This window comes from Nuphar pumila, chromosome 9 (genome assembly GCF_984573655.1).
Source record: "Nuphar pumila chromosome 9, dmNupPumi1.hap1.1, whole genome shotgun sequence".
In the NCBI taxonomy this organism is placed as follows: domain Eukaryota; kingdom Viridiplantae; phylum Streptophyta; class Magnoliopsida; order Nymphaeales; family Nymphaeaceae; genus Nuphar; species Nuphar pumila.
In genome coordinates, this window is record NC_143257.1 from 110,348,845 (window position 1) to 110,420,933 (window position 72,089).

Here is a 72,089-nt window from a genome sequence, read left to right on the forward strand (position 1 = left end):
ATTCTTAGTGAAAATCTTGCAAAATATGTATAGAAATCATTTCGTTTTTCTCAAGAAAATCTTTGGGAATAAAATACTATGAAGGAAAACATTAAAAATATCAAAACATAAAAGGTATTCTCATTAATAGCGATATTTAAAAGGGTATAGCATTATGTCAGCTTTTAAAAATAAATATCTTCAGGATATCGCCAGTATTTGTCATCAAGATAGGAAAAGCAATTTTTACATAAAAAATTGTAAATGAAATTGAATTCAATTTGGATCTTACTAAAAGATCCAGGTTTGTGTGGCTTTGGATCTGACATGTATCGGCATGATAGGCTTTTTGGGTCCAGTAGGCAGAACGAGCGTATTGTTACTAGGCTAATTGGACTAAGGTCTGCAGGTACCTGGCCTACCTACAGCTACAGCTAAACTACTTGACTTAAATATACAAAGTCCCAATCAAAAAAGTCCTTGGGTGTCCCTCCCTTGAAGCTATCTCACAAATATTGCTGATATTTTTGGTATCGGCATTTTAACACAATATTTTCAGTTATTGTTATATTTGCATTTGAAAGAGCGTCTATGTTGAAAACATTTTGTTTTGAGCACAATTTTGATTTATTACTATTAATGTGATAAAAATAGTTTTTGCAGCATATATATATATATATATATATATATATATATATATATATATATATATATATATATATGCTACCTGCTGGGGAATCTTCTAATTGAAACTCATAGAGGGCGGTTGTTCTCAACAAATCTGACCTGCGAACGTGCTCAGCATGGTTAAAATAGCAAGAATCAACCATTGGATTATAGTTTTTTGACATAAAATAATTTTATAAGAGTTGAAACTTTGGCACATGGTAGGCAGTTGATTTTTTAACCTCCCATAAAATCATATACACACACATTAGAATAACATAATCCAAGTACCCATTTCTACTCAGGGGTGGAGCCAGAAATCTATACAAGGGTATCTATGTACAAATGCACAGTAAAAAAGAAAAATAATTACAGAAAATAGCAAAATGAAATATTTTCTGAAATACCCAATAATTTGACAAAATCTCTCACATATTCAAAATTTTGATTCTTATTTTTTTAGGACACTTTTAACCCTTCATAAATATAGTACGACCTTCACAACCCTTGTGAATGTCTTGAAAATATGCTAACCTTAATAAAAAAATAGCACGTGTGAATGTTAGGACATTCAGCCTTGTTCGGCTGGGACTTTTACCAGAGCTTCAAAAGACTGCTAAAATCAATTAAAAAAATGATGGTCACATCCTCGTAGGGGCTTTTAGCGGTGTTTTGAAGAGTCGCTAATGGACGTGATGCTTCAAAACCACTGCTAAAGGTCCCGATGCTTCAAAGCACTGCTAAAGCATTCTTTTTTGAGTTTTAAGCACTTTTATGTGGTTTTTTGCATGTTTTTGCGTGTTGACCATTCATTGATCAACACACATGCATTCCATTTCGATAGCTATGGATTAAATAACTATCATTTTTTTTTTTGCAAATATGAGAGTATTTAGTTAAAGGAGGTTCACACATTTTGAGACCTTTGTAACCATGAGTTGTGAAGGTCCCTAAAATGTGCAAACATCCTTTCACTAAATACTCTCATATTTGTGACACGAATGTCCTCACACATTTGTAAATGTACTTAAAAAAATAGGATAGGCAAGGGGACATTCACAACTCATAGTTGTGAAGCTCGTACTGTATTTGAGAATGTCCTCATGCCTATGTTGTTTTTTTACGGAGGTTTGCACTTTTTTTTAAACATTCACAAGAGTTGTGATGGTCATATTGTATTTATAGAGGGGTAAAAATGTTCTAAAAAATTGAGAATCAAAATTTTGGATATGCAAGAGATTTTGTCAAATTACTAGGTATTTCAGAAAATACACCAATTTTTCTTGGACAATACAATTATTTTTTCAAAATAGTTACTATGAGAATAAACTATACTAACAAGTGCAAAGAAAATTAAGAATGATAGAGTGTTATATTCATAATTAGAAACCTTGGCTAAAACTATATCACCTCAAAATTTTAACACAAAATTATAACTATTTTTTTAAGTGAATAATGCAAGGCCTTTTCGATAGCAATGCTCTAATCAAACAAAGCACTAGATGGCCCGCGTAAGCGCAAGCACGAACGCATATTAGCTCATTAGAATTAAGTTTACAAATGAGACAACCGAAGACAAGAACCCTTTAGAATACAGTGAAAACATTTATTTTGGTTCCGGTTAAAATTTCATGCGGATTACAGGTACTCTAACATATAACCAAATCTATTTTCAATATTGGACTTGGGTCCAGATCCAAATCGGCTCTCGCCACCGCCCGACCGCCGCTCCTCGTCCACCGCTCGCCAGCCGCCGCTCGCCAGCCGTCCACCGCTCGCCAGCCGCCACTCGCCAGCCGTCCACCGCTCGCCAGCCGCCTCTCCCCGTCAGCCTCCCGCCACCGCCCGGCGACGCGCATGTAATCATTTCCGATACGGTAAGCCATCTTCATTCTTCTTCTTCTTCTTCTTCTTCTTCTTCCTCCGATTCCTCATCTGCATTTTCTTCTTCTTCCATTAATTCTGTATAAAACAGAATAAATAAAAAACAAAAACAAGAGAAATAAAAGAAAAAAGAAAAAAACAATAGATCGAATTAGCATTTGTTTCTCTGTTTCCCGTCTTAAGCATGTGCAAATTTTTTTAATCGGTTCATAGATCTGAGTTTTTATTTTCATTGTTTGTCGATTGTTGTTGTTCATTGTTAATTTTTCTTGTTTTACAGACGTCAATTTCATCTTTTTTTTTTTATTTCTTGTGTTTTTTTTCTGCATTACACTTTCAGTTTACATTCAATTGTCTCTATTTGTTTTTAATTCAGTGTTTCTGCATTATGATTCAGTCATCGTAATAGATTTGTGTTTCCTAATTCTCGAACTATTCCAATTCCTGTTTTCATCTTTAGCATAAATCTGATTTTCATTTTATGTCTTGTTTGATGTCAATTTTTTATTTTTTTATCATTGTTGAATTTTTTGCTTTTCAATTGAGTCGGTTCCTGTTTGCTTTTTTTTTCAGCATTGCATTACCTGTTTTTCTTTTCTGAATTTTCAGTAATTTTCTGTTTGCTTTATTGTTTACATTAGGTATAGTTTTTAGTTTTTTTTTTTCTGTTGCTAATTGTTCCTGTTTTTAATTTCTGGTTCTAATTTTCTGTTTTTAATTTTTACCTATTTTCTTTACTTTCATTCAAAATTCTGTTTGTCCAGTTTTATGTTTCATGCTTTTATCTAATTTTTTATGTCTATTTCATTCAAATTTTATTTTCCTGAATGTTTTTTACAAGTTCATTTTTCTGTTTTCCTGTATTTCAATTTCCAATTGTTTTTTCTCGTTATTTTCTTGTTTCATTTTTCTGTGTTTGCTTTTCATCATTGCATTTCATGTTTAGATAATTCCTTGTCTGCATTTCTTGTTCTGCTAATTTTTGTTAATCTTTTAGTTTTTCATTCTTGTAAAAGTTCTGTTTAGTCTTTTTGCTTCCTTTGCATAAGTGTTTGTGTTTCCCTAATTAGCTTCAATATTCATTGCAGTACATTACTATTTGTAACATCATACGACAAAATGACTGCAAACCGTGAATGGATGTACCGTAGGATAGTGGACAATGAGTTATCGCATGAATATATGGATGGTGTTGACAGTTTTATTGAATTTGCAACGGCAAGTGTCAGTACAGTAGATCCTACAGGTCGGATTAGGTGTCCCTGCAAGATTTGTAAGAATAATCGATTTGTAGAACCTCATGGCATTAGACATCACCTATACAGGAAGGGTTTTGTGAGTGATTATCAGAACTGGACGTTTCATGGAGAAGAATTTAGAAACAATTTTGATGCACGGGTGAATGTGGTGCACGATAATCCATATACGAATTTGATATTTGATGCCGCAGGAACAGAACTGGGTTCTGCTATGAGTTCTAGTGATGTAAGAACTGCCGTAGATGAAGAATCACCAAACAATGCAGCTAGTAGATTTTATGATTTACTTAGAGATGCTGATGAGCCACTTTGGAACGGTTGTGAGATTCACACTATCTTGTCTGCAGTTTTTCAACTAATGAATTTGAAGTCCGAGTATAATTTGAGTCAATCAAGTTTTGACCGTTTGTGCATGATTGTGAAGAGTATGTTGCCCAAAGATGAGAAATTGCCACAAAATTTCTATCGTGCGAAAGTTATGGTCAACGCTCTAGGTATGGGTTACAAAAAGATTGATGTTTGTCCAAATCACTGCATGTTGTATTTCAAGGAGCAGGAAAATAATATATCATGTCCGTCATGTGGGCATCCTCGGTTCAAGCCAAAGACAAGAGGCAATGGTAGCACGAGATCAAAGGAAGTTTCATACAAGTCGCTCCGCTACTTTCCTATCACTCCAAGATTGCAGCGATTGTATATGTCTTCAAGGACAGCTAAACACATGAGATGGCATGCAAATAAAGTTCAACACGATGAAAACAAGATCACACATCCTGTTGACGTTGAAGCTTGGAAGCACTTTGATCGTACTCATCATAACTTCGCAATGGAAGTGCGAAATGTTAGACTCGGTCTATGTACAGATGGATTTAATCCATTTGGGGGTAGATCAACTCCATACTCATGCTGGCCAGTATTTGTAACTCCCTACAACCTTCCACCAAGCTTGTGTATGAAACGTCCAAATCTTTTCTTGTCTCTGTTGATCCCTGGTCCGACCTCACCTGGCCAAAATCTTGATGTATATCTAAGGCCATTGATTGATGAACTAAAAGTACTGTGGGATGACGGTGTTACCACGTATGATGCCCACAAAAAACAAAATTTCAACATGAAGGCCGTTGTTCTATGGACAATCAGTGACTTCCCTGCATATGGTATGTTATCTGGTTGGAGCACACATGGGAAGTTGTCTTGTCCGTACTGCATGGAGGATTCCAAAGCTTTTAGATTGAGGCATGGAAGAAAGCCTTGCTGGTTTGAGTGCCATCGTCGATTTCTACCCAGCGATCATCCGTTCTGACGTCAAAAGAATGCATTTAAAGCAGGCACAACTGAAACGGAAGGTCCATCCTCAAGATTGTCCGGCATAGAGATTCTAAGAAGATTGCGATACTTTCCAGATGTATTAACAGATGCCCGCAGTCCTACACCCTCCATGGATTTGGGAAGGATCACAATTGGACGAAAAAATCTATTTTTTGGGAACTACCGTATTGGCTGACCCTATTGATAGGACATAATTTGGATGTGATGCATGTAGAGAAAAATGTGTTTGATAATGTATTCAATACAGTAATGAATATTAAAGGAAAAACGAAGGATAATCCGAAGGCCCGTATGGATTTAAAATTAATATGTAAAAGACCAGAATTGGAACTCAAAGAGTATAATGGCAAAGTACTGAAACCAAAGGCAAAGTACGTGCTCGGACCTGATCAAATAAAACATGTATGTCAATGGTTGAGACAACTGAGATTTCCAGATGGATATGTCTCTAACATTGCTCGGGCTGTGAAGATTGACGATGGACAGTTATATGGGTTGAAGAGCCATGATTGTCATATCTTTATGCAACAATTGATACCCCTAGCATTCCATGATATGTTAGACAAACCTATATGGGGGGTATTGTCTGAGTTGAGCGGATTTTTCAGAACATTGTGCGCATCGGAGGTCGTTGTATCAGATGTAAAGAATCTCGAGGACTCTGTCATCACCACTGTTTGTCTGCTAGAAAAGATATTTTCGCCAGCATTTTTTGATGTTATGGAACATTTGATCATATATCTGCCATATGAACTAAGGGTTGGTGGCCCTGTGCAATATCGATGGATGTACCCATTTGAAAGGTATATGTTTTTTTATATTTGTCTCTTTAATGACAGATATTTAAAATTTGAAATGTATATTCTTGTCAGATGCATGTTCGACCTAAAAAAAAGGTTCGTAATAAAGCCAGAGTAAAAGGCTCTATTTGTGAGGCGTACACTTTAGAAGAAATTTCAAATTTCTCATCTATGTACTTTGAACCTCATATTCCAACACGTTACACATGTCCGCCCCGTAACGATGATAGAGAACAAGTAACTGTAGCTGACAAGCTGTCGATATTTCAACCACTTGGGCATGCATTTGGTAGTTGTCGATCAAGGCTATTGACAGATCGAGAGCAAGATGCAGCACACATCTATATTCTTTTTAATTGCTCAGCGATCGACCCATACATCGAGTAAGTATATGTATATGCAACTCAATTATAAATCCTTCTTTGTTCTATATATGGATACATGGCTCGGTAATATAAGTATTTGTGGTTTGCAGACGATTTGATCTGGAGTTGCAAAGCGAAGTTTCATATCTCACTAATGCAGAAGTACAAAATGAACGTGAAACTAAGTTTGTGGAGTGGTTGAAACAGTTGGTAAAGAAGCTAACATAAACAAATCAACGATAAATAGTGGCGTGTGTGTTAAGGGTAGCAGCTACGGTGAAAATGAACATGATTACTACGGTGTTATAGAGGAAATAATGGAGTTGACTTACTTAGGCATGAATAACTGGGTTACGATATTCAAGTGTCATTGGTTTGATCCAACTGCAACAAGACTCGACAAAGCTTCAGGCATTGTGGAGGTGAATCATAAATCCAGGTTTGGAACATATGAACCATTCATATTAGCCTCGCAAGCTCAACAAGTTTATTATACTTCATATCCGAGTATAAAAAAGTCAGATAGAAATGAATGGTGGGCAGTTTGCAAGGTGAAGTCCAAACTATACCCCGAGTATGATCAGTTACAGGAAGATGAGTTAGCTGAAGACATCGATTACTATCAATCAGATGATGTCTATGACTTCGCTTATGGTCACGATGTTGCGCATGATATGCATGTCATATCTCCATTGGCTGATGAAACATTCATAGAGGAATGTGATCCAAATGATGTACCAAGTGGATGGGCAAACAATGAAGAAGAAGAAGAAGAAGAAGAAGAAGAAAGTCAAACTAGTGATGAGGAAGAATTCTCAAGCTAGTGAGCAAAATCTTATACTAGAAACCTCTATTTAAATGCATTACAGTACTTGATGTGAGTTGTGTTGCAATACTTGGTGTGAATGATTAAAAATTTTATTTGAATGTATTGTAATACTTGATACGAATGATTCAAATGAATTGTAATACTTGATGTGAATTATTTGAATGTATTGTAATACTTGATACGAATGATTCGAATGCATTGCAATACTTGATGTGAATGATTTCAATTATTTGAATGTATTATAATTTATGCAACGAATGATTTGAATTATTGCAATACTTGATGTGAATGATTTGAATTATTTGAATGCATTGTAATACTTGATGCGAATGATTTGAATGCATTGTAATGCTTGATGTGAATGACTTGAATGCATTGTAATACTTGATGTGAATTATTTGAATGTATTGTATGGCATATGTTATTTGTTAGAATATGGTTCGTGGAGGTTATAGTGGTCGCTCATCCAGTAGTAGCCAGGCTCAGCCTTCATCTTCACGGGCTCCTGTGATAGGTATATCATATAACTAATTGGATGCTTGATTAGTTCAAATGCGCATTCTGAGAATTTCTAATGTATTTTTTTACAGATGATGTTGCGCCTGTACATGACCCACCTACACCAGTTGATCACACAAGTCAAGAGCCAACACAGGAAATAGGGTCTTCTCAGGCTGGCACAAGAAGACTCATTCGAATAGTGTATATCGATAATCGACCGTAAGTATTTTGTTTTCAATTATTGCATATCTTTTAAATATTTTATATTGATATTTACTGTGTAACAATTCATGTGCAGCACGAGGTTTGAGCCACAAGAAGTAGTACGGGAGATTAGAAATTCACTTCTTCAACATCTACCAGGACTAGTTGCTCAATGGAAAGAGTACCCAAAGGAGGTGTTAGACAGATTGTGGTCCTCATTCATGGTATATAGTTGTTCCTCATAGTTAATGTGTTTCATATTTAATTTATTTAAGTAATGTCTACTAACTTTCTGAAAATATTTGTAGGCTTCGAATCGCTTCGCAACTACGGTGGAATAAAATGATGCAAGGAAGGTGTGACAAAAGGTGGCTGCCAATCGATTTGCAGACATGTTGCACACTATGAAGACTGCAGCAAAAAAAGCATCTGGCGTAGTAGATGATCCATTACTGTGGAAGGGTCATGGTCCTATTACTATCAGGAGAGATTACTGGAATGAAATGTGCGATAAGTGGGCGGGAGATGCATTTAGAAATCGCTCTGCGAAGGCTGTACAAAATCGATCGAAGATGCCCGAAGCCCATCTATATACCGGTGGATCTAGGACATTTGGGAGCCACCTGAAGAAAATGGTAACTCATTAATATATAATATTAATTTTATAAGTATTGTTGCAAACTTCTGTACTAAATCTTTTGTTATTTAACTTCGCAGGAAGCAGAAAAAGGAGGCAGTGTACCATATAAGGATGTGTTTGTTGAAACACATAAACGGAAGACCACGAGAGTCTTCGTATCAGAGAAGGCGAGAACGACAACGGTATGTATTAATTCTATTAATAATCATTGCAATATATATGCAAGTTATCATAATGTTATCATTAATTATTAATGAATATTTAAACATTATTTTGTATGAGGCATATGAGCAACAAATGGTAGAGCGATATGGCGATGACGCTACTCAGCATCAATCATTTGATCCTACAGCATGGGTGACTGCAGCAGGTGAACCCAAAAAAGGTCCCGTGTTCGGGTTTTGGAGTAATATGAACACTTCACCAGTTATTGGTTCTTCCAGTTACGGCTCACCGACTTCTTGCGCCGACATAAGCTCCAAGCAGCCGACTATTCTTTCTGGTGATGATGTACGCTAGATCGTTAATGAATCACTGAATAACTACTTCCAATACACCGTCGCCCCCCTTTCTTCGAAATGAGATTAACAATCTTATTCTGAACAGGGGATCTTCGATTCCAGGTCCCTCTCAGGTATAATCACATATTCAGTTTTTTGTCTACCTTAGAACACATATGAGCATAATCGAATCACATATATAACTTTTTGTCTGCCTTAGAGCACATATGAGCATGATAGAATCACATAGAGTTTTTTGCCTGCCTTAGAGCACATATGAGCATGCTATAATAACATATAGAGTTTTTTTATTGCCTTAGAGCACATATGAGCATGCTATAATCACATATAGAGTTTTTTTTACTGCCTTATAGCACATATGAGCATGCTATAATCACATATTCAGTTTTTTGACTGCCTAAGAACACATATGAGCATGATAGAATCACATATAAAGTTTTTTTGACTGCCTTAGAACACATATGAGCATGATAGAATCACATATAAAGTTTTTTTGACTGCCTAAGAACACATATGAGCATGCTATAATCACATATTCAGTTTTTTGACTGCCTAAGAACACATATGAGCATGTTATAATCACATATTCAGTTTTTTGACTGTCTTAGCACACATATGAGCATGATAGAATCACATATAGAGTTTTTTTATTGCCTTAGAGCACATATGAGCATGCTATAATCACATATAAAGTTTTTTTGCCTGCCTTAGAGCACATATGAGCATGTTATAATCACATATTCAGTTTTTTGACTGCCTAAGAACACATATGAGCATGTTATAATCACATATTCAGTTTTTTGACTACCTTAAAACACATATGAGCATGCACAAATCACATATAGAGTTTTTTTACTGCCTTAGAACATATATTATTTATGATAGAATCACATATAAATTTTTTTGCTTTGCCTGCCTTAGAGCACATATGAGCATGCTATAATCACATATTCAATTTTTTGACTGCTTTAGCACACATACGAGCATGATCGAATCACATATATAGTTTTTTGCCTGCCTTAAAGCACATCTGAGCATGGTAGAATCACATATAGAGTTTTTCTAGCTGCCTTAGAACACATATGAACATGCTATAATCACATATTCAATTTTTTGACTGCCTTAGCACACATATGAGCATGATAGAATCACATATATAACTTTTTGTCTGCCTTAGAGTACATATGAGCATGATAGAATCACATATAAAGTTTTTTTATTGCCTTTGATCACACATGAGTACATGATAGAATCACATATAGTGTGTAATTTATTTTATTATATTTTGTTTATCAATACTGACTGTGCTTTTCTTGTGTAGGCTGCTAGCGATAATCAGCGTAGTGGAGTTGAAGGGACAGATAAAGACAATGAACAAGAAGACGCACAAAATCTTGGTGATGATTAGAGAACTGTGTTGAAGAAGTTCTATTTTTTTATGTTTCCTAATTGTAATTGTTGAATTGTAAATAATTAAACTTGTTAATTTTAAGGTGGAACAATTAATTGTTGTAGATTCTTGTTATATGGAATTTTTTGTGTGGTTTATTTTTTATTTACAGGAAATATAAATTGTACCATTCTCGGTATTTATTTTTCAAATAATTTTTTTTTAATTTTTTTTTGTGTTTGCGACGGATTAGCGACGGAACCATTCGTCGCTATTCATATAAATCTAGCGACGGAAGTAAATCCGTCGCCAAGCCGTGGTCGCCGTTTAGTACCGGTGGATTGGCGACGGAATATAGCGCTCGTTAGTCCGTCGCAATTAGCGACGGACCTGGCGACAGAATAAATCCGTCGCCAGTTAGCGTCGAAATATTCGCGACGTAAGCATACCGTCGCCTCGTTGTCGCTAATCCGTCGCTAACATGCGTAGCGACGGAATATGGTCGTCGCTAATCTACTGCTTTGTTGTAGTGTCTCTTTCTCCCCAATAACTCCCTTTTCTCCTCATTTTTCTCAAAAATCCCAACTAAAATTTTACCCTAGTTTCCTAAATATCCTATAACCTAACAAATTAAGACCTTAATTGTTTGATAAGGGACCTAGAGTAAGCTTCTTACTTCAACCAACTCAATACTTGTTGGTCTTGGCAATGCTATTGAAGGTAGGTTGGATATCCTTACAGGGTTCACTACACTACAACAAACCAGCGGATTAGCGACGACCTAAATCTGTTGCTAATCCGTTGCAAAAAGGAAAAAAATTAAAACAAATATTTGAAAATTAAATATCAAGAAAAATTTCTCGTGATACAATTTATATTTTCTGTATAATTTATATTTCTTGTGAATAAAAAACAAAGTACACATCCAAATACATATAAAAAGAAACTAAAACAATTAATCGATCCACCATAGAATTCGCAAGTTCTAATTATTTACAATTTCATATTTATATGTTTGAAACAAAAAGAAGGTAGAACAAATTCAACACATAAATCTAATCATCGCCAAGATTTTATGCGTCCTCTTGTTCAGTGTCTCGATCTGTCCCTTTAGCTCTACTACGCTGATTATCGCCAGCAACCTACATGAGAAAAGAAATGTCAGTATTGATAAACAAAATATACTGAAATATAGTCTACTCTATATGTGATTCTATCATGCGCATATGTGTTCTAAGGCAGTAAAAAAACTTTATACATGATTCTATCATGCTCATATGTGTTATAAAGCAGTAAAAAAATTTCATATGTGATTCTATCATGTTCATATGTGTTCTAAGGCAGTAAAAAAACTATCTATGTGATTCTACCATGCTCATATGTGCTCTAAGGCAGTCAAAAAACTGTATATGTGATTCTACCATGCTCATATGTGTTCTAAGGCAGGCAAAAAACTGTATATGTGATTTTATTATGCTCATATATATGTACTCTAAGGCAGTAAAAAAACTGTATATGTGATTCTACTATGCTCATATGTGCTCTAAGGCAGTAAAAAAACTGTATATGTGATTTTATCAAGCTCATATGTACTCTAAGGCAGTAAAAAAACTATATGTGATTCTACTATGCTCATATGTGCTCTAAGGCAGTAAAAAACTGTATATGTGATTCTATCATGCTTATATGTGTTACAAGATAGTAAAAAATTTTTTTATGTGATTCTATCATGCTCATATGTGTTCTAAGGCAGTAAAAAAACTTTATATGTGATTCTATCATGCTCATATGTGCTCTAAGACAGTCAAAAAGTTGTATATGTGATTCTATCATGCTCATATGTGTTCTAAGGCAGACAAAAAACTGTATATGTGATTTTATCATGCTCATATATACTCTAACACAGTAAAAAAACTGTATATGTGATTCTACTATGCTCATATGTGCTCTAAGGCAGTAAAAAAACTATATATGTGATTCTATCATGCTTATATGTGTTATAAGGTAGTAAAAAAACTTTATATGTGATTCTATCATGCTCATATGTGCTCTAAGGCAATAAAAAAACTTTATATGTGATTCTATCATGCTCATATGTGTTCTAAGGCAGTAAAAAAACTTTATATGTGATTCTATCATGCTCATATGTGCTCTAAGGTAGTCAAAAAGTTGTATATGTGATTCTATTATACTCATATGTGTTCTAAGGCAGGCAAAAAATTGTATATGTGATTTTATCATGCTCATATATACTCTAAGACAGTAAAAAAACTATATATGTGATTCTACTATGCTCATATGTGCTCTAAGGCAGTAAAAAAACTGTATATGTGATTCTATCATGCTTATATGTGTTATAAGGTAGTAAAAAAACTTTATATGTGATTCTATCATGCTCATATGTGCTGTAAGGCAGTAAAAAAACTTTATATGTGATTCTATCATGCTCATATATGTTCTAAGATAGTAAAAAAACTTTATATGTGATTTTATCATGCTCATATATGTTATAAAGCAATAAAAAAACTTCATACGTGATTCTATCATGCTCATATGTGTTATAAATCAATAAAAAGACTTTATATGTGATTCTACCTTGCTCATATGTGTTCTCAGGCAGTAAAAAAACTTCATATGTGATTCTATCATGCTCATATGTGTTCTAAGGCAGTAAAAAAAACTTTATATGTGATTCTATCATGCTAATATGTGTTCTAAGGCAGTAAAATAACTTTATACATGATTCTATCATGCTCACATGTGTTATAAACAGTAAAAAAACTTCATATGTGATTCTATCATGCTCATATGTGTTCTAAGGCAATAAAAAATTTGTATACCTGACGGGCACCAGAGCTCATGTTGAATGCAGACGAAGTTTCTCTGTCCTGAAAAAAGTTGCACAACTCATTACGGACAATGTTGTGAATGACTTCATTTAAAAAGTGTTGCATTTTGTCCCCAAGACGCTGACAGACACCATCCCAAGACATAGCAGGGTCATTAGGACATTGAGAGTTGATGCTGGCGAGAGAACTCTGTGGGCCCGGGCTGCAGGAGGCAACGACTGGTGTGGTGTTCATGTTATTCTCAAACCCGAGTACACGACCCTTTTTTGTTCACCGGTTGTAGTCACCCATGCTGCAGGATCAAAAGGCGGATGCTGAGTGAAGTCATCGACATATCAATGTACCATTTGCTGCTCGTATGACTCGTACAATGTAATGATTAGAATATGAATTAATAATTAAGAATTACAATATTTGTGATAACGTAATTCATAGTAACTTGTCTATTACAATGTTTATTAATAAAATAAATACATACCGTTGTCACTCTCGCCTTTTCTGATATGAACTCTCCCGTGGTCTTACGTTTATGTGTTTCAACAAACACATCCTTGTATGGCACAATGTCTCCTTTTTCTGCTTTCTGCAAAGTGAAATGATAAAAGATTTAGTTAACAGGTTTGCAACAATACTTATAAAATTGACAATATATATATATATATGTATATATATATATATATATATATATATATATATATATATATATATATATTAATGAGTTACCAATTTTTTCTGGTGGCTCCCAAAAGTCCTAGATCCACCTGTGTGTAGATGGGCTTCGGGCATTTTTGCTCGATTTTGTGCAGCTTTCGCTGAGCGGTTTTGAAATGCATCCCCAGCCCACTTGTCGCACATTCCCTTCCAATAATCTCTCCTGATAGTAATAGGGCCATGGCCCTTCCACTATAGTGGATCATATATTCCGCCAGATGCTTTTTTTGCTGCAGTCTTCATATTGTGCAGCATGTCTGTAAATCGATTGACAGACACCTTCTGCCACACCTTCCTTGCATCATGTTCCTCCATTGTAGTCGCGAAGCGATTCGAAGCCTATATATATTTTCAGAAAGTTAGTAGACATGACTATAACAAAAAGTTAAATATGAAATACATTAACTATGACAAACAACTATATACCGTGAATGAAGACCACAATCTGTCTATCACCTCTTTTGGATACTCTTTCCATTGAGCGACCGGTCCTGGTAGATGTTGAAGTAGTAAATTCCTACTATCGCGTACTACTTCTTGTTGCTCAAACCTCGTGCTGCACATGAATTGGTACACAGTAAATATCAATATACAATATTTATAAGATATGCAATAAGTGATAACGAAATACTTACGGTCGATTATCGATGTACACTATTCGAATGAGTCTTCTTGTGCCAGACTCAGAAGACCCTAGATCCTGTATTGGCTCCTGACTTGTATGATCAACTGGTGTAGGTGGGTCATGTACAGGCGAAACATTATCTGTAAAAAAATACGTTAGAAATTCTCAAAATGCACATTTCAACTAATCAAGTATTCGATTAGTTAAATGATATACCTATCAAAGGAGCCCGTGAATATGAAGACTGAGATTGGCTACCACTAGATGAACGACTATTGTAACCTCCACGAACCATATTCTAACAAATAAAAAATGTCATGCAATACATTCAAACTATTTCAAATCATTCACATCAAGTATTTCAATACATTCAAATAATTCAAATCAAGTATTGCAATACATTCAAATCATTCAATTATTCACATCAAGTATTACAATAATACATTCGAAACATTCAAATCATTCACATCATGTATTGCAATAATACATTCAAAACATTCAAATCATGCAAATCAAGTATTGCAATAATACATTCAAAATGTTCAAATCATTGCAATAATTTCTATACATTCAAATCATTCACATCAAGTATTGCAATAATACATTCAAATCATTCACATCAAGTATTGCAATAATACATTCAAAATATTCAAATCATTCACATCAAATATTGCAACAATACATTCAAATCATTCACATCAAGTATTGCAATAATACATTCAAAACATTCAAATCATTGCAATACATTTCTATACATTCAAATCATTCACATCAAGTATTGCAATAATACATTAAAATCATTCACATCAAGTATTGCAATAATACATTCAAAACATTCAAATCATTGCAATACATTTCTATACATTCAAATCATTCACATCAAGTATTGCAATAATACATTCAAAACATTCAAATCATTGCAATACATTTCTATACATTCAAATCATTCACATCAAGTATTGCAATAATACATTCAAATCATTCACATCAAGTATTGCAATAATATATTCAAAACATTCAAATCATTCACGTTAAGTATTGCAATAATACATTCAAAACATTCAAATCATTACAATACATTTTTATATATTCAAATCATTCACATCAAGTATTGCAATACATTAAAAATATTGTAATACATTTAAATAGAGGTTTGTATTACAAGATTTTTCTCACTAGCTTGAGAATTCTTCCTCATCACTTGTTTGACTTTCATATTCTTCTTCTTCTTATTCATCTTCTTCATGATCTTCTTCTTCTTCATCTTCTTCTTCATTGTTTGCCCATTCACTTGGTATATCATTTGGATCACATTCTTCTATGAATGTTTCATCGACCAATGGCGATATGACATGCATATCATGCGCAATATCGTGACCATAAGAGAAGTCATAGATATCATCTGATTGATAGTAATCACTCTCTTCAGTTAACTTGTCTTCTTGTAACTGATCATACTCAGGGTATAGTTTGGACTTCACCTTGCAAACTGCCCACCATTCATTTCTATCTGACTTTTTTGTACTCGGATATGAAGTATAATAAACTTGTTGAGCTTGTAAGGCTAATATGAATGGTTCATATGTTCCAAACCTTGATTTATGATTCACTTCCACAATGCCTTAGGCTTTGTCGACTCTTGTTGCAGTTGGATCAAACTAATGACACTTGAATAAAGTTACCCTATTATTTATGCCTAATTAAGTCAACTCCAATATTTCCTCTATAACATCGTAGTAATCATGTTCATTTTCACCGTAGTTGTTACCCTTGACATACACACCACTATTCATTGTTGATTTGTTTATACTGTAGTCTTTTGTATGGAATCGATAATCATTTACGATGTACCCATTGTAACATTGCACAACTTTGGTTGGACCTTTTTGTAAATCACATATTCCTTGATCTTTAACATCACCATGGCGGACCTATACACAAACATAAACAATGATTGTGATCACGATCAATTAAGTAACTTAGTGTTGTTTACAAGTACACAATTTATGTGAGTGTCCTTACCAACTCTTTCAACCACTCCACAAACTTGGTTTCACGTTCTTTTTGTACTTCTGCATCAGTGAGATGTGAAACTTTTCTTCGCAACTCCATATCAAATCATCTGCAAACCACAAATACTTATATTACCGAACCATGTATGCACGTATAGCACATAAATGGATTTAGAATTGTGTTGCGTCTACATATACTTACTCGATGTATGGGTCGATCGCTGAGCAATTAAAAAGAATATAGATATGTGTTGCGTGTTGCTCTTGATCTGTCAAGAGTCTTGATCGACAACTACAAAATGCATGCCCAAGTGGTTGAAATATCGACAGTTTGTCAGCTACAGTTACTTGTTCTCCATCATCGTTACGAATCGGGCATGTGTAACATGTTGGAATGTGAGGTTCAAAGTACATAGATGAGAAATTTGAAATCTCTTCTAAAGTGTAGCCTTAAAAATAGGGCCTTCTACTCTTGCTTTATTACGAACCTTTTTTTTGAGGTCAAACATGCATCTGTCAAAAATATATATTTCAAATTTGAAATATCTGTCATTGAAGAGACAAATATAAGAAAACATATACCTTTCAAATGGGTACATCCACCGATATTGCACAGGACCACCAACCCTTAGTTCATATGGCAAATGTATGATCAAACGTTCCATAACATCGAAAAATGCTGGCAAAAAAATATTTTCTAGCTGACAAACAATAGTGATGATAGAGTCCTCGAGATTCTTTACATCAGATACTACGACTTCCGATGCACACAATGTTCTAAAAAATCCACTCAACTCAGACCATACCCCCCCATATAGGTTTGTCTAACATATCATGGAATGCTAGGGGTATCAATCGTTGCATAAAGATATGACAATCATGGCTCTTCAACCCATATAATTGTCCATCGTCAATCTTCACAGCCTGAGCAATGTTAGAGACATATCCATCTAGAAATCTCAATTGCCTCAACCATTGACATATCTGCTTTATTTGATCAGGTCCAAGCACGTACCTTGCCTTTGGTTTCAGTACTTTGTCATTATACTCTTTGAGTTCCAATTCTGGTTGTTTACATATTACTTTTAAATCCATACGGGCCTTCGAATTATCCTTTGTCTTCCCTTTAACATTCATTATTGTATTGAACACATTATCAAATACATTTTTTTCCACATACATCACATCCAAATTATGTTGTATCAATAGGGTCGGCCAATATGGTAGTTCCCAAAAAATAGATTTCTTTGTCCAATTGTGATCCTTCCCAAATCCAAGGAAGGGTGTCGGACTACGGGCATCCGTTAATACATCTGGAAGGTATCGCAATCTTCTTAAAATCTCTATGCCAGACAATCTTGTGGGTGGACCTTCCATTTCAGTTGTACCTGCTCGAAACGCATTTCTTTGTCGTCGTAACGGATGGTCGCTGGGTAGAAATCAACGATGACACTCAAACCAGTAAGGCTTCCTTCCATGTATCAATCTAAAAGTGTTTGTATCTTCCATGCAGTACGGACATGCCAACCTCCCATGTGTGCTCTAACCAGATAACATACCATATGCAGGGAAGTCACTTATTGTCCATAGAACAATGGACTTCATATTGAAATTTTGTTTTTTGTGGGCATCATACGTGGTAACACTGTCATCCCACATTACTTTTAGTTCATCAATCAATGACCTTAAATATATATCAAGATTTTGGCCAGGTGAGGTCGGACCAGGGATGAATAGAGACAAGAAAAGATTTGGATACTTCATATACAAGCTTGGTGGAAGGTTGCATGGAGTTACAAATACTGGTCAGCATGAGTATGGAGTTGATCTATCCCCAAATGTATTAAATTCATCTATACATAGACCGAGTCTAACATTTCTCACTTCCATTACGAAGTTCTGATGAGTACGATCAAAGTGCTTTCAAGCTTCGGCGTCAACAGAATGCGTGATCTTGTCTTCATCATGTCGAACTTTATTTGTATGTCATATCATGTGTTTAGCTGTCCTTAAAGACATATACAATCGTTGCAATCTAGGGGTGATAGAAAAGTAGCAGAGCGACTTGTATGAAACTTCTTTTGATCTCGTGCTACCATTGTCTCTTGTCATTAGCTTGAACCAAGGATGCCCACATGACGGGCATGATATGTTATTTTCCTAATTCTTGAAATACAATATGCAGTGATTTGGACAAGCATCTATCTTTTTATACCCCATACCTAGAGCATTGACCATAACTTTTGCACGATAGAAATTTTGTGGCAATTTCTCATCTTTGGGCAACATACTCTTCACAATCATGCACAAGCGGTCAAAACATGATTGACTCAAATTATACTCGGACTTCAAATTCATTAGTTGAAGAACTACAAACAAGATAGTGTGACTCTTGCAACCATTCCAAAGTGGCTCATCAGCATCTCTAAGTAAATCATAAAATCTACTAGTTGCATCATTTAGTGATTCTTCATTTACGCCAGTTCTTACATCACTAGGACCCATAGAAGAACCAAGTTCTGTTCCTACGGCATCAAATATCAAATTCATATATGGATTATCGTGCACCACATTCACTCGTGCATCAAAATTGTTTCTAAATTCTTCTCCATGAAACATCCAATTCTGATAATCACTTACAAAACCCTTCTTGTATAGGTGATGTCTAACACCATGAGGTTCTACAAATCGATTATTCTTACAAATCTTGCAGGGACACCTAATCCGACCTGTGGGATCCACTGTACTGAAACTTGCAGTTGCAAATTCAATAAAACTTTCAACATCATCCATATATTCATGCGATAACTCATTGTCAACTATCCTACGGTACATCCATTCACGGTTTGCAGTCATTTTTTCATATGATTTTACGAAATGTATCCTAACTAGTTAAAAGAGAACCATCAGAATGCTATGATGAATAAAATATTAAATGTATCATGCAATATATGATGTCATACAATCACAAGAATTATGATGCATGCATTGATAACTTAATATTTTCATGTGCAAATTATTCATAACACGATACATTAATTTGAAGCATACTTTCATTATACAATTTCGCATAGAAGTCATAATTAAATTGAAAGTAACTACATGCAAGCATGAATACAATCACATCAAACATTGCAATACATGAAAATCATTCATATAAAAAATATGTCAAACATGTACCTGCAACAAACACACTTCAATATCTCGCTAACTACTACCATGCCTAGCATGAAATCCGTACTCCAAAAATAAGAACACTTTTATTCTCATACATTAAAATCATGCTCAGTATGATCTCCAAACTCCAACAAAGCAGTCCTAGATATCAACAACTAAGTGAGTGTGTGAACAGTAAAGTGTTGCATCCAATAAATTAAATAACATGTGATGCGCTTGCATCACTTACTCACCACGGGTATTTACTCGATTTGTGTTATTTTTGTCACTTACTTAGTACGGGTGGTGGGGCACAAGCGGGTTTCGTTGAAAAATCTGCAAGAGACACTGTGTTAAAATGAAGTCACTCCCTGCCAAAAAAAAAAAATGAGGCAAGATTGCCCCCTTGCCAGAAAAGCAGGGGGGCAACACCATGCCCAAATAAAAAAATGATAAGAGGGCGACCCCCTGCCCAAATAAAAAAATGACAGAGGGGCGCCCCCCTGCTCGAATAAAAACACAAGGCATGGGGGCGACCCCTGCCGGAAAAAACAAATGAGGCATGGGTTACCCCCTTGCCAGAAAAAAAAGAGGCAGGGGCCGACCCCCTCCCCGAATAAAAAAACGAGGCACGGGGGCGACCCCCTGCTGGAAAAAAAAACCATGCAGAGGTCGCCTCCCCTGCTGAAAAAAAAAAGTGGCAATGAGGCAGGGAGGTCGACCCCTTACCGGGAAAAAAATGAGTGGCAGGAGGGCGACCCCCTACCGAAAAAACATGGGAGTGACCCCCTGCCCGAATAAAACAACGAGGCAAGGGGGTCGACCCCCTGCCCGAATAATTAAACAACGAGGCAGGGGGGTCGACCCCCTGCCGAAAAAAACAAAACGCGGCAGGGGGTCTTCCCCCCTGCTATAAAAAACAAACGAGGTAGCAGGGGCGACCCCCTGCCCGAATAAAAAAATGAGGCACGGGGACGACCCCCTGCCGGAAAAAAAAAAACATGCAGGGGTCGCCCCCCTGCCGAAAAAAAAAGTGGCAATGAGGTTGGGGGGTCGACCCCCTATAGATAAAAAAACAAGTGGCAGAAGGGCAACCCCCTGCCTGAATAAAACAACGAGGCAGGGGGGTCGACCCCCTACCCGAATAATTAAACAACGAGGCAGCGAGGTCGACCCCCTACCAGAAAAGATAAAACGCGGCAGGGGGTCGCCCCTTCTGCCAAAAAAAACAAACGAGGCAGGGGGTTGACCCCCTGCCTGAAAAAACAAAAAGTAGCAGGGGGTCGCCACCCCCTGCTGGGAAAAACAAACTAGGCAGAGGGTCAACCCCCTGCCAGAAAAAACAAAACCTACAGTAGGCGCCCCCCCTGCCGCAGGTAAAAAAAAGTGGAATTTACCTGCGACGGACGGCGGATCGGGGGGCGACAGGCCGGGCGGCGGAGCGGGGAGCGACGGGCGGTGGCCAGCGGGCCGGGGAGTGCGTCAGGCGGCAGAACGGGGGACGACGGGCCGGGTGGAACGTGGGGCGATGGGCAGCGGACCGGGGGGTGACGGGCCGGGCGGCGGACCGGGGAGCGACGGGCGGCGGACGACAGGCCGGGGAGTGTGCCGGGCGGCGGAGGATGGCGTCGTGCGATGGAGGGTTTCGTCGGCAGTGCAAGAGAGACGAAAAAGGAAAGATGAAAATGGGCTATGATTAGGGATTTACGCGAAAATTAGAGATGGATTTGGCGACGACTTAATTTCGTCGCAATTTCATCGTAAATTTATATGACCCCTTAGCGACAGAATATTTCTGTTAGTTTCTGTCGCTAACATCATCGCTAAGTAGCGATGAAAAACTATTTGTCGTTAAATCCGTCGCTAATCATCGCGTGTGTTGCGACAAAAATGGGTCGTCGCTAATTTGCCGCTACTTAGCGACGGATGTAGCGACGAAAGTTTTCTGTTGCTACATCTGTCAATATTACAGATCTTAGCGACGAATAAGTTTTCGTCGCTACATCCATCGCAAAGTGGCGACAGAAAAAATTTGTCGCTAATATCTGTCGCTAATTGACATTTTTCTTGTGGTGGTAGAAAATTTTGGGGCTTTTGCAAATTGATCCCTGTTTTATAGCGAATTTGCAAAATAGTCTGCCTTATGTCATTTTGCAAATGGGTCCTTCCCTTTTCATTAACCCTTACAAATCAGCTTGAGATTCATGATGGTAACGGTTAATTTGCAGACAAATTGATGGTTCTGCTATGATAGGACAAAAATTGTAAAATGTGAATAAGGTATGAACGACCAGTTAACCATGGTCAGTATTTGACAATGGTAAAACCAACAGCTGTTGACAAAAGCATCAATCTATAATAACGATGAGAAAAGGGGAGGAAATCGACTGTGAGGTGGGAAACAATTTGCGAGAAAAAACCCCAAAAAAATTCTGATTATGGAGTTGACCATTGACAAATTGCAACTGGAATTCTTATAATAGAAAATCACCTAAAGACAATTTTGTTATGAGAAAAATACCGAAGACTGGTAGTAAGAGATTAAAGCCTGTAGCTCCTACATTGAATGAAGCCTCATTAGATGGAATCAATGATGCTGAAAAGTTCTCCATGATCGGTCAGACTGACGTCAAAACTTGACTTCCAGCGAGTTGATTGTGCAGATCCTCAAGCGTGACCAGTTGCTGATCCACCTAAATCGTAGTAGTACAGTTAGAGATGAGGTAAAGCTTGACCAGATGCAGCACAGGTTTAATTAATTGGATTCAAGTCACTATTTTATAACCGATCTGCATGGGGCTTCGGATTAAACACTTAATATTTACATGTAAAAACTAGAATAATAATCACCGAGGTGGTATCCCATGTGGTAAGCGGGGTCTTGTGTGAAGCTGAAGGCCCAGGATCGAATCCCTCTGCCACATGGGGGCGGTTGTTGTTTTTGTAGGGGTCCGCCTACCCCCTGCTTGCCTTTCAAAAAAAAAAAGTTTTGATGAGCTTAATATCTTTTTAGAGGGCCCAATATTCTGGTATATATTTGAGATCCATATTCAACCCTTGCTCATCGGCTGCCATTGGGCCGTACTTGGATCCGGATCTATTACATGAATTTTAGATTAGTATTGACATCTAGCATTATCTGGCCCGTCTCTGATCCAATTGCACCTGTCTCATGTACAGCCAAATTAACAAGAGAATGGAATCCAGTCATCTCCTACATCATACCTCATCATCATACCCTCCTTGGGATCTCATTGTTGAGGCATGTTTTGAGCAAATCTGACCCTGTAGATGGGATTCAACATGGTTAATTTTATAGGAAGCAACTTGTAAACTGTATTCTTTTCCCCTACCATCATTCAAAGATGCTACAAGGGCATTCAAACGAAATTGTTGAACGCACGGTGTGCTCCAAAAAATGGTAAAATGAGATTAAATTTTATTGACAATGGAGCTCCCAAGATGCCCCAAACAAGCATGAGAGAGAGAGAGAGAGCGTAATGCTCATGAAGCTTCCTCCATTTTGATGGACTTTTTTCTCTTGGGAAAGCGACAATCGTCACGGTAGACCACCGAAGCTCCAACCCCATCGTCATGCCTTATCTTTAACCCCTCAAGTCCCAGCCCCATCGTCATGACTTACCTTTGCTTCCTCTGATAGTGAGCAGATCCAGCTCTGGATCTGTGATCCAGATTCAGACAATGGTGACAGCCAGCATGACGTCAAGATAATGCTCAATCCCACGATAGAAACTCACCATGATAAGGAAACCCATGGTGATAAGGAAATTGGGTTTCCTTCCAACTCAAGGAATCCAGAAATGAAAGGATTCCATAGAAATGAAGTAGTTGGGCATGGGGCCAACTCTAGAGATCCAAGGGATCTCATCAAATGCTAAGTTTCCTTTTTTTCAAGATCCTTATGTTTAGAAGATAATTATGTAAATTAGTTATTGTAAATCTCCTAAAGCCTAACTTGTAAAATCAGCATAAATAGTGGAAGGCTCCCAACATTTTCAGTATGTGGAGTTAACCCCCAGCGTGGACGTAGGTAACCACGTTAAATTTGGTTTTCCTTATTTATCTTTTTGGTATCAAAGCAGACTGTCCTGGGTTAGAGAGATCCACGTCTTTTCATGGCAAACTCATCCCTTAAGAGTGCTGTTAAATTTTTTTAACAGTTTTACTTTTAAACGTAGCAAATTTTGTTAAGATCAAGTTAAATTATTCCAACTTTCTTCTATGAATGACTCAAATTCTTGGTAAAAATGAAAGCCAAGATGTGAGTGGATTCATCAATGAAGAAACATTTGTTCCACCTGTTAAGTTAATATTTTATAGTGTTGCTGCATATATCTTTACTTTATTCCAACAAGTTTGGTATCAGAGCCCCAGGTTCGATTAAGCTGGGTGTGTTTGAGCATTGCGAAGATCATTGCCGAAGCTGGATCTTCAAGTTGGTTGGTAATTACGTGTTGTAATTCACGATGTCTAACGGTACAAATCTGAACTCTATAAATCTCTCACATGCCTTAGTACCCATTTTTAATGGAGAAAATTATGAATTTTGGAGTATTAAGATGAAGACGTTTTTCATTTCTCAAGATCTTTGGGATCTAGTTGAAAATAGTTTTGTAGAGACACAAAGCTCAAAAGCAACAGAAAAGGCAGCAAGTGAAGTAAAGGAGTTGCGTAAGAGAGATGCCAAGGCTCTTCTCGTTTTGCAGCAAGCCGTGACTGAAAGTATTTTTCCTCGAATTGCGGCAGCCACCAAGTCGAATGAAGCATGGACTATTTTGAAGGAAGCCTATCATGGAGATAGTAAGGTAACTATTGTAAAACTCCAAACACTTCGTAGAGATTTTGAGACCCTGCTAATGAAAGAAAATGAGCCTGTGCAAGATTTCTTTTCTAGAATGTCTACTACTGTAAATCAAATGAGAACATTCGAAGAAATAATTGATGATAAAAAGGTAGTAGAAAAAATCCTACGAAGCATGCCACCAAAGTTTGATCATGTCGTCACAGCTATAGAGGAATCTAAGAACATGAATAATTATTCGATTAACGAATTAATGGGTTCTCTTTTGGCACATGAAGCTAGATTGAACAGGTCAACCGAAAAAAGCATTGTACATGCATTTCAGGCCAAGGTAGAAATTTCCAACAAGCAAACAAGTGGCGAAGGTACCTTAGAGAATAAATATCCAGGAAGAGGAAGAGGTAGAGGAGGATATCGTGGCCGTGGTCGTGGTCGTAGAAGATTTGAAATGGGTCGGCACAATGGAAGCAATCAAAGGCCAAATTATAAAGACAAACAATGTCATTATTGCAAGAAGTATGGGCACGTGGAAGCAAGGTGTTGGGAGAAATAAAAAAAAAGCAGGTTAATGTTGCTGAAGAACAAGAACAAGGTAATCTTTTCCTTGCACAATTTGAAACCAAGGTTAATAATATGTGGTTTCTAGATAGTGGGTGTAGTAACCACATGACAGGTGAAAAAAGACTTTTTCACAATATTGATGAGTCCATGAGAATGAATATTCGTCTTGGAAACAACAAAGAGGTACAAAGTGAAGGCAAGGGAACTATTGAAGTTGATGTTAAATCAGGTAATAAAAGAATGATTCATGATGTTTATTATATACCTGGTTTATCATACAATTTATTGAGTGTTGGACAATTAATTGAGAATGGGTATGCACTTAACTTTTATGATGGAATATGTGAAATTAGAAAAAGGAGAATGGACACTGAACCTCTTATAAGAGTCAAGATGACACCTAATAGAATGTTCCCTCTTGAATTTACACACGTGAATGATGTTGCCTTAATTGGTAAAGAGGATGAGCCATCACATCTTTGGCATTTACGATATGGCCATTTACATTATAATGGGCTAAAAATACTAAGAACCAAAAACATTGTTTTGGGATTGCCTAGTATAACGTGTAATGATGGAATTTGTGAAGGGTGCATATATGGGAAGCAACATCGTTTATCATTTCCCATCGGAAAGGCTTGGAGAGCTAGAAAGCCCCTTGAGTTAGTTCATGCAGATCTTTGTGGTCCCATGAATACTCCATCCTTAAATAATAGTAGATATTTTTTATTGCTTACTGATGACTTTACTCGCATGAGTTGGGTGTTTTTTCTCTCTAAAAAATCAGAAGCATTTAAAAAATTTCAAGAGTTCAAGGCTTTTGCAGAAAAGGATAGTGAGCATGTCATAAAGTGTCTACGCACAGATAGAGGGGGAGAATTTTTGTCTAATGATTTTGAAGAGTTTTGCAAAAGGAATGGAATTCGCAGGCAGCTAACAGTAAGAAAAACACCAAAACAAAACGGTGTAGCTGAGCGGAAAAAACGTACAGTTGTAGAAATGGCAAGGAGCATGTTGACTGAAAAACAACTCCCGAATGAATTTTGGCCTGAAGCCGTGAACACAGCAGTATACTTACTCAATATATCTCCAACAAAAGTTGTGCGTAACATGACTCCATATGAGGCGTGGTGGCAGCGGAAGCCAAATGTAAGTAATTTAAGAATTTTTGGTTGTGTTGCTTATTCCTTGATCGATTATAGTGATCGTAGCAAGATGGATAAGAAAAGTGAAAAATGCATTTTTGTTGGTTATAGTGACACAACAAAGGGGTATCGATTATATAATCCAACATCTAAGAGTTTAATCATTCGTCGTGATGTTATTTTTGATGAATTAAGCTCTTGGACTTGGAATCAAGATGCAGATAAGTCAAAAATGGAGGTCATTCCCCTTGCATCTGATAAAACATTGGAAGCTTCAACAAGTATGTCTCAAAACAATGGTGATAATGAGGACATAGACTCACCACCTAAAAAGGTAAGATCCATAAAAGAGATTTATGAATCGTGTACTTTTGCCTTGTTGGTTGAAGAACCTATGTGCTACGAGGATGCTAGTGAGAAACAAGAATGGGTAAAATCCATGGAAGAAGAAATGGTAGCCATTCAGAAAAATGATACCTGGGAACTTGTAGATTTACCCACAGGTCAAAATGCTATTGGTGTGAAATGGGTTTACAAGGTTAAATATAATGCAGATAGGAGCGTGCAAAAATATAAAGCAAGGTTAGTCGTTAAGGGGTATGCTCAAGAATTTGGAGTAGATTTTTCAGAAACTTTTTCTCCTGTTGCACGTTTTGAAACTGTTAGAATTATTTTGGCATTAGCAGCTCATATGAAATGGTCAGTTTTTCAATTTGATGTAAAATCAGCATTTTTGAATGGGTTCTTGGAAGAAGAGGTATATGTTTGCCAGCCTCAAGGATTTATTGTTAAAGAGAAGAAAGAGAAGGTGTACAGGTTGAAAAAGGCGCTTTATGGCCTTAAACAGGCACCACGAGCCTGGTATGGGAGATTGGACTCATATCTAATGCAAAGAGGATTTCACAGAAGTGAGAGTGAGCACACTTTATATGTAAAAGGATCAGGTACTGACTTTCTTATTGTTTGCGTTTATGTAGATGACATAATTTATACAGGCTCGTCAAGTACACTTTTTGAAGAATTTAAAGAGGACATGATGCATGAATTTGAAATGTCAGATTTAGGGTTGTTACACTATTTTCTTGGACTTCAAGTTCAACAAAGTGTTGATGGTATTTTTATTTCTCAAGAAAAATATGCTTTAGACTTACTTGAGAAGTTTAACATGGTGTCATGCAAGTCGTGTTCCACTCCCATGAATACTAATGAGAAATTATCAGTACATGATGGTACTATGAAGACTGATGAACGGTTGTATAGAAGTTTGGTTGGAAGGCTAATGTATCTTACACAGACTCGTCCAGATATCCTATTTCTTGTTGGCCTAATTTCAAGGTTTATGCAGTGTCCAACGATACATCAACTTGGAGCAGCAAAACGGATCCTTCGTTATATTCGAGCTACCACTAATTATGGGATTTGGTACAAATCAAATCCTGAGTTTAAATTAACTGGCTTTACTGACAGTGATTGGGCTGGTTTTGTAGATGACAGGAAAAGCACAAGTGGATTCATCTTTAATCTTGGATCAGGAGCCGTGTCATGGATGTCAAAGAAGCAAGCAACAGTGGCACTTTCATCTTCAGAAGCAGAGTATGTTGCTGCAAATGCAACTGTATGTCAAGCTATTTGGATAAGAAGAATTTTGGCAGACTTGCATCAAGAACAAGCGAATGCAACAGAACTCTATTGTGACAATCAAGCAACCATTGCCATGACAAAGAATCCTGTGTTCCATGGACGAACCAAGCATATTGAGTTACGTCATCATTTTATCAGAGAAGCTGTTGCAGATGGAGCTGTAGCAATGAAATATTGCTCTACAAATGACCAAATTGCAGATGGATTTACAAAAGCACTTAGCTATTCAAAGTTTGTGAAATTCAGATCCACTTTAGGTGTATCGAGTTTTGCATCAAGGGGGAGTGATAGAATATGATGCAAAAGGGGGTTACGTGAATGGGTAACCATAAGTCATGGGTTAGTGGGTATGCGTTAGAGACGTTTTATAATCCACGATTGTGTTGTGGTTCTTAAACTTAAGGAGTAAGTTATGTAATTCATAAGTTATAAATGGGTCATGAGTAGTGGCTATTAATGAGGAAGTGACAGTTATAGGTTTACCTTTTTAGCTATAAATAGAGGTCTTGGAGGTTGTACGAGATGTGTAATCTCTCTCCTTTTGTTTTTACTTTGTGTTAAAGATTTTCAATATTTTACTCCATTGTTAAGTTAATATTTTATAGTGTTGCTGCATATTGTTGGAATAAAGTAAAGATATATGCAGCAACACTATAAAATATTAACTTAACAATGGAGTAAAATATTGAAAATCTTTAACACAAAGTAAAAACAAAAGGAGAGAGATTACACATCTCGTACAACCTCCAAGACCTCTATTTATAGCTAAAAAGGTAAACCTATAACTGTCACTTCCTCATTAATAGCCACTACTCATGACCCATTTATAACTTATGAATTACATAACTTACTCCTTAAGTTTAAGAACCACAACACAATCGTGGATTCTAAAACGTCTCTAACGCATACCCACTAACCCATGACTTATGGTTACCCATTCACGTAACCCCCTTTTGCATCATATTCTATCACCACCTCCCACCATCAGAGGTCCAAACGATGAACAACTCAAAACAAAATTCATGGCATGGCAGAAATGAGATCGTCTGCACCCTGCATGAAGAGGTGCTCGGTTTGGTCGTGGCCCTGTAAATGTCATCAAAGGTCTGGGATACTCTAGTGAAGGTTTTTGTTCACGTATCTAAATAACATGAGTTTCTCTTAATATAGAAGCTTTAGTCTTATCGTAAATGAAACAAATCTTTCGCTGACTATGTATGAGGATTCAAGAAGATTTGTCACCAACTTGCTACCATAGGTGAACCTGTTGAGGACAAAACCATGGCGGATGAATGGCCTAGGTTTGGAATATGATGCCTTCATCACAACTATGCTCAAACCGCCTATACCCTCATAGAGTGAGGTCGTGTGTCTCTTGCATGGACGAGAGATCCACTACTTAGAAGACGGTGTGAAACAAAACACAGCTTTAGTGGGTCAGAGTGTGAATACCCAGAGATACAGACCCAACAATGGAAAGCAACGATTCAACTCTATGTGGCATGGCTTTATGCAGGCAATCCAATCAAGTATTCGGTCCAATTAAAATAAAGATGGATCAAAATCTGGGAATATAGGTTCAAGCCAAGCTGGTAAAAATACATGGCAAGGCAAGAAAAAATGAGTCTTGTGTCAGATCTGCAACAAACTCAATCACAGTGCTCTCAACTGCTAGCACTAATTCAACCATGCATATCAGGCAGAGGATGTTCCCCAGCCCCTAGCAACAATAAAACTCGCTGATAGCCAAGATAAATCGTGGTTCCCAAACACATGAGCCACATCTCACGTAAGGACTGATTTGGGTAATCTTGAAACTTACTCCAAATATTATAGTTCGAAAAAAATCATGGAGGGTAACAGTGCTAAACTTTTATCACGCGAAAATGATGCTCAGTCTCTATGACTGAATAACGTTTTGGTTGTTCCTGAGATTAAGAAAAATCTTGTCTCAGTGAGTTAACTTCAGACGTGCCATGCATTTTTTAATTCTCATCAAATGGTTTTGTGATTAAGGACATGAAGATGCACAAAGTGGTGGCAACTGCGAGTAGGATAGGGGATCTCTATGGTTTCAATCGGTCATTGAATAAAGGAGTGTGTCAATGAGGTGTTCTTCTCTTCGAGATTCAGATACACCAATTGAGATGTGTGGCACCAACGACTTGGGTACAGTCATGCACAAGTAATTGATTTTCTTTCTTGAAATAACGTTATTTCAATAAATTCAAAGTCTATTAAAATTGCCATAAGCTCAAGTTGTCAAATGAGAAAAATGTGTTAGCTTTCATTTTTACTGATTGAAGATCATTGCAAAAGAGTTTTTGGGAAAGTCCACTATGATGTGTGGGGTCTTGCCCCTATGATCTCTCACCAAAAATTTAGATTTTAAGTTGCATTTGTTGATGAATATTCTTGGCATACATGGATTTTCTCACTTAGACACAAATCTTACCTTTCACTGAATTTGTTGAATTTTATAAGCTTGTTTACACTTAATTCAGTAAAGAAATAAAAAAATTTCAAACCAATAAGGGAGGCGAGTTTTACAACAATGAACTAAGAGAATACCTAAACGATAATGCTATTTTTCATTACAAAAGTTGTTCAAAAATTCAAGAGCAATCGGTCCAAATGTGTACTGAGATAAGTACCTTACATAAGGTGATGCATGAGTAATACTAGCGTACATTCATTCATTTGTTAGTGTACCTATAACCAATACATTGTTTCGATAATTATAAGTTCACCCCTGGTACGCAGGAGAACCTCACTTCAGCCTCAAATGAAGTGTTCTGTGTATTTATTATGCTATGTATTTTTGTGCCCAAAAGCCTGAGTGACCCTGTTCATAGCGGAGCAACAAATTTTTATCAAGAGACCCCTGACAGGCCGATTCAGATGCATCCTTCTACTGTAGTAGTAGGGTCAACTCCTAGGTCTTAGGCATAACCCGACCTCCTAACCTCTGAGCCACCGGGTGACCGCCTGAACTCTTGAGTTCTTAAGATAAAATATGCCACTCGAGGTGGTATCATCACCGTCTTTCACAATGAACGTAAGTCCTAAAGAGGTTCAATGACATAATCTTTATTATTAGAACGTTGTGTCCAACATAGGCAACCAGTACATTCTGCACATAGAAAAATATAAACCCAACCCAACCAGTATTTTGAAGCACGGGCCAATTTTTGTGTGAACAGGAACTATCATTATGTTTGTTTATATGCATGCAGACATCGCTCTTGGCGCCTACGACCTTCATAAATACTTCATCTCTTGCTGGTTGATGGCCAATTTTGGCACGACAGGGCTTACGAGTATTATTTTTTTATAGTAGTTTATAAAGACATGCATAATCAATTATCACTTTTGATCGATTGCTCAGGTATATTTAGTCACAACGAGTACTGACCTAACAAGGCGCAACAACTACTCTTGCGTAGCAACCCTTACGAGTATAATGCTCTTGAAGGCAAAAATAGAACAAGTCATCTTGTTAGTGTTCCAACAATGAGGACATTATCATGTCATCCATACTAGCTTAGGTGAGTATTTTGCCAAAAATTTTGGCAGCATATCCCCTATTTAACGGGAAAAACCTTAGATTCCTCTTTAGCTCGAAGAATACCTTGAGGAGAGAGATGAGAGAGGAAATTAGAGAGTAAAAATAGAGAAGGGGGACAATTTCTAAAAAGGAGGGTGGAGGGTCTTATTTATAAACTTTAGGTGTGGGCCCTACCCAAGGGATAAGCATGCCCCTTCTTCTTGATTTCTCCCTACCCTTTTCAGATAAGGATGAATATGCCCTTTATAAGTTCACCTAGATATTTTCATGAGATATTTATCTAGAACTTACCTATCTAATCGCTTCATAAGCATGCAAGTGTGTGAATCCTAAATACATAGAACGTGAATCCTATATGTAATTACTGCGTTAATCCTATATGCACTTACTAATCCTACTAATCTAGAAAATAAAATGCAATTAAGTAACTAAGCAAATATCATCAAATTACAAAATTAGAATTAATAGAGTATAGTCGGTGTTCCCCAGCAACGGTGCCAAAAACTTGGTGGTAACTTTTAGCAATGAGATTTTTAAAACATTATTTTATCGTTGAAATTATTTAGAAAATCGCCAACCAAGTAATAATACCGATTTTCCACATATATGGCGAGTCAGATCGATCCACAGGGAACATGATATACTCTATTTAAAACTAAAATTTATACTTTATTGATATTCAACTTGTTCAATTACAGAGAATATTACAATGAAATCAAAATTGAACAAGAACAAAAAGAAACCACACAGTGACTTAAGCCCGCAAATGCAAGGGCATTTTCATCATTTTACTAATGTGACAATTGACTGCTGGGATGAGATGCTCTTAACTTGCAACTTAATATCACCTACATGATATGAAAAATAAAGTTAGTAAACTTACGTAAATAGTCAAAATAATTATGCTTATGTTAATTTCTAAAATTAACTATTAAACTAATTTCTACATAAAATGAGAACTGACTAGTGCTAATTTCATAAACTAATTATCCTAATGCTACAAATAACTCTGGATTATTATTAGAAACCTAATAAAATACTAAAAATCAAAATTAGAAAACTACGTAAAATGGCAAATGACTATTTTTCTCCCGCGCTATGCAAAACCCTAATTTTTTATAGGCGATCGGAAATGATTCGTAGATGGCATAAACGAAGTTTGATTGGAGTGATTTCTATTGCGTCAAATTCCTGACAGAATTAGGAATTCAACGAAGCTTACGAATCACGAATATCACTCCGGGAACTCCGAATATAGGCATCACAAAATCAGACAGAAATACGTGAAAAGCCTATTGAGAACAATCAACTGATGCGAGGGGCAAGACTATGCAAAAATAAATCCTAAAATGCTAATTATCAAACTAAAATGTGTGAATACTAATTCTAAATCTAATTACACTAATATCCTACAAAAAATACTAATATCAACAATGGATTCTAGGCTCGCAAATTGACAAACCCGGCTAAACACGTGGTTCTAGTCAGTTTTGACGTAAGAGTCAAGATACATTGCAATGAAGTCCTAGAATGCAATGCAAATCTATTTTAACCTAACTACAGTCTATATGAGACTAGATGCTAACTATTCAAAGCATAAAATCTGCTATATATAGTATACGTAACAAAAAATTACCATACTTTGGAAACATCTCAATCGACTAGATTACTCCAGTCGATTTAGGATGTTTAGACAAACTAAATGCTACAAATGCTCACAATCCCTAAAAGTACCTAGTCTAACTTATCTAAACTGATTAGCACATTAACTACTAATTACTTAACATGTAAACGCCTACTAAAAACATAACTTTAACTAAAAATGCATAAATCCTATATAGTGAGCAATATTACTATCGATTACCCTAAAATGGAATCGAGATATTTCAACACTAGAGCTATCTAAAATGAAACTTAGTAAACTACAGCTACTATAAACTACTTTCACCTACTGTATACTGGCTATGCACATGCAGACATGATGCTGGAATGGGAAATATTAACATATGTGCTACATAACTAAACCGCCTAACTTGAAACATCATCTAAGACATGCGAAAGCAAGGCTATAACTAACGTCTGATTAAACTAGGTTTCCACAACCTAAATAAGTTGTCTACTCAACAACCAACACCTACAGAACATCTATTAATACAGCAACCTATATAACATGTTCTAATTACACCAACTGCCTAAATCGGGTAGAACACTCTACCCGATTTTGGATGGTTTGATGTTTCTACAGAGTATAATACAAAGCAGGCAAAATTACAACACATGGACAAAAGTAAAGTCGATGTCTACACCCTCCAAAACATAAACTAACCTACACTGAGTAAGTGAACCAAAATCCCAAACAAAACACCACTAATGTCGACTAAACTTAAAATGCACTTAACAATGCCAACACTCGAATTAATCTAATTAGTAAAAAGGATTCAACACATTAACCTAGCAAATCACTGTAACCAACTATGAATTAGCCATTCACTAACCAATTCTATTTCTAGCAACCGAAAATCAACACCTTCAGATTTATATGCATTAAAACACAAAATCAGATAGAAATATGACTGGAAATAGCAATCCAACGAGAGGGCAAATCAACTACAAAACATAAAAATGGATAATCTACTATATCAAGATCTGCTAAACTACTTTAGAATAAACACTAACTACCTAAAGATATTTAAACCGCAACCGGATAGATATGCTACAGCCGGCAACAGGGAATCTTCAAAACAGCAAATACAAACTAATACTAGATTTACACAGTCTAAGAAATTAATAGAAATACAACTAATACTAAATTGCTCAGATCTGTACTAAGCTACATAAATTACAAAATCAAACACCTAGGCTGAACTATTTATGCTAAATAACTAAACTAATGGGTTAAAAGGGATTGCATCAGCCGACTAGAATTGATCTAGTCGGCTCATGCGCTAACATTACCAAACCATTCAATGAAGATAAAAACTACTAAATCTAAAGAAAGTATCATTTAAACAACCACCTAAACTCATCCTATAGTGCTGGTTCAAGCACAAACCCACACTTACACTGGGTTGTCATGCACATAGAAGACACAAAACATAAAATAACAAGAATTCGGTTCTACGCTAGAAGACATAGGTGAGGAAAAGAATTACCGTGGCCAAGTGGCAATCCGAGGAGTGAAGGGGTACGAAGAGAAGTAGTTCAAGCCAAGAGACGACCCTCCACAGCTGTTGTGGTGTTGTGCTACACGGTGTTGCAGCTTTGAAGAACGCCGAGTTGTGAAATGGGGGACGAGAGGCCAGCTAGGGAGGGCCGGTAGCCGGACGGCGTGGGCGTCACACCAGCTGGCTAGGCGTCTCCAATTGCTGCTACTTAAAGTCATGGCTGTGTTTGGCTATGATGTTGCACAAGATGATGGTGCCAAAGGTGGAGGCAACCCGAGTTTACTTCGATTGGGGAAGGAGACTCGCGAAGAAGGGTCGGTGGCCTGGCGGCATGGACGTCATACCGGCTGGCTGAGCCACCCATCCATGGCTGCCATACTTGCAGATACACACCACAATGAAGATTAGCACGAGATGGAAATGGACAGTGAAGAGGAGGAAGAAGAATGGCGATGAAGAAGAAGAAATGGTGGAAAACTTAATGGACTAAGTAAAGGCAATGGAGAATAATGGAGATGGACGAGTGGAGAAGACAGTGGAAAAGAGGAGGAGACGGTAGAGAGGAAGAGGGAGAGCTGGGGTGGCGTGTTTCCCAAGGCCTGAACAAAAATGAAGCTAGGGCATCACTTTGGTTTTATAACAAAGGGCCTCTTTTCTGGAAATTCCAGAAAAGAGATTAAAACATACTTTTTAGCTGGGCGCCTCATTTTTGGGGGGTTTTCTGTAAAACATTCTAAAAAATGTGACTGGGGTTGATGTGGGTTGGATTGGGTGCTTTTTTTGCCCAGATCCAAGCCCCAAATAGCTGCTTGGATCCATTTTTGGCCCGTTTCATCCCGAGGTCTGAACCGCTACACTATAAATGTGATATCTCTCTTGTTTTAAGTCTGATTCGAACGAAATTTGAACCGTAGCTCAATGACATCTAAATGCATATAAGTAAGGGTTCTAAACCTATAAATGATATATTTATGTAATAATAATATATTATATTTATAAGTAATTAATGCATCATCATTAATGATCAAGGAATATGTGATTTACAAAATGGTCTAACCAAAGTTGTGCAATGTTACAATGGGTACATTGTAAATGGTTATCGATTTCATACAAAAGACTACAGTGTAAACAAGTCAATGATGAATAGTGGTGCGTGTGTCAAGGGTAGCAGTTATGGTGAAAATGAACTTGACTACTACGATGCTATTGAAGAAATAATGGAGTTAACTTAGGCATAAATAATACGACAACTTTATTTAAGTGTCATTGGTTTGATCCCACAACAACAAGAGTCGACAATGCCTCAGGCATTGTGGAGGTGAATCATAAATCAAGGTTTGGAACATATGAACCATTCATATTAGCATCGCAAACTCAACAAGTTTATTGTACTTTATATTCGAATACAAGGAAGTCAGATAGAAATGAATGGTGGGCAGTTTGTAAGGTGAAGTGTAAACTATACCCCGAGTATGATTAGTTACAAGAAGACAAGATTGTTGCAGAGGGTGATTACTATCAATCAGATGATATGTATGACTTCTCTTATGGTCACGATGTTACACATGGTTTGTATGTCACATCTTCATTGTTCAATGGCACACGTATGAAAGAATGTGATCCAAATGATATACCAAGTGGATGGGTGCTTAATGAAGAAGAAGACGAAGAGGAGGAGGAAGAAGAAGAAGAATATGAAAGTCAAACAAGTGATGAGGAAGCACACTCGAGCTAGTGAAATGCATCTTGTAATACAAACCACATCACTTTCTCATATGCTCTTATGTTTATATTTCGGAGACCATGCTAGTCATAGTTGTAGTTAGCAGGATATTGGAGTGTGTTTGTTGCAGGTATATGTTTGACATTATTGTGATATAAATGATTTAAATATATTTCTATGTTTGATATGACTGTATGCATGCTTGCATGAAGTTATTTTCGATTTGATTATGTATCCATGTTCATAGAATTGCATATCATGTTACATCCCATGCATACTTAGCATGTACATGCACAGTTCATGCATAGTTATAAAATTGATTAATGTAGGACCTTTAAATCTTTATATTTCATGCATATGTCATGTCCATGTTAAGATCAAGAGTTATGTAATTGATCCAAATAACATTTTTATTTCTTAAAATATGGTTCGTAGAGGTCACAGTGGTCGAGCACCCAGTGGTTGAGGACCAAGTGGAGGTCGTGGGACATCATCAGGTAGATATCTTTGTGTTATATTTGAATATAGGAATTCATTATGTTTTTACTTATAGGTTGATATAAAAATTGTTACTTGTTAATCACCTTTATAGGATCTCAGCTCAGTGACAACTAGTCTCAGCCTTCGTCTTCACGTAATACTTCAATAGGTATATCATTTAAATAATTATGAAGTTGATTAGTTTATATGTGTATTGTGTGAATTTCTAACTTATTGTTCTGTAAATAATGTTTTGCTTGCACATGACCCACTTACACCAGCTACTCATACACATCACGAGACAACACCGGATGCAGGGTCTTCTCAGTTTGACACACAATGACTCATTCAAATAGTATATATCGACAGTCGATCGTAAGTATTACATTATCACTTGTCCAATACTTATCTTATAAATAGTGTATATCAATAGTCAATTATTAATGTGTATCAATTTATGTGCAACACGAGGTTCAAGCCACAAGAAATAATACAAAAAATTATAAAGTCACTAGTTCAGCATCTACCAGGACTGGTCGCTCAATAGAAAGAGTACCAAAAGAAGGTGTTGGAAAGATTATGGTCCTCATTCATGGTATGCAATCATTTATCATAGCTAATGTGTTTTATATTTAATTTTTTTTTATAGTCATGTATACTAACTTTCTGAAATTATTTGTAGGCTTTGAATCACTTCTTGACTGCGAAGGAAGAGCAGGATGCGATGCTAGTGTGGCTGAAGGTGGCTGTTAGTCCATTTGCCGACATGTTGCACAATATGAAGACTGCAACAATTAAAGCAGCTGGTGGGATAAATGATTCACTGCAGTGGAAGGGTCATGACCCTTCTACTATCAGGACAGATTATTGGAATGCAATGTGCGACAAGTGGGCGAGTCATAAATTTGAAACCGCTCAACAAAGGCTGTACAAAATTGAGCGAAGATGCCCGATGCCTATCTACACACAGGTAGTTCTAGGACTTTTGGAAGCCACCAGAAGAAAATGGTAACTCATCAATATATATTGTCAAATTTATAAATATTTTTGCATACTTTCTAATTGATTTTTTTAGCATTTGACCTTACAGGAAGCCGAAAAAGGAGGCATTGTGCCTTAGAAGGATGTGTTTGTTGAAACACATAAATGTAACAGCACGGGAGAGTTCGTATCAGAGAAGGCGAGAGCGACAACGGTATGCATTTATTGTATTAATAAATATTATAATATACAAGTTATCATGAATTATATTATCATAAACATTGTAATTCTTAATTATTAATTCATATTGTAATCATTAATTTATAGGAGTCATACAAGTAGCAGATGATAGAGCGATATGACGGTGACTCCACTCAGCATCCGCCTTTTGATCCTGCAACATGGGTGACTGCAACCGATGAACCCAAAAAGGGTTGTGTGTTCTAGTTTGGGAGTAACATGAACACCATACCAGTCGTTGTCTCCTGCAGCCAGGGATCTCAAAGTTCTCCCGCCAGCATCAACTCTCACCGTTCGATTGACCCTGTTATTTCTTGGGATGGTGTCTGCTAGCTTCTTCAGGACACAATGTGTGACTTTTTACTTGAAGTCATTTCCAACCTTATCCATAATGAGTTGTGCAACTTTTGAGGGGACAAGGGAACTTCGTCTGCATTCAACATGCGCTATGGTGCCCATCAGGAATAAAGTTTCATGTCATTTGTTTCATGGCGTTAGATTTCAAGCTAGTATATGCAATATTGAATACACATATGCATGATTGAATTACTATGAAAGTTTTTTGACAACCTTAGAACACATATAAGCATGATTTCATCACTATGAAGGTTTTTTTACTGCCTTATAATACATATATGCATGATTGAATTACTATGAAAGTTTTTTTATAACCTTAGAACACATATAAACATGATTTCATCACTATGAAAGTTTTTTGACTGCCTTATAATACATATATGCATGATTGAATTACTATGAAAGTTTTTTGACAACCTTAGAACACATATAAGCATGATTTCATCACTTTGAATATTTTCTGACCACCTTATAACGCATATATGAATGATTAAATTACTATGAAAGTTTTTTGACAACCTTAGAACACATATAAGCATGATTTCATCACTATAAAAATGTTTTGATTGCCTTATAATACATATATGCATGATTTCATCACTATAAAAGTTTTTTGACAACCTTAGAACACATATAAGTATGATTTCATCACTATGAAAGTTTTTTGACTGCCTTATAACACATATATGCATGATTGTGATACATAACACATTTATTTGACAACCTTATAAACCATATATGCATGCTTGAATCACTATGACATTTTTTTGATAACCTTAGAACACTTATCTGCATAATTGAATCGCTATGATTTTTTTTTGTCAGCCTTAGAACACATATCTGAATTCTGTTGATGTCCTTCACTTTATTGCTAGTCTATGTGTTATTCAGCCATGTTATTTTGATTGCCTTAGATTAATTTATTTCATTATATTTTATTTATCAATACTAACATTTCGGTTCGCTTGTAGGATGCTGGAGATGATCAGCGTAGAGGAGCTGGTAGAGGCATGGATAAAGGGGCTGATCGCGACAATGAAGAGGATGATGCTCTGAATCTTGACGATGATTAGATTCATGTGCTGAATTTGTTTCACGTACTTGTTGTTTCAAACAAAACTCTTTGTATATGTTCACTTGTAACTAATTAGAACTTGGCGAGGATTATAGTGGGTTGTTAAATTTGTTTCACTTATAACTTGTGTTAAATTTGTTTTACCTACTTTATATATGTATTTTTTATGTGTACTTTATTTTTTATACACAGGTTATATAAATTATATAACAAGAAATTTTTTTCTTGATATTTATATTTCAAATAAATTTTATTTTATTTTTTTTTTAATTTTATGACGGATTAGCGATGGATATTATCCGTCGCTAATATCCATCACGAATTTAGCGATGGATTAGGGATGGATATTTATCTATCTCAAAAACTGAATCAGCTGATGTTTTGCGATGAATTAGGGATGGATATTTATCTATCTCAAAAACTGAATCAACTGATGTTTTGCGATGAAATGTAATCTGTCGTGAATCCGTCGATAAATTGGCGACAAAACTTAGCGATGGAAACGTATCCAACATTAAATTTTAACGATGGATTATCGATGGATATGTATCTGTCACAAAACTAAATCAGTCCTTATTTAGCAATGGATTAGCTATGGATCATGACATTCATTAATCCGTCATGAATTAGTGACGAAAGTAGTGCCAAATCAGTTCTGTTGCTAATTAGCGATCAAAAAATTTTGATGGGCGCTATCCATCGCTAAGCGGTCGCCAATCCGTCACTAAACGGATTAGCGACAGATTATCGTCGGATAGCGTCCATCGCTAATCCGTAGAATTCTTGTAGTGGAATTGGGTCTCTGTTACTCGATCAAGCTCCGAAGCTGAGTATAAAGCAACGACTTCTGCTATAATGGATCAAATCAGTTTTTTTATTATTAAATGAAGCATATGGTGATTGATTATTATTTTGTTAGAGAAAAAGTGGCACGTGGTGCATTGAAAACCAAGTATATATGCTCAAAAAATCAAGTGGCTGACATCTTTACTAAGGCTTTACTCAAGCAGGACCTTGTGTGCTGACGAGGCAAACTTGGTGCGTGAGATCCACCCACTTTCAGTTTGACGAGGGCTGATAATGTTACTATAGCAAGCTTAATAGGTCATCCTCATGAGAAAGAAAAGAGTTGCAATGCAGGTCCAACAGTTCATCCTCATGAGAAAGAAAACAATTGCAATGCAGGTCGTGATCCTCACTGGAAAGAAAAGAAGTGCTGCAATGCTGAAGAAGGAAATGGCAAGCTGCAACATTCAGACTTTGGATATAGAAGGTGCTAAGCTCATTCCAGCAAATGGTAGGATAAGAAATCCTTACAAGGAAAAAGATCAGTGTGAAGGAGAGAAAGAAGATCAAGATGGATTTTGAAAATGAAAGATGGTGACAAAAGGGAAGGTCAGAAGCTATCAAGCAATGAGTTTGCTAAGGAAAGATACATCAAGGATCAAGATCTAAAATATATCATGGTTACCAATTCAGATGGTGCTAATTTTGTTAACACTACGTGTGAAAAAACATTCTCCAAGGGAAATGGAGCTTGTAATAAAAGAAGTGAGTTGAATAAAACTGCACCATGCTTGCAGAGAGAGTAGGCCATGAAGCCCTTAGACCCTTGAAATTGCAAAAATAAAACTGAAAATACAAAACATAAGCTGAAATGAGAAATACATCCAAGTAATAATGTGGAAAACCTCACTGAACTCATCACGGTGGGTTTAGGCCACGTAGGTGGGGTTGTATCAGCGCTAAGGTGCAGTGCATGGGTGTCAACGGGTCGGGTTTGGTTTGGACTCAGGTTGAACCAAATCCAGATTTGATTTAAGATGCTGGTATCAGGTCTAGACTCGGGTTCAATCAGACCTGCCATAAGAGAAACCATACCCGGACTATATAAGGATTACATGAACCAAACCCAATAAAGCAATATTTTTTTAAAAGTTTCACTCGGAACTCGGGTCAGGCCCAAGTCTCGGTGAAATCGGACCCATGACACCCTAGTCCGCTGCTCGCCCTTGTCTGGTCATCGTGCTGTCAGTGAGCAGTCTCTCTCTTTCTCTCTGCATTTATTTTTTCTAAAAAATGTGTGTTTTTCTTATTTTTCTGATTTTTAATAAAAATAAAATTTTAAATGTTCCTATTCAAAACTGGTTTTGTAAGGGACCAATTCACCTAGTGAACGGATTTTAACAAAAATTGCCCTGTCCACAACAAACTACTATTTTTAATCACCAACGAAAATGAAAGGAACAGTACAAAACAAACACGTACCATCAGTGACGGCCAAGGCGATGGGCTAAACCTTTATTCACATGATTGATTGATGGGCTAACGTGTTCCCCGCTCCCTATTGTGAGGCCCCTTTGGCTTTGGGAGGCGTCACGAGACACGCCGTAACGATAAGCAAGAGGCCAACAAGGCAGAAAAACTCAATTATCTTTATTTGATCAACACAACAAAAAAAAAAAAAAGGAGAAAAAGTAATGAACAAAGCAAAAAGGTCACTTAGGGATTTCTCACGGCTCCATGATTAGGAGTGGCAATCTGGTCGGGGTCGGCGGGTTGGCGGGTCAGAATACCTTAACACGAACATGACCCATTTATTAAACGGGTCAGATATGACAAACATGAACACGAGTCAGATGTGGCAAACACGAACACGACCCATTTATTAAACGGGTAACTCAACACGACACGGTTAACCCGTTTAATAAACGGATCGGGTCAACACGACATGGCGATCCGTTTATTAAATGGGTCGACCCGATAACATAGACATTTTTGTTTATGATTTGGTTTGGTTCGGACTATTGGTCAAACAGGAGTTAGGGTTAGATACGTTAATATATATATATAAACGGGTTCGTGTAAACGGGTTGACCCGCCCACCTAACCCGTTTATTAAACGGGTCAAACGGGTTGGCGGGTTGGCATACCCTAACACGAACACGACCCGTTTAATAAACGGGTTAGGCAGGTTGACCCGTTTACGACACGAACCCATTTAAGCCAAACCCTAACCCAGCTAAGAAGCGGGTTGGCAGGTCGGGTCAGATTTTGCCACCTCGATCCATGATCAGATGATCATGTGAGGCGCGTGTGGCCTAAGCTACGATGATCTCAAAGACGACCGCTCCGATCAATTATCCCATTCGAACAAGCAACATACTTAAAAATAAATACATGTATATAGAGTCATGTGTTCCTTAGGCCCCTTTTTAGCTAGATTTCGTTAGGCCCTTTCAAAAATCTTAGTTTAAGTATTTTTTCACATCTAACACCTTAGATATATATATAGTAGGGTGTAATACTGAATGTACAAAGTGTCTGCCGTTATCGGACTGCTATCCGCCGCTGATCACGCGTTGATTAGTAGCGAATAGCATTTTGTTTCTAAAATACACATTCAACACCGATCGTGATTGCCATTAATGTTATTTTTTTGCACAAATCCAACACTCAACATTGTGTTTGACATCGTTCGATGTTAAGCATGTTTGATGTTACTCGTCTCTCTCTCTCTCTCTCTCTCTCTCTCTCTCTCTCTCTATATATATATATATATATATATATATATTGTGGACAACTTTCTCATGGGTTTTTGAAAAATTGAAAGAAAGTAAGGCTTTTTTTCAATTAAAATTATTTCTGAAATGGATCCGAAATAAATCTGAATTTCAAGGTGTGGGGACCGTTCTTCAAGTTAAAGAATCTTTCCTCCTCCTACAAGTAGGGATCAGTCGAACTAGGAATCTTCGATCGTTGTTTTGGGGCAGCGTTGTTAGAGAGTTTCGTACCTTTGTAGTTGAGACCTAAAAAAAATCAAGTTCGAAGACGAGAGCCACCGAAACTCAAAAAAATAACAAAAGACAATGAATATAAAAATTGTTAAATAAATCTAATATTAAGAAATATGTAAAATAAATAAAACACAAAAAAAACAAGATAACAATTCATACATTCATAGCATTTCAACATGCATCACATATCAAGTAGCGATATTGCATAATTTTTTTGTCAAGCATGCATACCGTAATCAACATTTCATAATATCTCATGACATACATGCAAGTTTGTTAACTCGTCTATCTTGATGAGAACCGGGTTCCATTTGGACCCCTGAGCAATTGGCAGCACCTCATAAAGCATAATCATAGTCTAAACAAGTCTGGCTTTTTATCGGGTTGATTCACTTGAATCCTGGGCTTGACTACCCTTACTTGAGCAAAAAACATCAAGAAACTACCCTCAAATGCCCAGTAGTAGACTCTGCTGGAAGCAAGGGTTGACTCTAATGGCAAAGAGTCATAACGCATAAAGGAGGATAAACTCTTTGTGAGCAGAGGGTCTGATTTGTTCAGAAGGGTCGACTCTCCAAATCACAGGAGTCGACTCTTCTGATTGCAAAAGGTCAAAGGAACCATCAAGGGTTGACTCCTCAAATGGAGGGTCGACTCTTCTGATTTCAGAAGCACATAGGGGTCAGAAAGGGTCAACCCTTCAAACAGAGGGTTGACTCTTCTGATTTCAGAAGCACATAGGGGTCAGAAAGGGTCAACCCTTCAAACAGAGGGTCGACTCTTTATGGCTCGAGGGGTTTTCAACCCAGTGAGGGTCGACTCTGTCTTTTTGAGAGTCAACTCTCTGATTAAAGGGTCGACTCTCTTTCAGCAAAGCAGGTTATATGTTCCCCCCCGAACAGGGCAGTTAGCTACATCTCATGCTCGGGGGTCCCAAAGAGCACCACGTATGTAAGCATGTGTGTCTCGTATCCCCATGTTTGTCAGCATTAATTAGCGTTGGAGTTTGATGCGATTGCAAAGACTTAAGTACCCTCTCCTCCATTGGTGCCAAAAAAAATGACGATTATTGAAAAGGAGTGGTTGTAAAGACTTAAGTGCCCCGAAGATGATTATTTAAGACCTAGTCTCTGCACTGCAGGATTATCTGAGAAAGAAATCTCCCCTGGAGGAGGCCATGAACATCAACCCTCTCACACTCTCTCTCCCTTCTATTTCTGCTTCTATGCACATCCAACAGAAGATCTTACATTGCTCCATCAAGCACCGGCTGACCTGCACATTGACTGTTGTGGAGCCTGATTCAGAGTTTTTACCCTTACAGGAGGAGGGTTTGGGGGTTCATCCCAGCGTGGGTAGCATCATTCAACTAAATGAGTTGTAGATCCTGATTCAGAGTTTTTACCCTTATAGGAGAGGGGTCTGGGGGCTCCTCCCAACGTGGGTAGCATCATTCAACTTGAAGAGTTGTGGAGTCTGATTCAGAGTTTTTACCCTTACAGAAAAGGGGGGTCTGAGGGCATCTCCCAGCGTGGGTAACATCGTTCAACTTGATGAGTTGTGGAGCCTGATTTAGAGTTTTTGCCCTTACAGGAGGGGGGTTTGGGGGCTCCTCCCAGCGTTGGTAGCATCATTCAACTTGAAGAGTTGTGAAGTCTGATTCAAAGTTTTTACCCATTCATATTTTAAGGCATTAGATCTCATGTTTGAACATCCACGCATGTGCAGTTTGCTTTCATCATGTTCAGTTGCTTTCTAGATTTTACTTTGAATTCTGGTGCATTTTAGATCTATCGATTTGTATGTAATCAGAGCTCATTTTAATCTGAATTTTTTACTGCAACTTAATGCATATGTCTTCATGCTCTCCACCAAAAATCAGATCATTTTGAGTTTGTTTGACTCACTTTAAAAATCAAGATTCAAAACCTGTTATTTTGCACCGTCAGGATTTTAGCAGAATCAGGACCAACTTGCGGGAGTAATTTCTCCCTAACCAGAGATGATCTTTCTGATCCGTAAAAAAAGTTGTTTTTTAAATTGAATCTAGTTTGTTCATACCAAATTTTAGCGATTTCTATGGTGTTTTCATACCGGTTTTGGGTCGAAAACCATAACCCTGTCACCCTGTGTCATTTTAACGGCTCAGATTTTGATCCATTTTGTTTGAATTTTATTTCCCAAATGGGAGATCATTTTTCAATTCTGTAAATCGGGTTCTCTTCGTTTATGTGTCTAATTCATTCCTGTGAATTTTCAGAATTTTTCATGATAAATTACTATTTTATTTTGATTAAATACCAGAACCTTGTATCCAGATTTTATAAATGTTCTGATTTTGGCCCCCATAAGGGTCGACTCTTCTGATTTCAGAAGCACATAGGGGTCAGAAAGGGTCAACCCTTCAAACAGAGGGTTGACTCTTCTGATTTTAGAAGCACATAGGGGTCAGAAAGGGTCAACCCTTCAAACAGAGGGTCGACTCTTTATGGCTCGAGGGGTTTTCAACCCAGTGAGGGTCGACTCTGTCTTTTTGAGAGTCAACTCTCTGATTAAAGGGTCGACTCTCTTTCAGCAAAGCAGGTTATATGTTCCCCCCCGAACAGGGCAGTTAGCTACATCTCATGCTCGGGGGTCCCAAAGAGCACCACGTATGTAAGCATGTGTGTCTCGTATCCCCATGTTTGTCAGCATTAATTAGCGTTGGAGTTTGATGCGATTGCAAAGACTTAAGTACCCTCTCCTCCATTGGTGCCAAAAAAAATGACGATTATTGAAAAGGAGTGGTTGTAAAGACTTAAGTGCCCCGAAGATGATTATTTAAGACCTAGTCTCTGCACTGCAGGATTATCTGAGAAAGAAATCTCCCCTGGAGGAGGCCATGAACATCAACCCTCTCACACTCTCTCTCCCTTCTATTTCTGCTTCTATGCACATCCAACAGAAGATCTTACATTGCTCCATCAAGCACCGGCTGACCTGCACATTGACTGTTGTGGAGCCTGATTCAGAGTTTTTACCCTTACAGGAGGAGGGTTTGGGGGTTCATCCCAGCGTGGGTAGCATCATTCAACTAAATGAGTTGTAGATCCTGATTCAGAGTTTTTACCCTTATAGGAGAGGGGTCTGGGGGCTCCTCCCAACGTGGGTAGCATCATTCAACTTGAAGAGTTGTGGAGTCTGATTCAGAGTTTTTACCCTTACAGAAAAGGGGGGTCTGAGGGCATCTCCCAGCGTGGGTAACATCGTTCAACTTGATGAGTTGTGGAGCCTGATTTAGAGTTTTTGCCCTTACAGGAGGGGGGTTTGGGGGCTCCTCCCAGCGTTGGTAGCATCATTCAACTTGAAGAGTTGTGAAGTCTGATTCAAAGTTTTTACCCATTCATATTTTAAGGCATTAGATCTCATGTTTGAACATCCACGCATGTGCAGTTTGCTTTCATCATGTTCAGTTGCTTTCTAGATTTTACTTTGAATTCTGGTGCATTTTAGATCTATCGATTTGTATGTAATCAGAGCTCATTTTAATCTGAATTTTTTACTGCAACTTAATGCATATGTCTTCATGCTCTCCACCAAAAATCAGATCATTTTGAGTTTGTTTGACTCACTTTAAAAATCAAGATTCAAAACCTGTTATTTTGCACCGTCAGGATTTTAGCAGAATCAGGACCAACTTGCGGGAGTAATTTCTCCCTAACCAGAGATGATCTTTCTGATCCGTAAAAAAAGTTGTTTTTTAAATTGAATCTAGTTTGTTCATACCAAATTTTAGCGATTTTTATGGTGTTTTCATACCCGTTTTGGGTCGAAAACCATAACCCTGTCACCCTGTGTCATTTTAACGGCTCAGATTTTGATCCATTTTGTTTGAATTTTATTTCCCAAATGGGAGATCATTTTTCAATTCTGTAAAACGGGTTCTCTTCGTTTATGTGTCTAATTCATTCCTGTGAATTTTCAGAATTTTTCATGATAAATTACTATTTTATTTTGATTAAATACCAGAACCTTGTATCCAGATTTTATAAATGTTCTGATTTTGGCCCCCATATCATGATTGTTGTAGCACTTCTTCAACAAATCGTTATTTGATTGACAACATTATTCAGCAAATTGTTGTTATGATTTTTTGGGGTCTCTAATGAGTCCCTATTATGATTTTTAGTATTTTTGGGTCTCCAACGAGCCTCACAATGATTTATAGTATTGTTCGATCTTTAACTATGATTTATAGTGCTTTGGGGTCTCCAACGAGCCCCACAGCGATTTGTAGTATTTTTTGGTCTTTTAACTATGATTTATAGTGTTTTCGGGTCTCTAACAAGACCCACAGCGATTTATAGTGTTGCTGGACCTCGCTATAGCGATTTATAGTGTTTCTCGCTAAACACTACAGCGATTTGTGATACAAATCGCTATCCGAATCAGGACCAACTTGTCAGGGTCATATCTCCCTAACCAAAGATCGAATTTCAAATTCGTAAAAAGTGGTGTCTTTGTTATGATGTCTAGTTTATTCCTGTAAATATTAAGCGATTTATATGGTCATTTGATACCCCATTTGGATCTAAAACCAGACCCCTATCAATCTGCCTTATTTGAGTGACATAAGTTTTTATTTCATTTTGTAAGAGTCATATCTCCCCAACGGAAGATCATTTCCAAATCCGTAAAAAGGGTTTTTTTACTCTATGTGTCTAGTTTATATCTGGAAAGTTTTATAACTTTTTATGCTCATTTGATATTTCAAACCTGTTAAAAACCGAGAAGAGTTATAATTAACTTCCATTCACTCACTTAAAACGGAATAATAACATGTCTCACCGGATGCAGGGTCTTCTCAGTTTGACACACAATGACTCATTCAAATAGTATATATCGACAGTCGATCGTAAGTATTACATTATCACTTGTCCAATACTTATCTTATAAATAGTGTATATCAATAGTCAATTATTAATGTGTATCAATTTATGTGCAACACGAGGTTCAAGCCACAAGAAATAATACAAAAAATTATAAAGTCACTAGTTCAGCATCTACCAGGACTGGTCGCTCAATAGAAAGAGTACCAAAAGAAGGTGTTGGAAAGATTATGGTCCTCATTCATGGTATGCAATCATTTATCATAGCTAATGTGTTTTATATTTAATTTTTTTTTATAGTCATGTATACTAACTTTCTGAAATTATTTGTAGGCTTTGAATCACTTCTTGACTGCGAAGGAAGAGCAGGATGCGATGCTAGTGTGGCTGAAGGTGGCTGTTAGTCCATTTGCCGACATGTTGCACAATATGAAGACTGCAACAATTAAAGCAGCTGGTGGGATAAATGATTCACTGCAGTGGAAGGGTCATGACCCTTCTACTATCAGGACAGATTATTGGAATGCAATGTGCGACAAGTGGGCGAGTCATAAATTTGAAACCGCTCAACAAAGGCTGTACAAAATTGAGCGAAGATGCCCGATGCCTATCTACACACAGGTAGTTCTAGGACTTTTGGAAGCCACCAGAAGAAAATGGTAACTCATCAATATATATTGTCAAATTTATAAATATTTTTGCATACTTTCTAATTGATTTTTTTAGCATTTGACCTTACAGGAAGCCGAAAAAGGAGGCATTGTGCCTTAGAAGGATGTGTTTGTTGAAACACATAAATGTAACAGCACGGGAGAGTTCGTATCAGAGAAGGCGAGAGCGACAACGGTATGCATTTATTGTATTAATAAATATTATAATATACAAGTTATCATGAATTATATTATCATAAATATTGTAATTCTTAATTATTAATTCATATTGTAATCATTAATTTATAGGAGTCATACAAGTAGCAGATGATAGAGCGATATGACGGTGACTCCACTCAGCATCCGCCTTTTGATCCTGCAACATGGGTGACTGCAACCGATGAACCCAAAAAGGGTTGTGTGTTCTAGTTTGGGAGTAACATGAACACCATACCAGTCGTTGTCTCCTGCAGCCAGGGATCTCAAAGTTCTCCCGCCAGCATCAACTCTCACCGTTCGATTGACCCTGTTATTTCTTGGGATGGTGTCTGCTAGCTTCTTCAGGACACAATGTGTGACTTTTTACTTGAAGTCATTTCCAACCTTATCCATAATGAGTTGTGCAACTTTTGAGGGGACAAGGGAACTTCGTCTGCATTCAACATGCGCTATGGTGCCCATCAGGAATAAAGTTTCATGTCATTTGTTTCATGGCGTTAGATTTCAAGCTAGTATATGCAATATTGAATACACATATGCATGATTGAATTACTATGAAAGTTTTTTGACAACCTTAGAACACATATAAGCATGATTTCATCACTATGAAGGTTTTTTTACTGCCTTATAATACATATATGCATGATTGAATTACTATGAAAGTTTTTTTATAACCTTAGAACACATATAAACATGATTTCATCACTATGAAAGTTTTTTGACTGCCTTATAATACATATATGCATGATTGAATTACTATGAAAGTTTTTTGACAACCTTAGAACACATATAAGCATGATTTCATCACTTTGAATATTTTCTGACCACCTTATAACGCATATATGAATGATTAAATTACTATGAAAGTTTTTTGACAACCTTAGAACACATATAAGCATGATTTCATCACTATAAAAATGTTTTGATTGCCTTATAATACATATATGCATGATTTCATCACTATAAAAGTTTTTTGACAACCTTAGAACACATATAAGTATGATTTCATCACTATGAAAGTTTTTTGACTGCCTTATAACACATATATGCATGATTGTGATACATAACACATTTATTTGACAACCTTATAAACCATATATGCATGCTTGAATCACTATGACATTTTTTTGATAACCTTAGAACACTTATCTGCATAATTGAATCGCTATGATTTTTTTTTGTCAGCCTTAGAACACATATCTGAATTCTGTTGATGTCCTTCACTTTATTGCTAGTCTATGTGTTATTCAGCCATGTTATTTTGATTGCCTTAGATTAATTTATTTCATTATATTTTATTTATCAATACTAACATTTCGGTTCGCTTGTAGGATGCTGGAGATGATCAGCGTAGAGGAGCTGGTAGAGGCATGGATAAAGGGGCTGATCGCGACAATGAAGAGGATGATGCTCTGAATCTTGACGATGATTAGATTCATGTGCTGAATTTGTTTCACGTACTTGTTGTTTCAAACAAAACTCTTTGTATATGTTCACTTGTAACTAATTAGAACTTGGCGAGGATTATAGTGGGTTGTTAAATTTGTTTCACTTATAACTTGTGTTAAATTTGTTTTACCTACTTTATATATGTATTTTTTATGTGTACTTTATTTTTTATACACAGGTTATATAAATTATATAACAAGAAATTTTTTTCTTGATATTTATATTTCAAATAAATTTTATTTTATTTTTTTTTTAATTTTATGACGGATTAGCGATGGATATTATCCGTCGCTAATATCCATCACGAATTTAGCGATGGATTAGGGATGGATATTTATCTATCTCAAAAACTGAATCAGCTGATGTTTTGCGATGAATTAGGGATGGATATTTATCTATCTCAAAAACTGAATCAACTGATGTTTTGCGATGAAATGTAATCTGTCGTGAATCCGTCGATAAATTGGCGACAAAACTTAGCGATGGAAACGTATCCAACATTAAATTTTAACGATGGATTATCGATGGATATGTATCTGTCACAAAACTAAATCAGTCCTTATTTAGCAATGGATTAGCTATGGATCATGACATTCATTAATCCGTCATGAATTAGTGACGAAAGTAGTGCCAAATCAGTTCTGTTGCTAATTAGCGATCAAAAAATTTTGATGGGCGCTATCCATCGCTAAGCGGTCGCCAATCCGTCACTAAACGGATTAGCGACAGATTATCGTCGGATAGCGTCCATCGCTAATCCGTAGAATTCTTGTAGTGGAATTGGGTCTCTGTTACTCGATCAAGCTCCGAAGCTGAGTATAAAGCAACGACTTCTGCTATAATGGATCAAATCAGTTTTTTTATTATTAAATGAAGCATATGGTGATTGATTATTATTTTGTTAGAGAAAAAGTGGCACGTGGTGCATTGAAAACCAAGTATATATGCTCAAAAAATCAAGTGGCTGACATCTTTACTAAGGCTTTACTCAAGCAGGACCTTGTGTGCTGACGAGGCAAACTTGGTGCGTGAGATCCACCCACTTTCAGTTTGACGAGGGCTGATAATGTTACTATAGCAAGCTTAATAGGTCATCCTCATGAGAAAGAAAAGAGTTGCAATGCAGGTCCAACAGTTCATCCTCATGAGAAAGAAAACAATTGCAATGCAGGTCGTGATCCTCACTGGAAAGAAAAGAAGTGCTGCAATGCTGAAGAAGGAAATGGCAAGCTGCAACATTCAGACTTTGGATATAGAAGGTGCTAAGCTCATTCCAGCAAATGGTAGGATAAGAAATCCTTACAAGGAAAAAGATCAGTGTGAAGGAGAGAAAGAAGATCAAGATGGATTTTGAAAATGAAAGATGGTGACAAAAGGGAAGGTCAGAAGCTATCAAGCAATGAGTTTGCTAAGGAAAGATACATCAAGGATCAAGATCTAAAATATATCATGGTTACCAATTCAGATGGTGCTAATTTTGTTAACACTACGTGTGAAAAAACATTCTCCAAGGGAAATGGAGCTTGTAATAAAAGAAGTGAGTTGAATAAAACTGCACCATGCTTGCAGAGAGAGTAGGCCATGAAGCCCTTAGACCCTTGAAATTGCAAAAATAAAACTGAAAATACAAAACATAAGCTGAAATGAGAAATACATCCAAGTAATAATGTGGAAAACCTCACTGAACTCATCACGGTGGGTTTAGGCCACGTAGGTGGGGTTGTATCAGCGCTAAGGTGCAGTGCATGGGTGTCAACGGGTCGGGTTTGGTTTGGACTCAGGTTGAACCAAATCCAGATTTGATTTAAGATGCTGGTATCAGGTCTAGACTCGGGTTCAATCAGACCTGCCATAAGAGAAACCATACCCGGACTATATAAGGATTACATGAACCAAACCCAATAAAGCAATATTTTTTTAAAAGTTTCACTCGGAACTCGGGTCAGGCCCAAGTCTCGGTGAAATCGGACCCATGACACCCTAGTCCGCTGCTCGCCCTTGTCTGGTCATCGTGCTGTCAGTGAGCAGTCTCTCTCTTTCTCTCTGCATTTATTTTTTCTAAAAAATGTGTGTTTTTCTTATTTTTCTGATTTTTAATAAAAATAAAATTTTAAATGTTCCTATTCAAAACTGGTTTTGTAAGGGACCAATTCACCTAGTGAACGGATTTTAACAAAAATTGCCCTGTCCACAACAAACTACTATTTTTAATCACCAACGAAAATGAAAGGAACAGTACAAAACAAACACGTACCATCAGTGACGGCCAAGGCGATGGGCTAAACCTTTATTCACATGATTGATTGATGGGCTAACGTGTTCCCCGCTCCCTATTGTGAGGCCCCTTTGGCTTTGGGAGGCGTCACGAGACACGCCGTAACGATAAGCAAGAGGCCAACAAGGCAGAAAAACTCAATTATCTTTATTTGATCAACACAACAAAAAAAAAAAAAAGGAGAAAAAGTAATGAACAAAGCAAAAAGGTCACTTAGGGATTTCTCACGGCTCCATGATTAGGAGTGGCAATCTGGTCGGGGTCGGCGGGTTGGCGGGTCAGAATACCTTAACACGAACATGACCCATTTATTAAACGGGTCAGATATGACAAACATGAACACGAGTCAGATGTGGCAAACACGAACACGACCCATTTATTAAACGGGTAACTCAACACGACACGGTTAACCCGTTTAATAAACGGATCGGGTCAACACGACATGGCGATCCGTTTATTAAATGGGTCGACCCGATAACATAGACATTTTTGTTTATGATTTGGTTTGGTTCGGACTATTGGTCAAACAGGAGTTAGGGTTAGATACGTTAATATATATATATAAACGGGTTCGTGTAAACGGGTTGACCCGCCCACCTAACCCGTTTATTAAACGGGTCAAACGGGTTGGCGGGTTGGCATACCCTAACACGAACACGACCCGTTTAATAAACGGGTTAGGCAGGTTGACCCGTTTACGACACGAACCCATTTAAGCCAAACCCTAACCCAGCTAAGAAGCGGGTTGGCAGGTCGGGTCAGATTTTGCCACCTCGATCCATGATCAGATGATCATGTGAGGCGCGTGTGGCCTAAGCTACGATGATCTCAAAGACGACCGCTCCGATCAATTATCCCATTCGAACAAGCAACATACTTAAAAATAAATACATGTATATAGAGTCATGTGTTCCTTAGGCCCCTTTTTAGCTAGATTTCGTTAGGCCCTTTCAAAAATCTTAGTTTAAGTATTTTTTCACATCTAACACCTTAGATATATATATAGTAGGGTGTAATACTGAATGTACAAAGTGTCCGCCGTTATCGGACTGCTATCCGCCGCTGATCACGCGTTGATTAGTAGCGAATAGCATTTTGTTTCTAAAATACACATTCAACACCGATCGTGATTGCCATTAATGTTATTTTTTTGCACAAATCCAACACTCAACATTGTGTTTGACATCGTTCGATGTTAAGCATGTTTGATGTTACTCGTCTCTCTCTCTCTCTCTCTCTCTCTCTCTCTATATATATATATATATATATATATATATATATTGTGGACAACTTTCTCATGGGTTTTTGAAAAATTGAAAGAAAGTAAGGCTTTTTTTCAATTAAAATTATTTCTGAAATGGATCCGAAATAAATCTGAATTTCAAGGTGTGGGGACCGTTCTTCAAGTTAAAGAATCTTTCCTCCTCCTACAAGTAGGGATCAGTCGAACTAGGAATCTTCGATCGTTGTTTTGGGGCAGCGTTGTTAGAGAGTTTCGTACCTTTGTAGTTGAGACCTAAAAAAAATCAAGTTCGAAGACGAGAGCCACCGAAACTCAAAAAAATAACAAAAGACAATGAATATAAAAATTGTTAAATAAATCTAATATTAAGAAATATGTAAAATAAATAAAACACAAAAAAAACAAGATAACAATTCATACATTCATAGCATTTCAACATGCATCACATATCAAGTAGCGATATTGCATAATTTTTTTGTCAAGCATGCATACCGTAATCAACATTTCATAATATCTCATGACATACATGCAAGTTTGTTAACTCGTCTATCTTGATGAGAACCGGGTTCCATTTGGACCCCTGAGCAATTGGCAGCACCTCATAAAGCATAATCATAGTCTAAACAAGTCTGGCTTTTTATCGGGTTGATTCACTTGAATCCTGGGCTTGACTACCCTTACTTGAGCAAAAAACATCAAGAAACTACCCTCAAATGCCCAGTAGTAGACTCTGCTGGAAGCAAGGGTTGACTCTAATGGCAAAGAGTCATAACGCATAAAGGAGGATAAACTCTTTGTGAGCAGAGGGTCTGATTTGTTCAGAAGGGTCGACTCTCCAAATCACAGGAGTCGACTCTTCTGATTGCAAAAGGTCAAAGGAACCATCAAGGGTTGACTCCTCAAATGGAGGGTCGACTCTTCTGATTTCAGAAGCACATAGGGGTCAGAAAGGGTCAACCCTTCAAACAGAGGGTTGACTCTTCTGATTTCAGAAGCACATAGGGGTCAGAAAGGGTCAACCCTTCAAACAGAGGGTCGACTCTTTATGGCTCGAGGGGTTTTCAACCCAGTGAGGGTCGACTCTGTCTTTTTGAGAGTCAACTCTCTGATTAAAGGGTCGACTCTCTTTCAGCAAAGCAGGTTATATGTTCCCCCCCGAACAGGGCAGTTAGCTACATCTCATGCTCGGGGGTCCCAAAGAGCACCACGTATGTAAGCATGTGTGTCTCGTATCCCCATGTTTGTCAGCATTAATTAGCGTTGGAGTTTGATGCGATTGCAAAGACTTAAGTACCCTCTCCTCCATTGGTGCCAAAAAAAATGACGATTATTGAAAAGGAGTGGTTGTAAAGACTTAAGTGCCCCGAAGATGATTATTTAAGACCTAGTCTCTGCACTGCAGGATTATCTGAGAAAGAAATCTCCCCTGGAGGAGGCCATGAACATCAACCCTCTCACACTCTCTCTCCCTTCTATTTCTGCTTCTATGCACATCCAACAGAAGATCTTACATTGCTCCATCAAGCACCGGCTGACCTGCACATTGACTGTTGTGGAGCCTGATTCAGAGTTTTTACCCTTACAGGAGGAGGGTTTGGGGGTTCATCCCAGCGTGGGTAGCATCATTCAACTAAATGAGTTGTAGATCCTGATTCAGAGTTTTTACCCTTATAGGAGAGGGGTCTGGGGGCTCCTCCCAACGTGGGTAGCATCATTCAACTTGAAGAGTTGTGGAGTCTGATTCAGAGTTTTTACCCTTACAGAAAAGGGGGGTCTGAGGGCATCTCCCAGCGTGGGTAACATCGTTCAACTTGATGAGTTGTGGAGCCTGATTTAGAGTTTTTGCCCTTACAGGAGGGGGGTTTGGGGGCTCCTCCCAGCGTTGGTAGCATCATTCAACTTGAAGAGTTGTGAAGTCTGATTCAAAGTTTTTACCCATTCATATTTTAAGGCATTAGATCTCATGTTTGAACATCCACGCATGTGCAGTTTGCTTTCATCATGTTCAGTTGCTTTCTAGATTTTACTTTGAATTCTGGTGCATTTTAGATCTATCGATTTGTATGTAATCAGAGCTCATTTTAATCTGAATTTTTTACTGCAACTTAATGCATATGTCTTCATGCTCTCCACCAAAAATCAGATCATTTTGAGTTTGTTTGACTCACTTTAAAAATCAAGATTCAAAACCTGTTATTTTGCACCGTCAGGATTTTAGCAGAATCAGGACCAACTTGCGGGAGTAATTTCTCCCTAACCAGAGATGATCTTTCTGATCCGTAAAAAAAGTTGTTTTTTAAATTGAATCTAGTTTGTTCATACCAAATTTTAGCGATTTTTATGGTGTTTTCATACCCGTTTTGGGTCGAAAACCATAACCCTGTCACCCTGTGTCATTTTAACGGCTCAGATTTTGATCCATTTTGTTTGAATTTTATTTCCCAAATGGGAGATCATTTTTCAATTCTGTAAAACGGGTTCTCTTCGTTTATGTGTCTAATTCATTCCTGTGAATTTTCAGAATTTTTCATGATAAATTACTATTTTATTTTGATTAAATACCAGAACCTTGTATCCAGATTTTATAAATGTTCTGATTTTGGCCCCCATATCATGATTGTTGTAGCACTTCTTCAACAAATCGTTATTTGATTGACAACATTATTCAGCAAATTGTTGTTATGATTTTTTGGGGTCTCTAATGAGTCCCTATTATGATTTTTAGTATTTTTGGGTCTCCAACGAGCCTCACAATGATTTATAGTATTGTTCGATCTTTAACTATGATTTATAGTGCTTTGGGGTCTCCAACGAGCCCCACAGCGATTTGTAGTATTTTTTGGTCTTTTAACTATGATTTATAGTGTTTTCGGGTCTCTAACAAGACCCACAGGGATTTATAGTGTTGTTGGACCTCGCTATAGCGATTTATAGTGTTTCTCGCTAAACACTACAGCGATTTGTGATACAAATCGCTATCCGAATCAGGACCAACTTGTCAGGGTCATATCTCCCTAACCAAAGATCGGATTTCAAATTCGTAAAAAGTGGTGTCTTTGTTATGATGTCTAGTTTATTCCTGTAAATATTAAGCGATTTATATGGTCATTTGATACCCCATTTGGATCTAAAACCAGACCCCTATCAATCTGCCTTATTTGAGTGACATAAGTTTTTATTTCATTTTGTAAGAGTCATATCTCCCCAACGGAAGATCATTTCCAAATCCGTAAAAAGGGTTTTTTTACTCTATGTGTCTAGTTTATATCTGGAAAGTTTTATAACTTTTTATGCTCATTTGATATTTCAAACCTGTTAAAAACCGAGAAGAGTTATAATTAACTTCCATTCACTCACTTAAAACGGAATAATAACATGTCTCACCGGATGCAGGGTCTTCTCAGTTTGACACACAATGACTCATTCAAATAGTATATATCGACAGTCGATCGTAAGTATTACATTATCACTTGTCCAATACTTATCTTATAAATAGTGTATATCAATAGTCAATTATTAATGTGTATCAATTTATGTGCAACACGAGGTTCAAGCCACAAGAAATAATACAAAAAATTATAAAGTCACTAGTTCAGCATCTACCAGGACTGGTCGCTCAATAGAAAGAGTACCAAAAGAAGGTGTTGGAAAGATTATGGTCCTCATTCATGGTATGCAATCATTTATCATAGCTAATGTGTTTTATATTTAATTTTTTTTTATAGTCATGTATACTAACTTTCTGAAATTATTTGTAGGCTTTGAATCACTTCTTGACTGCGAAGGAAGAGCAGGATGCGATGCTAGTGTGGCTGAAGGTGGCTGTTAGTCCATTTGCCGACATGTTGCACAATATGAAGACTGCAACAATTAAAGCAGCTGGTGGGATAAATGATTCACTGCAGTGGAAGGGTCATGACCCTTCTACTATCAGGACAGATTATTGGAATGCAATGTGCGACAAGTGGGCGAGTCATAAATTTGAAACCGCTCAACAAAGGCTGTACAAAATTGAGCGAAGATGCCCGATGCCTATCTACACACAGGTAGTTCTAGGACTTTTGGAAGCCACCAGAAGAAAATGGTAACTCATCAATATATATTGTCAAATTTATAAATATTTTTGCATACTTTCTAATTGATTTTTTTAGCATTTGACCTTACAGGAAGCCGAAAAAGGAGGCATTGTGCCTTAGAAGGATGTGTTTGTTGAAACACATAAATGTAACAGCACGGGAGAGTTCGTATCAGAGAAGGCGAGAGCGACAACGGTATGCATTTATTGTATTAATAAATATTATAATATACAAGTTATCATGAATTATATTATCATAAATATTGTAATTCTTAATTATTAATTCATATTGTAATCATTAATTTATAGGAGTCATACAAGTAGCAGATGATAGAGCGATATGACGGTGACTCCACTCAGCATCCGCCTTTTGATCCTGCAACATGGGTGACTGCAACCGATGAACCCAAAAAGGGTTGTGTGTTCTAGTTTGGGAGTAACATGAACACCATACCAGTCGTTGTCTCCTGCAGCCAGGGATCTCAAAGTTCTCCCGCCAGCATCAACTCTCACCGTTCGATTGACCCTGTTATTTCTTGGGATGGTGTCTGCTAGCTTCTTCAGGACACAATGTGTGACTTTTTACTTGAAGTCATTTCCAACCTTATCCATAATGAGTTGTGCAACTTTTGAGGGGACAAGGGAACTTCGTCTGCATTCAACATGCGCTATGGTGCCCATCAGGAATAAAGTTTCATGTCATTTGTTTCATGGCGTTAGATTTCAAGCTAGTATATGCAATATTGAATACACATATGCATGATTGAATTACTATGAAAGTTTTTTGACAACCTTAGAACACATATAAGCATGATTTCATCACTATGAAGGTTTTTTTACTGCCTTATAATACATATATGCATGATTGAATTACTATGAAAGTTTTTTTATAACCTTAGAACACATATAAACATGATTTCATCACTATGAAAGTTTTTTGACTGCCTTATAATACATATATGCATGATTGAATTACTATGAAAGTTTTTTGACAACCTTAGAACACATATAAGCATGATTTCATCACTTTGAATATTTTCTGACCACCTTATAACGCATATATGAATGATTAAATTACTATGAAAGTTTTTTGACAACCTTAGAACACATATAAGCATGATTTCATCACTATAAAAATGTTTTGATTGCCTTATAATACATATATGCATGATTTCATCACTATAAAAGTTTTTTGACAACCTTAGAACACATATAAGTATGATTTCATCACTATGAAAGTTTTTTGACTGCCTTATAACACATATATGCATGATTGTGATACATAACACATTTATTTGACAACCTTATAAACCATATATGCATGCTTGAATCACTATGACATTTTTTTGATAACCTTAGAACACTTATCTGCATAATTGAATCGCTATGATTTTTTTTTGTCAGCCTTAGAACACATATCTGAATTCTGTTGATGTCCTTCACTTTATTGCTAGTCTATGTGTTATTCAGCCATGTTATTTTGATTGCCTTAGATTAATTTATTTCATTATATTTTATTTATCAATACTAACATTTCGGTTCGCTTGTAGGATGCTGGAGATGATCAGCGTAGAGGAGCTGGTAGAGGCATGGATAAAGGGGCTGATCGCGACAATGAAGAGGATGATGCTCTGAATCTTGACGATGATTAGATTCATGTGCTGAATTTGTTTCACGTACTTGTTGTTTCAAACAAAACTCTTTGTATATGTTCACTTGTAACTAATTAGAACTTGGCGAGGATTATAGTGGGTTGTTAAATTTGTTTCACTTATAACTTGTGTTAAATTTGTTTTACCTACTTTATATATGTATTTTTTATGTGTACTTTATTTTTTATACACAGGTTATATAAATTATATAACAAGAAATTTTTTTCTTGATATTTATATTTCAAATAAATTTTATTTTATTTTTTTTTTAATTTTATGACGGATTAGCGATGGATATTATCCGTCGCTAATATCCATCACGAATTTAGCGATGGATTAGGGATGGATATTTATCTATCTCAAAAACTGAATCAGCTGATGTTTTGCGATGAATTAGGGATGGATATTTATCTATCTCAAAAACTGAATCAACTGATGTTTTGCGATGAAATGTAATCTGTCGTGAATCCGTCGATAAATTGGCGACAAAACTTAGCGATGGAAACGTATCCAACATTAAATTTTAACGATGGATTATCGATGGATATGTATCTGTCACAAAACTAAATCAGTCCTTATTTAGCAATGGATTAGCTATGGATCATGACATTCATTAATCCGTCATGAATTAGTGACGAAAGTAGTGCCAAATCAGTTCTGTTGCTAATTAGCGATCAAAAAATTTTGATGGGCGCTATCCATCGCTAAGCGGTCGCCAATCCGTCACTAAACGGATTAGCGACAGATTATCGTCGGATAGCGTCCATCGCTAATCCGTAGAATTCTTGTAGTGGAATTGGGTCTCTGTTACTCGATCAAGCTCCGAAGCTGAGTATAAAGCAACGACTTCTGCTATAATGGATCAAATCAGTTTTTTTATTATTAAATGAAGCATATGGTGATTGATTATTATTTTGTTAGAGAAAAAGTGGCACGTGGTGCATTGAAAACCAAGTATATATGCTCAAAAAATCAAGTGGCTGACATCTTTACTAAGGCTTTACTCAAGCAGGACCTTGTGTGCTGACGAGGCAAACTTGGTGCGTGAGATCCACCCACTTTCAGTTTGACGAGGGCTGATAATGTTACTATAGCAAGCTTAATAGGTCATCCTCATGAGAAAGAAAAGAGTTGCAATGCAGGTCCAACAGTTCATCCTCATGAGAAAGAAAACAATTGCAATGCAGGTCGTGATCCTCACTGGAAAGAAAAGAAGTGCTGCAATGCTGAAGAAGGAAATGGCAAGCTGCAACATTCAGACTTTGGATATAGAAGGTGCTAAGCTCATTCCAGCAAATGGTAGGATAAGAAATCCTTACAAGGAAAAAGATCAGTGTGAAGGAGAGAAAGAAGATCAAGATGGATTTTGAAAATGAAAGATGGTGACAAAAGGGAAGGTCAGAAGCTATCAAGCAATGAGTTTGCTAAGGAAAGATACATCAAGGATCAAGATCTAAAATATATCATGGTTACCAATTCAGATGGTGCTAATTTTGTTAACACTACGTGTGAAAAAACATTCTCCAAGGGAAATGGAGCTTGTAATAAAAGAAGTGAGTTGAATAAAACTGCACCATGCTTGCAGAGAGAGTAGGCCATGAAGCCCTTAGACCCTTGAAATTGCAAAAATAAAACTGAAAATACAAAACATAAGCTGAAATGAGAAATACATCCAAGTAATAATGTGGAAAACCTCACTGAACTCATCACGGTGGGTTTAGGCCACGTAGGTGGGGTTGTATCAGCGCTAAGGTGCAGTGCATGGGTGTCAACGGGTCGGGTTTGGTTTGGACTCAGGTTGAACCAAATCCAGATTTGATTTAAGATGCTGGTATCAGGTCTAGACTCGGGTTCAATCAGACCTGCCATAAGAGAAACCATACCCGGACTATATAAGGATTACATGAACCAAACCCAATAAAGCAATATTTTTTTAAAAGTTTCACTCGGAACTCGGGTCAGGCCCAAGTCTCGGTGAAATCGGACCCATGACACCCTAGTCCGCTGCTCGCCCTTGTCTGGTCATCGTGCTGTCAGTGAGCAGTCTCTCTCTTTCTCTCTGCATTTATTTTTTCTAAAAAATGTGTGTTTTTCTTATTTTTCTGATTTTTAATAAAAATAAAATTTTAAATGTTCCTATTCAAAACTGGTTTTGTAAGGGACCAATTCACCTAGTGAACGGATTTTAACAAAAATTGCCCTGTCCACAACAAACTACTATTTTTAATCACCAACGAAAATGAAAGGAACAGTACAAAACAAACACGTACCATCAGTGACGGCCAAGGCGATGGGCTAAACCTTTATTCACATGATTGATTGATGGGCTAACGTGTTCCCCGCTCCCTATTGTGAGGCCCCTTTGGCTTTGGGAGGCGTCACGAGACACGCCGTAACGATAAGCAAGAGGCCAACAAGGCAGAAAAACTCAATTATCTTTATTTGATCAACACAACAAAAAAAAAAAAAAGGAGAAAAAGTAATGAACAAAGCAAAAAGGTCACTTAGGGATTTCTCACGGCTCCATGATTAGGAGTGGCAATCTGGTCGGGGTCGGCGGGTTGGCGGGTCAGAATACCTTAACACGAACATGACCCATTTATTAAACGGGTCAGATATGACAAACATGAACACGAGTCAGATGTGGCAAACACGAACACGACCCATTTATTAAACGGGTAACTCAACACGACACGGTTAACCCGTTTAATAAACGGATCGGGTCAACACGACATGGCGATCCGTTTATTAAATGGGTCGACCCGATAACATAGACATTTTTGTTTATGATTTGGTTTGGTTCGGACTATTGGTCAAACAGGAGTTAGGGTTAGATACGTTAATATATATATATAAACGGGTTCGTGTAAACGGGTTGACCCGCCCACCTAACCCGTTTATTAAACGGGTCAAACGGGTTGGCGGGTTGGCATACCCTAACACGAACACGACCCGTTTAATAAACGGGTTAGGCAGGTTGACCCGTTTACGACACGAACCCATTTAAGCCAAACCCTAACCCAGCTAAGAAGCGGGTTGGCAGGTCGGGTCAGATTTTGCCACCTCGATCCATGATCAGATGATCATGTGAGGCGCGTGTGGCCTAAGCTACGATGATCTCAAAGACGACCGCTCCGATCAATTATCCCATTCGAACAAGCAACATACTTAAAAATAAATACATGTATATAGAGTCATGTGTTCCTTAGGCCCCTTTTTAGCTAGATTTCGTTAGGCCCTTTCAAAAATCTTAGTTTAAGTATTTTTTCACATCTAACACCTTAGATATATATATAGTAGGGTGTAATACTGAATGTACAAAGTGTCCGCCGTTATCGGACTGCTATCCGCCGCTGATCACGCGTTGATTAGTAGCGAATAGCATTTTGTTTCTAAAATACACATTCAACACCGATCGTGATTGCCATTAATGTTATTTTTTTGCACAAATCCAACACTCAACATTGTGTTTGACATCGTTCGATGTTAAGCATGTTTGATGTTACTCGTCTCTCTCTCTCTCTCTCTCTCTCTCTCTATATATATATATATATATATATATATATATATATTGTGGACAACTTTCTCATGGGTTTTTGAAAAATTGAAAGAAAGTAAGGCTTTTTTTCAATTAAAATTATTTCTGAAATGGATCCGAAATAAATCTGAATTTCAAGGTGTGGGGACCGTTCTTCAAGTTAAAGAATCTTTCCTCCTCCTACAAGTAGGGATCAGTCGAACTAGGAATCTTCGATCGTTGTTTTGGGGCAGCGTTGTTAGAGAGTTTCGTACCTTTGTAGTTGAGACCTAAAAAAAATCAAGTTCGAAGACGAGAGCCACCGAAACTCAAAAAAATAACAAAAGACAATGAATATAAAAATTGTTAAATAAATCTAATATTAAGAAATATGTAAAATAAATAAAACACAAAAAAAACAAGATAACAATTCATACATTCATAGCATTTCAACATGCATCACATATCAAGTAGCGATATTGCATAATTTTTTTGTCAAGCATGCATACCGTAATCAACATTTCATAATATCTCATGACATACATGCAAGTTTGTTAACTCGTCTATCTTGATGAGAACCGGGTTCCATTTGGACCCCTGAGCAATTGGCAGCACCTCATAAAGCATAATCATAGTCTAAACAAGTCTGGCTTTTTATCGGGTTGATTCACTTGAATCCTGGGCTTGACTACCCTTACTTGAGCAAAAAACATCAAGAAACTACCCTCAAATGCCCAGTAGTAGACTCTGCTGGAAGCAAGGGTTGACTCTAATGGCAAAGAGTCATAACGCATAAAGGAGGATAAACTCTTTGTGAGCAGAGGGTCTGATTTGTTCAGAAGGGTCGACTCTCCAAATCACAGGAGTCGACTCTTCTGATTGCAAAAGGTCAAAGGAACCATCAAGGGTTGACTCCTCAAATGGAGGGTCGACTCTTCTGATTTCAGAAGCACATAGGGGTCAGAAAGGGTCAACCCTTCAAACAGAGGGTTGACTCTTCTGATTTCAGAAGCACATAGGGGTCAGAAAGGGTCAACCCTTCAAACAGAGGGTCGACTCTTTATGGCTCGAGGGGTTTTCAACCCAGTGAGGGTCGACTCTGTCTTTTTGAGAGTCAACTCTCTGATTAAAGGGTCGACTCTCTTTCAGCAAAGCAGGTTATATGTTCCCCCCCGAACAGGGCAGTTAGCTACATCTCATGCTCGGGGGTCCCAAAGAGCACCACGTATGTAAGCATGTGTGTCTCGTATCCCCATGTTTGTCAGCATTAATTAGCGTTGGAGTTTGATGCGATTGCAAAGACTTAAGTACCCTCTCCTCCATTGGTGCCAAAAAAAATGACGATTATTGAAAAGGAGTGGTTGTAAAGACTTAAGTGCCCCGAAGATGATTATTTAAGACCTAGTCTCTGCACTGCAGGATTATCTGAGAAAGAAATCTCCCCTGGAGGAGGCCATGAACATCAACCCTCTCACACTCTCTCTCCCTTCTATTTCTGCTTCTATGCACATCCAACAGAAGATCTTACATTGCTCCATCAAGCACCGGCTGACCTGCACATTGACTGTTGTGGAGCCTGATTCAGAGTTTTTACCCTTACAGGAGGAGGGTTTGGGGGTTCATCCCAGCGTGGGTAGCATCATTCAACTAAATGAGTTGTAGATCCTGATTCAGAGTTTTTACCCTTATAGGAGAGGGGTCTGGGGGCTCCTCCCAACGTGGGTAGCATCATTCAACTTGAAGAGTTGTGGAGTCTGATTCAGAGTTTTTACCCTTACAGAAAAGGGGGGTCTGAGGGCATCTCCCAGCGTGGGTAACATCGTTCAACTTGATGAGTTGTGGAGCCTGATTTAGAGTTTTTGCCCTTACAGGAGGGGGGTTTGGGGGCTCCTCCCAGCGTTGGTAGCATCATTCAACTTGAAGAGTTGTGAAGTCTGATTCAAAGTTTTTACCCATTCATATTTTAAGGCATTAGATCTCATGTTTGAACATCCACGCATGTGCAGTTTGCTTTCATCATGTTCAGTTGCTTTCTAGATTTTACTTTGAATTCTGGTGCATTTTAGATCTATCGATTTGTATGTAATCAGAGCTCATTTTAATCTGAATTTTTTACTGCAACTTAATGCATATGTCTTCATGCTCTCCACCAAAAATCAGATCATTTTGAGTTTGTTTGACTCACTTTAAAAATCAAGATTCAAAACCTGTTATTTTGCACCGTCAGGATTTTAGCAGAATCAGGACCAACTTGCGGGAGTAATTTCTCCCTAACCAGAGATGATCTTTCTGATCCGTAAAAAAAGTTGTTTTTTAAATTGAATCTAGTTTGTTCATACCAAATTTTAGCGATTTCTATGGTGTTTTCATACCCGTTTTGGGTCGAAAACCATAACCCTGTCACCCTGTGTCATTTTAACGGCTCAGATTTTGATCCATTTTGTTTGAATTTTATTTCCCAAATGGGAGATCATTTTTCAATTCTGTAAAACGGGTTCTCTTCGTTTATGTGTCTAATTCATTCCTGTGAATTTTCAGAATTTTTCATGATAAATTACTATTTTATTTTGATTAAATACCAGAACTTTGTATCCAGATTTTATAAATGTTCTGATTTTGGCCCCCATAAGGGTCGACTCTTCTGATTTCAGAAGCACATAGGGGTCAGAAAGGGTCAACCCTTCAAACAGAGGGTTGACTCTTCTGATTTCAGAAGCACATAGGGGTCAGAAAGGGTCAACCCTTCAAACAGAGGGTCGACTCTTTATGGCTCGAGGGGTTTTCAACCCAGTGAGGGTCGACTCTGTCTTTTTGAGAGTCAACTCTCTGATTAAAGGGTCGACTCTCTTTCAGCAAAGCAGGTTATATGTTTCCCCCCGAACAGGGCAGTTAGCTATATCTCATGCTCGGGGGTCCCAAAGAGCACCACGTATGTAAGCATGTGTGTCTCGTATCCCCATGTTTGTCAGCATTAATTAGCGTTGGAGTTTGATGCGATTGCAAAGACTTAAGTACCCTCTCCTCCATTGGTGCCAAAAAAAATGACGATTATTGAAAAGGAGTGGTTGTAAAGACTTAAGTGCCCCGAAGATGATTATTTAAGACCTAGTCTCTGCACTGCAGGATTATCTGAGAAAGAAATCTCCCCTGGAGGAGGCCATGAACATCAACCCTCTCACACTCTCTCTCCCTTCTATTTCTGCTTCTATGCACATCCAACAGAAGATCTTACATTGCTCCATCAAGCACCGGTTGACCTGCACATTGACTGTTGTGGAGCCTGATTCAGAGTTTTTAACAAGACCCGGCTGACCTGCACATTTATAGTGTTTTTGGGTCTCTAACAAGACCCACAGCGATTTATAGTGTTGCTGGACCTCGCTATAGCGATTTATAGTGTTTCTCGCTAAACACTACAGCGATTTGTGATACAAATCGCTATCCGAATCAGGACCAACTTGTCAGGGTCATATCTCCCTAACCAAAGATCGGATTTCAAATTCGTAAAAAGTGGTGTCTTTGTTATGATGTCTAGTTTATTCCTGTAAATATTAAGCGATTTATATGGTCATTTGATACCCCATTTGGATCTAAAACCAGACCCCTATCAATCTGCCTTATTTGAGTGACATAAGTTTTTATTTCATTTTGTAAGAGTCATATCTCCCCAACGGAAGATCATTTTCCAAATCCGTAAAAAGGGTTTTTTTACTCTATGTGTCTAGTTTATATCTGGAAAGTTTTATAACTTTTTATGCTCATTTGATATTTCAAACCTGTTAAAAACTGAGACATGTTATTATTTCGTTTTAAGTGAGTGAATGGAAGTTAATTATAACTCTTCTCGGTTTTTAACAGGTTTGAAATATTAAATGAGCATAAAAAGTTATAAAACTTTTCAGATATAAACTATACATATAGAGGAAAAAAACCCTTTTTACGGATTTGGAAAATGATCTTCCGTTGCAGAGATATGACTCTTACAAAATGAAATAAAAACCTATCTCACTCAAATAAGGCAGACTGATAGGGGTCTGGTTTTATATCCAAATAAGGTATCAAATGATCATAAAAATCGCTGAAAATTTACATGAATAAACTAGACTTCATAACGAAGACACCATTTTTTACGGATTTGAAATCTGATCTTTGATTAGGGAGATATGACCCTGACAAGTTGGTCCTGATTCAGATAGCGATTTGTATCACAAATCGTTGTAGTGTTTAGCGAGAAATACTACAAATCGCTATAGCGAGGTCCAGCAACACTATAAATCGTTGTGGGTCTCGTTAAAGACCCGAAAACACTATAAATCATAGTTAAAAGACCGAAAAATACTACAAATCGCTGTGGGGCTCGTTGGAGACCCCAAAGCATTATAAATCATAGTTAAAAGATCGAACAACACTATAAATCATTGTGAGGCTCGTTGGAGACCCAAAAATACTACAAATCATAGTAGGGACTCATTAGAGACCCCAAAAAATCATAACAACAATTTGCTGAATAATGTTGTTAATCAAATAACGATTTGTTGAAGAAGTGCTACAACAATCATGATATGGGGGCCAAAATCAGAACATTTATAAAATCTGGATACAAGGTTTTGGTATTTAATCAAAATAAAATAGTAATTTATCATGAAAAATTCTGAAAATTTACAGGGATGAACTAGACACATAAACAAAGAGAACCCGTTTTACAGAATTGAAAAATAATCTCCCATTAGGGAAATAAAATTCAAACAAAATGGATCAAAATCTGAGCCGTTAAAATGACACAGGGTGACAGGGTTATGGTTTTCGACCCAAAAATGGTATGAAAACACCATAGTAATCACTGAAATTTGGTATGAACAAACTAGATTCAATTTATAAAACAACCCTTTTTACGGATCGGAAAGATCATCTCTGGTTAGGGAGAAATCACTCCCGCAAGTTGGTCCTGAATCTGGTAAAATCCTGACACTGCAAAATAACAGGTTTTGAATCTCGATTTTTAAAGTGGGCAAAAAAACTCAGAATGATCTGATTTTTAATGGAAAGCATGAAGACATATGCATGAAGTTGCAGTAAAAAATTCATATTAAAATGAACTCTGGTTACATACAAATCGATAGATCTAAAATGCACCAGAATTCAAAGTATAATCTAAAAAGCAACTGAACATGATGAAAGCAAACTGCACATGCGTGGATGTGCAGACTCCACAAGAGTCAATGTGCAGGTCAGTCGGTGCTTGATGAAGCAATGTAGGATCTTCTGCTGGATGTGCACAGAAGCAGAAAGAGAAGGGAGTCTGAGGGTTGATGTTCATGGCCTCCTCCAGGGGAGATTTCTTTCTCGGATAATCCTGCAGTGCAAAGACTGAGTCCTAAATAATCATCTTTGGGGCACTTAAGTCTTTTCAAGAATCCTCCCTTGATTTCTTATCTAGAGAGAGAGAAGGTTTTACAGTGTTTTACGGAGAAAGAAGAAGAAGTCTTTGAAGAGTCAACATCATCTTCGACTTTCTGGATGGAGGACATGTTTGTCCTTTTTTTGAACTGTTTGTTTTTTCTTTTTTGAATGAAAGGCATTTTTGTCATTTTCTCAAACCATCATTTTATGAGAAGAATAGCAAGAAAGGGTGCTTAAGTCTTTGCAACAACACCAGAGTCCGATGCAAAGTTATGTCAACATACACGGGAATACGAGCCCCATGTGCTTGTATACGTGGTGCTCATTCAAAGCCCCGAACACAGACGTGGGATTCAGTGAATCATCGGGGGGGAACATACACCACCCTCTCCTCTTTCAGTCATTAGGGTTCCAAGCTTATAAATGGTTGACTCCCATTTACATGGGTCCACTCTCAAGCCTTCTCTGTGGCCTAAGTTAGCAAGAGTCGACTCTTGTTATGGTAGAAACTTGAAAAGTTTTATTTCGGCAGTGCTTCTGCACTCGAAACACGTTCTTTTCACAGCATACTTTGACTGACAATTGTCAGTCTCAAACCATAACACTTATGCAAGTAAAACCATATATCTAGCAGAAAAACTTTACAACAGTTTAAGCATATTATACATAAAACTATGAAAGAACTATGCATGAAATTACGTAAACAATGTGCATGGGTTGTTCGCATTAATCCTACCTTAATACTATGGGGTTGTGTTGGAAATGAAGAAGAAATTGCAAAAAAATAGAAGTTGCAAGTTGGCTGGTGCACTTGCTCTCCGACGACCTTCCAAACTGAGAGTGGGAGGGTTACCTCCCACTGCTGGTTCCTAACGAAGAAGAAGAGAGAGACAATGGTTGTTTGACCACTGTGGTTCCATAGCAACATAGAGAGAGAGTGAGCAAAGTGAGTGAGAGAATGATGGTCGAGTGAGAGGGGCTGGGCCTCTATTTATAGGCCATGAAACAGGGAGGGAAAGAACCAGTTTAGATAGGGGGAGGGGGATGAGTGAGAATGCAAACTCAGTTTGTGTGAGAGGAGGTTAGAAGACATAGGTAGGGGGCTGATGGGAGGAGGTAATGATGGTTTTTAAACCCATCAAAAACCCAAAATAGGAGGGGCAAAAACTAAGGTAGTTTTGCCCTCCGTTAGTTGGGTCAAACCCCAATCGACTCTCATGGGTCAACTCTCATGCTGCTGGGTAGTCCTCTTTTAAAACAAATAATGTAAGGGTTGACCCTTCAAAACAGGGGTCGACCACTTGCGGGTCTTTTCCACAATCGCCTAGCAAGGGTCAACTCTTCAAACAGAGGGTTGACCCTTTTTGGTTAAAGGTTTCCTAGAACTTGTCAGGGATGCTTTGAACTCATTTCAACTCCATTTTGACAAAATAAGGATTGTTCTCTTTGAAATTTTTATACAAACTCAACCATATACTTGAAAGTTATAAAATATACTTTAAAAATTCTTTTATCTCTAAAAAATTATGGGCATTACATGGTCTCTTTGGGAAACGTTTCGTGGGGCTATTGATTCTAAGATGGTCTGTGGACAGTTTTTGACATGGTTGCCTAGGGGCTTCACTTTATGCTTGGTTACTTTCATTGTCTTTGGCAAGACTCAGGAGCTCATGAATCCTCGCCATGCTCACCTTCTAAAGTTGTAGTTTCGCCCTAACAAACACCTTTCATTAGGCATGGTGGCCTTGGCTTGCTTGTACAGGGGTTTGAGCTCTTGTGTTTATAAATGAAACAAGGGCTTTGTCGGGAGAAAGGTCCTCCTAGAGATTTGGTTCTAGTGTTCGTGACTTTCGGCCTTTCCAAGTTCTTTCGATGGAGAGTCTGCTAGAGAAGTATGCAGGCTTTGAGGGATTTTGGAGACGTGGGTCCTTGAAAGTTTACGAGATGATGCTTGACAATTTGAAAGAAGAGTCTATTACATGGGATATTCTATCGGCGGATACTTTTGGTCCACCTTTGTTCACGGTGCCAGCTAGCCACAAGACTCTCTGGTTGGCAGGGCCATATACCATCTTGATCATTGTCTGCGCCAATTTTTGTGGATCCAAGGGAGCCATTAGTAGGGATGGCAGTGGACCGGGGGAAAGCGGGGCCCCGCCTCGCCCCGTTTGGACCGGGGATGAAGGGTATGAAACGGGGATGGAGGCGGGGGTGGAGGATAAAATCCATCCCCGCCGCGGAGGCGGGGCGGGGGTGGACGTGCACTTTTCCCCGCCCCGTCCCCGCCACGATCCCCGCCTAATCCCCGCCCCGACCACTTTTCCCCGCAATATCCTCGCCCCGCCTCATCCCCGTTTGGACCGGGGATGAAGGGTATGAAACGGGGATGGAGGCGGGGGTGGAGGATAAAAACCATCCCCGCCGCGGAGGCGGGGCGGGGGTGGAGGATAAAATTTTGAGGCGGGGCGGGGGTGGAAACCTTTCCCCCGCCCCGCCCCGCCCCACTGCCATCCCTAGCCATGAGCAGTAGGTTTCTTGAGGACAAACTGGAGGATATGGATCCAGACTGCAATGAGTGGAATGCATATTTATTTATGGCTGCTTTCTGTTAGAGTGATATGGTACCTCTCATGGATTTTGACGGTCCAGATTTCACTTATATTGATTGTTGGTGGGAGGAAGTCTGCCCAGAATTTGATCTTGCTTACTCGACTCGAAGGCCTCAGTGATCTCTTTTTTTTTTTGGATTTTTTCTTGAATAAGATGCGAATGAGAGCTTTTTAATGCAATAAAATTTAATTTTTATGAAATTAATAGTGAGACATCGATCACTGACGACAATTCTTGCAGGAAGAGTTGTCATGAGGGGACATGAAGGAATACTTATGATAACCTTAGTTGTCATCGACGGTCTAGGTCTAAAGATCTAAACTGCTGACAACAAACTAAAGTATATTGACGACAAGACGAGATGGCAATCATTGACGTTAATGACTGAGCAATTTTTAAAACTCGTTTGGGTCCCTTTTCTCCATTGTTTTTCAAAAACTTTCCATATTTTTCTAAGATTTTTGGAGGACTTTCGCAAAGTATGGCCTCTGGAAGCAGAAGATTGTCTGATTTGTCGGATCGGACCATCTCGACATCTGTAAATCAGCCAAAAGCAAGGTAGGCCAAAAACTCTCTTTTTTTAGTTTTTCAAATGTTAATTTTTGAGACACCATCGGCCGATCTAGTTGGTGCAAATTGTTTCTAGGATAAAAATGGTGGTAGAGGAACCCTTTCCTTGGATAAAAACATTCTAAATCAGTCAGAATTGAAAAGTGACCCTTTGGTTCTCAAAAAAGCCACAAATCAGGTTTTTTGGGCATAAATCTCTGCCAAATATGAGTTTTTTAGGCTAATAGGGATCCATTTTTAGTTTAAAACACTTTGAAAATGTTTTAGAAAACAAAAAAATCAACTTT